Source organism: Artemia sp. Qi Xiang Cuo, unplaced genomic scaffold (assembly GCF_049724085.1).
Source record: "Artemia sp. Qi Xiang Cuo unplaced genomic scaffold, ASM4972408v1 HiC_scaffold_22, whole genome shotgun sequence".
Taxonomy (NCBI): domain Eukaryota; kingdom Metazoa; phylum Arthropoda; class Branchiopoda; order Anostraca; family Artemiidae; genus Artemia; species Artemia sp. Qi Xiang Cuo.
The window spans coordinates 7613821-7667662 of record NW_028297431.1 but is presented as its reverse complement, the minus strand read 5'-3'; the positions used below and the strand labels follow the sequence as shown (position 1 = coordinate 7667662).

The window sequence follows — 53842 nt, the reverse complement described above, 5'->3', positions numbered from 1 at the left end:
CCCATCGAATCGAAGACCTATATCTATTCTCCCATTTTTCTCTAAGTATATGAGAAAGTGGTACATGCCTAGTTAAGTTATTATATTGAAAAGAATAAAATTCTAATGGAAAATCAATTTGGGTTCAGAAAAGGCCTATCTACGGATATAGCAGTTCTGAAATTGGTTGATTGGATTAGTGATGCATTTGAAGCTGGTCTCATACCTGTAGCTGTGTTTTTGGATAATAATGAAAAAAGCGTTCGATACGGTGGACCCCTCAGAGCTTATTCAAGCTCTTGACTCGATTGGGGTGAAGGGTTCAAGTCTGGAGTGGGTTTCACCGTATCTACACAATCGGTATCAGATAGTTCAGAATGGGTCATCTTTATCTTCAAAAAAGAAAGTAGAGTGTGGGGTCCCACAGGGGTCAATCTTGGGACCTCTACTTTTCATTATTTTCATTGATCGAGTGAAACATTACCTGTCAGAGGCTGGTGTCATCCTGTTTGCAGATGCAACTTTGCTCTTTCTGGCAGCGCCTTCACTTGATGTTTTATATAATGAAATTCATAATGCAGTTTCTGAATTTCTAACTTTTTCTCAGCAAAATATGTTAACCCTAAACTTTTCTAAAACCTTTTTCATGATATTTTTTAGATTTTCTTCTAGTGCTGGAAATGACCATATCACGGTTCAAGAAAATGTGATAAAGAGAGTAGTAACAACGAAGCATTTGGGGTTTTTAATTGATGAAAACCTGTTGCGGAAAAACCATTCCAGTGCAATAGCTGAAAAATTAAGCAGAGGCCTTGGGGTGATACAAAGAATTAAAAATCTAGTCCCAAAAAAGATCCTGAAAATGATTTTTTTTTCTATATTTTACCCATATATTAGCTACGGATGCTCTATATGGGCAAGTAATTTTGTTACATGTTTTAAAAGAGTACAAAAACTTCAGAATAGAGCTGTAAAATTATTATCTGAATTTGATGATTCTAATGAGGTTCCTGCCTATGAGCATTTTAAAAAGAATAAGTTAATGGATGTATCCCAAATTCAAGATTACCAAGTCGCGATTTTCTCGTATAAATATTTTAATCAGCTGCTCACCCCAGCTTTTGAAAATATTTTTAATTTTAATAGAGACAGTCATTATAATAATAAAGGAAAAGCTGATGACTTAACTCTTGAGTTTAGGAGCACCACTCGGGCATCTTTTGTGATTCGCCATTATGGTCCCCATGTTTGGAATATATTGCCCGAGTGTGTGAAAAATGCGCCTAGTCTTCCGGCTTTCAAGTCACGGGCAAAGAAGTTTCTTTTATCTCGTGAGTGAATTTGATGTTATGCCCTTTGAAGCTGGTCTCATGCCTGCAGCTGGGTTTTTGGATATGAAAAAAGCGTTCGATACGGTGGACCACTCAGAGCTTATTCAAGCTCTTGACTCGATTGGGGTGAAGGGTTCAAGTCTGGAGTGGTTTTCATCGTATCTACACAATCGGTATCAGATAGTTCAGAATGGGTCATCTTTATATTCAAAAAAGAAAGTATATTGTGGGGTCCCACAATGGTCAATCTTTGGACCTCTACTTTTTATTATTTTAATTGATCGAGTGAAACATTACCTGCCAGAGGCTGGTGTTATCCTTTTTGCAGATGACACTTTAATCTTTCTGGCAGCGCCTTCACTTGATGTTTTATATAATAAAATTCATAATGCAGTTTCTGAATTTCTAACTTTCTCAGCAAAATATGTTAACCCTAAACTTTTCTAAAACCTTTTTCGTGATATTTTCTAGACCTTCTTCTAGTGCTGGAAATGACCATATCACGGTTCAAGAAAATGTGATAAAGAGAGTAGCAACAACGAAGTATTTGGGGGTTTTTAATTGATGAAAACCTGTCGTGGAAAAACCATTCAAGTGCAATAGCTGAAAAATTAAGCAGAGGCCTTGGGGTGATGCGAAGAATTAAAAATCTAGTCCAAAAAAAGATCCTGAAAATGATTTATTTTTCTATATTTTACCCATATATTAGCTACGGATGCTCTATATGGGCAAGTAATTTTGTTACATGTTTCAAAAGAGTACAAAAACTTCAGAATAGAGCTGTAAAATTATTATCTGAATTTGATGATTCTAATGAGGTTCCTGCTTATGAGCATTTTAAAAAGAATAAGTTAATGGATGTATCCCAAATTCGAGATTACCATGTCGCGATTTTCTCGTATAAATATTTGAATCAGCTGCTCACCCCTGCTTTTGAAAATATTTTTACTTTTAATAGAGACCTTCATGATCATAATACAAGAAAAGCTGATGACATAACTCATGAGTTTAGGAGCACCACTCGGGCATCTTTTGTGATTCGCCATTATGGTCCCCATGTTTGGAATATATTGCCCGAGTGTGTGAAAAATGCGCCTAGTCTTCCGGCTTTCAAGTCACGGGCAAAGAAGTTTCTTTTATCTCGTGAGTGAATTTGATGTTATGCCCTTTGAAGCTGGTCTCATACCTGCAGCTGTGTTTTTTGATATGAAAAAAGTGTTCGATACGGTGGACCACTCAGAGCTTATTCAAGCTCTTGACTCGATTTGTGCGAAGGGTTCACGCCTGGAGTGGTTTTCAACGTATCTACACAATCGGTATCAGATATTTCAGAATGAGTCATTTTTATCTTCAAAAAAGAAAGTGGAGTGTGGGGCCCCACAAGGGTCAATCTTGGGACCTCTACTTTTCATTATTTTCATTGATCGAGTGAAACATTACCTGCCAGAGGCTGGTTTCATCCTGTTTGCAGATGACACTTTGCTCTTTCTGGCAGCGCCTTCACTTGATGTTTTATATAATAAAATCCATAATGCAGTTTCTGAATTTCTAACATTTTCTCAGCAAAATATGTTAACCCTAAACTTTTCTAAAACCTTTTTCATGATATTTTCTAGACTTTCGTCTAGTGCTGGAAATGACCATATCACGGTTCAAGAAAATGTGATAAAGAGAGTAGCAACAACGAAGTATTTGGGGTTTTTATTTGATGAAAACCTGTCGTGGAAAAACCATTCAAGTGCAATAGCTGAAAAATTAAGCAGAGGCCGTGGGGTGATGCGAAGAATTAAAAATCTAGTCCCAAAAAAGATCCTGAAAATGATTTATTTTTCTATATTTTACCCATATATTAGCTACGGATGCTCTATATGGGCAAGTAATTTTGTTACATGTTTCAAAAGAGTACAAAAACTTCAGAATAGAGCTGTAAAATTATTATCTGAATTTGATGATTCTGATGAGGTTCCTGCTTATGAGCATTTTTTTTTTGAACTTTAAGTGGCTATATTTGGTTTTTGGAAAACAGGGAAGGAGTGATCGGATTGAGCTGAAATTTCGAGGATAAGCTCCCAGGCCCTAGGAAAGCTTAACCTCTAAATTTCAGCCCAATCAGACAACGTTAAAGGGGGGCTGTGGTCGGAGGGTCGAAGCTTCCGGCCAACTTTTACCCATGAAGATAAAGTCAGAGGGGGGGTGAAATTTTGCAAGTTTCTTAGTTTGAGCTTGGGCTACAAAATGCGATTACCGCTGTCTCTTTGCGACCTCTAGGACTTGAAATCGCTTAACAGTGTGGTGGGTTGCCTCTTTATAGAGGCACAAGTTAGCCTCCTTGATTATTTGAAAGAAACTACGTTTTCTAAAGAGTTAAAGAGGCTGAGTTACAAGGTCGAACCTTAAAGAGGCTGAGGCAAATTTTAAATTCAATATAAACTCAACGCCTCGCTCTTTACGCTAAAGTTTTTATTGTTTAAAAAAAGAGTTGTGAGAAAGTCAAACTTTAGCGTAAAGAGCGAGGCGTTGTGGAGCGCACAGTCCCTTTCATATACAGAAGCGGGGGTTTGGGGGGCGGCAGCCCCCCAACTGCACCTCCTAATCCCTGTACGTTTTAAGGTTTGAACTTGTGACTCAGCCTCTTTAACAGCCCCCCAACTGTGCCTCCTAATCCCTGTACGTTTTAAGGGTCGACCTTGTAACTCAGCCTCTTTATCTCTTTAGAAAACGTAATTTTTTTCAAATAATTTAAAAAAGAAACTGAGTTTTTTTTATTTAAATTCAGTATATAAAAAATTTTCTATAACTGTGAATCGAACCCGGGTTTTCCGCCTGACAGTCAGGAGTCTCGACCGCTGCACTAAAGAGACACAACTGTAATTGTTTTTTAGCAAGGGGAATCTATTTTTGACGCAAGAAAAACTTGATATTTGGTTTTTGGAAAACAGGGAAGGAGTGATCAAATTGAGCTGAAATTTCGAGGATAAGCTCCCAGGCCCCAGGAAAGCTTATCCTCTAAATTTCAGCCCGATCAAACAACGTTAAAGAGGGGTTGTGGTGGGATAAATTAACATAGGCTATTATAGGAAAACGAAGTTTTTCGTAAATGTAAATTCGGGGGATAATTTTTTCGGTCTGAAAATATTAAAAGGCCCTACAAGGTCCAATTCTGCTTTGAATGAGTCCTTATTCACCCAGATCAGTTGCCAACTGTGTCCTGTAGGCGTGACAAAGAAAAAAAAAAGAAATGAATTTTAAGTGGCTATATTTGGTTTTTTGTAAAACAGGGAAGGAGTGATCGGATTGATCTGAAATTTCGAATATAAGCTCCCGGGCCCTAGGAAAGCTTAACCCCTAAATTTCAGCCCAATCGGACAACGTTAACGGGGGGTTGTGGTGGGAGGGTCGAAACTTCCGGCCCAGTTTACCCCATGAAGATAAAGTCGGAGGAGGATGAAATTTTGCAAGTTTCTTAGTTTGAGCTTGGGCTACAAAATGCGATTACCGCCGTCTCTCTGCGACCTCTAGGATTTGAAATCGCTTAACATTGTGGTGGGTCGCCTCTTTATAGAGGCACAAGTGTGCCTCCTTGATATACCGAACTGTCTATTGTGGACTTTCCGACAGGTCTGACTTCTGTTTTATTTGTTTTGGAAATGTGGAAACAGACGTATTATTTTCCATGGAGTGTGTCTACAAAAGTTGCTGAAGTTTTTTTGAGTTTATGGGAACTGCAAAGTAAGAATTTTCTAAAATGTCTGATATTTGTTTCTGAAATGCCAAAACAGATGTGCAATTTTTGTATTTCCTCTCTTCAAGGAGTATCGCTAATAAAATATAAAAGTATCATAATATATAAAAGTATTATAATATATAAGTAAAATATAAAAATATAACAGTAATAAAATATAATAAAATTTAAAAATATAAAATATAAAATAATAAAAGTATCGCTAATAAAATATAAAAGTATCATAATATATAAAAGTATAAAAGTATTATAATATATAACTAAAATATAAAAATATTAAATATAATAAAATATAAAAAGATAAAATATAAAATAATAAAATTATTGCTAATAAAATATAAAAGTATCATAATATTTAAAAGTATAAAAGTATTATAATATATAAGTAAAATATAAAAATATAAAATATAAAATAATAAAAGTATCGCTAATAAAAGCCTGGTATGTCTGAAACATTTTCAAGTTGCTAGAATTGTCTATTGCAAACTGTCGAAAAGGTCTGACTGTTGTTTGGATATTTGGAAACAGCTGTGTAGTATTGTTTTCCAAGAAGTGTATCATCAAGTACATAGTCTATAAAAGTTATTGATTTTTTGAATATCTGGGACTGCGCTAGTGAGAGCTTTCTAAAATGGCAGGTAGATATATTTGCCTGAAATCCCGAAACAGATGTACAATTTGTCTTTTTTTTTCTCCCTCTTCAAGGGGTGAGGTATGAGTAATAAAAATTCGGTATAAATGAGATCTATTCAAGTTACGACAACTGCCTATTGTGAACGTTCAAAGAGGTCGGTCTATCGTTTTATTTTGTTTAGAAACGTGGATGCATTTGTGGTGTGGTTTACCAAGAAGCGTCACCAAGTATAAATAGCCTATAGAAGTTGCTTAGGATTTTTTGAAGCTCTGGGTTCTCAGTTCTAGTTAGAACTTTCAAAAAAGCCCCTTTTTTTGTGAAAAACCGAAGCAGATATGCCGTAAGAAATGAATTCTAAGAAAAGATAGTTATATTCAATAAAAGTTGGGAATATTTATCTTGTAAACTTTCTAAAATGACTCTTTAAATACCGTAACAAATATGTCATAAAAACGTTTCTTTGAAATGTTTTGTCAAGTATAGCCACATAGGATTAAAAATTTTGTTTGATTTTTTTTTTTTTTCAATTCTGTGAAATTTATACTTTTAAATTTATAAAACGCCTTACCACTCTAGATTATATAAAAAATTTATAAAGATTTGCTAGATGTTTTACTGAGAAATTTGGGACGGATTGTTTTTGGTACCCGACTGACGGAAGTTATTTTAACAGTAGGCTATACGACAATTGTAGTTCAATCCCGCTTTCTAGGGCTAAAATGAGAGAAAGGTTGAGATGGCTAGGGCACGTTCTGCAGATGAAGTATGGGGGATGTCCGAAGAAAAGCGGGCTAAACTGACAGCAGCTTGTTCTTGGCTGCAGTGGGAGGATGTTGTACGGAAAGATTTAAGGGAAATGGAAACTCTCTGGGAGGGTGTAAAGAGAGAGGCTCTGAATAAATTGGGATGAAGGAGGAGCGTGTGTAGCTGTGCTGGCCTCAGGCAGCTTGGTGCTGTGGTCAGTTGTTATTATTACCAGTAGTAATAATCTTGTAACTCAAATCTCTGTGGATATTTCCAGTAAGAACTTAAACAAAAGCTGAATTTTGAATGAAGCTGAACCTTTTGGTTGGAGTATTCGGTTTTACGTTGACCAACTTGTAAAGAGCTGACATAAGGTCAACAACAACAACAAAAAACAATTGTTATCTTAACTGTTTATTCTTTTTTTTTCGTATTAATTTAACGGTACCGGCGAGCGGCGTGTCGAAGAAAAGAGTAACGTTATTGTAAAATATAATGTATAACTAATGTTATATATGTATCTAGTCTGGGGGGGGGGGAGGAGGTAAATTCCAGCAAAACAAAAAATAGGAGGAGAGAAGTATTTAAAACGTTTGAACCTGGTTTTAAGAATTTTCTAGGGTTTCTTTTAGAGATGGCCCTGGCAATATCGTCAATTTTGGAGGGGGCAGATTCATCCCTCTAGGGCTCGAACATTTTCTTTTTAGGTATTTTTATGGAATTTTATACAGTTGTATTTTCATTGGAAAAAATTGCCCCTCCCCCAGGTTTGAAAATGTATTTTGTCCTCCCTTTGCAACATTTCGTGAATTAACGCCAGTGGTTCATATACAAAAATGATACCAGTTTGATTTACTAATAAGGAAATTAATGCCCCGAAAAGCAATGATTTAACCCATCTGTAACTAGCTTAGTCTAAAATTTATCTTGGTGTTGCTTGGTTCTGGAACCCGATGCTTTAAAAACGCTTATGTGTTTATGAAATAAATTATAAATTGAAACTATAATGCTCAGGGTCTTTCCGTAACTTAACTTCTTGAGACTATGCAGTGTCTTCGGCAAGTGTTGAAAGTACCTAAGACGGGATGCTCATTTAATGCAATTAAATATAAAAAAGTTCTTCAACTGAAAGTAAGGTGCAACACTAAAACTTAAAAGAACAGAAATCATTACGTATATGAGGGGGGGGGGTGCTCGGGCTCAACACATCGCTCTTTACGTTAAAGGCTTCTAGACTTTTAAAAAAGCTTATTATTGTTCTAATTAAACGAACATTGTGTTTATGGAGTAAGTCTTAAATAAATTATAAATAATACACCCTTGAGCTTAAAGAGTGAGGTGTTAAGCACGACAAACCCCCTCAGCCAAAAATAATACGACTACTAAGAAATATGTAGGACTAATTAATAATTTTTTTTTTTGTCTAGAAACTTTCAAAAAATTAATTTCGTTAACGAATTTTTGATATGTGTCTAGGAGCTTTATAAAACACTTTAGAACTATTTTCTGAAATAAGTTGTCATATGCAGCCAAAGATAATACTAAGAAACGCATATTTAAGAATTTTTGTGTTTGTCTAGGAATTTCCTAAAATATATTTTTTTTTAATTTTGTCTAGTGACTTTCTAAAATATTTTCTAAAGTTATTTTCTGAAATAAGTTACCAGATGCAGCCAAAAAAAAACAGTATTAAAAACGCATACTTAAAACTGTCTTATTGTCTAGCAGCTTTCTATTATTTCGTTTTAATTTTGTAGGAACTGCAGATAATTTCGGATACCACACTGCCTTTCCCTGAAGATAAAATAAAATTTCAAAATAGGAATACAATCATTTTTAATAGACAGTGTATAATAAATTTCACAAAAAATACCAGATATTTCGGTCACATATACAGTGACCGTCATATACAGTGACTGTAGATGTGACCGAAATATCTGTTATTTTTTGTGAAATTTATTATACACTGTCTATTAAAAAGGATTTTATCCCCATTTTAAACTTTGATTTTATTGTAGGAACTTTCCAAAACTGTTTTTTCAAATAAGCTATCAGATGCAGCCAAAAAGAATACTAAGAATTGCGTACTTAAGAATTTTTCTTTTTGTCTAGGAATTTTCAAAAATATTTGTATAATTTAGTCCAGGTAACCGGTGGATGTGATAACAGATATTTACTTCTTTTTTCTAAGAATTGGGTTATCAATTACAGCCGATTTTTCTAAGAATTGGGTTGTCACACGTAGCCGCAAGAGAGGCACTGGGAATTTTCTTGACAGTACTTTCTAAAATGTTTGGTAATTATTCGGTTTTTTTATTAGATTAAATAAAAAAAACAAGTTTTTTTAACTGAAAGTAAGGAACGACGTTAAAACTTAAAACGAACAGAAATTATTCCGTATATGAAGGGGGCTGTCCCCTCCTCAACGCCTCGCTCTTTACGCTAAAGTTTTTTTATTGTTTAAAAAAATAGAGTTGTGAGAAAGTCAAACTTTAGCGTAAAGAGCGAGGCGTTGAGGAGGGGACAGCCCCCTTCATATACGGAATAATTTCTGTTCGTTTTAAGTTTTAACGTCGGTCCTTACTTTAAGTTAAAAAAACTTGTTTTTTTTATTTAATTTTTGAAAGTTTTCGAATTAATTAATGTTTTGATTTTGGCTCACAGTACATGAATAATTAAAAAAAAATTTGAATATTATATTTGGTTAAATGGCTTTCTCGAAACTTGTTTAATTTTATTTACGAACGTTTTTATTAGTAATAAATATACGTAACTTAGAATTAACTTACGTAACGAACTTCTATATTCATAAATTTTTAACACGTATATTAGGGGGTTCGCCCCCTAGTCAATACCCTGCTCTTTAAACTATAGTTCGAATTTTTTTCCAGTTCTTTAAAAATGACCTCTTAATCACAATCAGTTGATCAGTTGAAAAACTTGTTTTTTTTTATTTAATTCCTGATCTTTTTCTTTAATAATGCTGGGAAATCCGGCGCCCCCTTCATAGCAATGTCCCTTCCCCCATGAAAACTTCCTTCATGGAAAGATCCTTCCATATAGACCCCGACCCTCTCCTTCCCCCACCTACCAGAAAAAATCTCCTCTGAAAAAGTCTGTATACTTCCCAATAACCAATACTATATGTTAACATTGAGTAAAGTTCATAACTTTCAGCCCTCCCCCTGGGGACTTTGGGGGATCAAGTCATCCTAAAAGACATTTTTATCATATTTTCGACCATGCTGAACAAAATGGCTATCTCAAAATTTTGATCGGGTGACTTTGGGAAAAAAATGAGCGTGGGAGGGGGCCTAGTTGCCCTCCATTTTTTTTGGTCTCTTAAAAAGGGCACTGGAACTTTTAATTTCCATTCCAATTAGCCCTCCCACGATTTTCTAGAACCACTGGGTCGATATGATCACCCCTGGGGAAAACAAAACAAAAAACAAACCAACAAATAAACACGCATCCGTGATCTTTCTTCTGGCAAAAAAATGCACAGTTCCACATTTTTGTAGATGGGAGCTTGAAACCTATACAGTAGGGTTGTCTGATGCGCGGAATATGATGGTTTGATTTTCAATAAGATTCTATCACCTTTGGGGGTCTTTCGCCCTTTTTTCGAAAATCAGGCAAATTTTCTCAGGCACGTAACTTTTGATGGGTGAGATTAAACTTAATGAAACTTATATATTTGAAATCAGAATTAAAATCTGATTCTTTTGATGTATCTATTGGTATCAAAGTTCCGTTTTTTATAGTTTCGGTTACCATTGAGCCGGGTCGCTCCTTACTTACAGTTCGTTACCACGAACTGTTTGATACGGGAACAGATGTCACAGGCGTCAAGTATGGAGGGGAGAGGGACTCCTCCCCATTATTGTTGGTGACTTGGTATAAAAAAAAACTTAGTAGGGAAAATCATTGTTTTACTTTACTGTCTCACTATTTAGATTCCAAAAACGAGATTATTAGTATTAATATGACAATAATATTAACTAATAGATTCATGATCAGTTTTGGATCCAGTGGGCGGGGGTGGGACCCCCAAGAATTTTCTGACACCCTCATTCCTTGTTTTTTCTGTTTTTCACTCTTTTTTTTAAAGTAAATTTTTCAATTTGGTCAATTATTGGCACCCGTGTCACATGTCTGCAATACAGGGACCCTTGGGATCATTTCCTGCTTTCAAGATTTTTCTGTTTTTAGTACAATTCCCTCCGTTTCTTGTTTTAATTGGGGGTTCTCCAAATTAAGAATCATCCCTCGTCAACAGAAATACACATATACATTAAAGATAATGATACTAAAAAAAGTAATCATTTTTAGGCAAATAATCAGGGTCGCATTCACGATTTTTTTGGGGTGGGGGGGGGTACAAAAGGATTTTTTTCGGGGGTTTTCTAAAAAAATAAAACTGCATCAAACCTTTGTTTGTATTCATTTCTATTACGTTTTTACGAGTCGAACACATATTCGGGGAGGGGGGGGGGTTCAAACCCCCCAACCCCCCTGGATTAGGGGGGTGATTATTTTAATTTGCAAGTTCTAATTTTTTCTGGTTACTTCTGGTTGTACTGGGGGGGGGGATATTAGCCCCCCCCTCTTATTTGTAAATGTATTTTAAAATTTAGGAATTTCAATTAGTCAGCGTCAGATTTGAAATCTGGAAAAAAGTCTGTTCGATATTTAAAATTTTAGTATAACATAAAATTTCTTTGTTTCAGACAACTTCGTGGCAGAATTGGAAGCAAACCTAAAGCATATTGAAGTTGTACGAGATTATGTTAAGATTGTACGCTCTTATCCCCTCATTGATTTAGATTTTTTAAAGAACTTGAAGGAAATTGGCGGTAGAAACCTAGAGTAAGTATCATTTTCTTTAAAAGGTGTATCACCAGGGCCACTAAGAGAAATATTGAACACAAGAATCAAGTATCAGGGTACTCAATGACTTTTGTTGGACCCATTAGTAGTCGTATTAGGCCTCATAATCTGGGGGGGGGGCAAGTTTTAGGCCTCATAATCTTGGGGGGGGGGCAAGTTTTAGGCCCCATAATCTTGGGGGGGGGCAAGTTTTAGGCCTTATAATCTTGGGGGGGGGGCAGTTATACCGCAGGAGAGTAAAAATGAAAAACAAATTGAATTTAATGTCATAAAAATGGGGGGAGGGGTTTCTGCCCTCCTGGCAAGGCCTAGAACCGCCACTGAGCAAGACCAAAAGATCAGTCTCTAGGGTCTCGAAAAAATGTTTTGCCCAAAGATCAATCAGAAGCATTGTCAAGCGAAATTTTTGGGCCGGAAGATTAATCGCCATGGCCGTTGAGCTAGATTTTTGGGCCCATAGCTCAATCAGTTGTCCACTAAGAGTATTTTTTGTCCAGGTATGGGCACTTGTTCGGTCACTCTTCATCGAGATAAGGTTTCTGAACTATAGGAAGAAAAGAAGCAAAAAATATTCCTTTTACAAAAACTGACTCTTTAATTAAATTCAAATAAATTTTCTAGTTTTCTTCCTCGCGTGTTTTCAGTCAAGTCAAACTGATTCCGGAGGAAAACAAGAATTCGGCATAGGCAAATATGCAATACCAGACATAATAATGAAGCACATTAAGACAATTGTTTCGCTTATCTCATCTATTATCTTGCGAAAGTAAAAATAGGGATTAAAATTTTGAAAATTTTGCCCGAATAAGCTCTCTTGATTGGCTAGAAATGACAATTTGAAACTAAATTTGTAGTTTTAGCTAAGCACCGAATTTTACTTGTGAACGGTCGTTGCCTAGACATTGAATTCTACCTAGACACGTGTCTAGACATTGGATTCTAGCTATACACGCTTGTGAACGCCACTTTAAAGAAAAGTTTTTAAGTTTTGTTCTTATGTTTTATAGCCTTATAGGAATGGAAATGCTTTGGTGGTTCGAGACAATGAGAACCTTCAAGATTTGTTCGGGAACAACACTAAGCTCAGGATTCTTCGTGGAAAGCTGAGTTTTTCATTCAATGCTCGCCTTTGTCATCGAAAAATTATCGAGCTGAGCACTCAACTGGGTATGGGTATCCCGTCTGACTCTGACGTCTCTTGCTTTACAAATGGACAAAAAGCTTCATGTAAGTAAATATTCCCATGTCCGAAAGAAATGGTTCATATCGCTTTTCAAAAATTCTCTTGTTCGTCAAATCCTCTTCTAAATCCTCTTCTAAAATCATCTTTTAAAATGTCTCTAACTGTTTCGCCCAAATAATTCCCTAAAAGGTCTAAAACGGTTTCGCCCAAATAACCATTTGCATCTCTATCCCTCATTTTTATTGTTGACATTTTGTATCACTTTTGTGTTACAAAAATTTTGTGTTTTCAAAAATTCTCTTGTTCGTCAGATACCTCAAATTGGTGCTGAGCCCCCCTCACCAATTGCTTCGAATCCTCGCTATCGGTGGCCTGGTTCAAAAATACCAGAAAAAAAGCTTTATCTAATAGGAAAATCTATGCGTGTGATCATTACATTATTTGGAAATAATTTTTGTATATTATATTGGAAGGAATCGGAAAGGGCATGTTTAATAGATTAAACAAATAAATACAATAAAATTATTTATGTTGCTGTGTTTCTGATGTTCTTTTATGTTGTTATTGTATTTCATGCCTTGGCCATGGTAATAGGTGGTAAGCAGAGTTGGCATCCGGTGAAAAAAAAACCGCTAGGTTTTGTTTATTTTTTGTTCCTTTAGTGATTTTCTTCAATAATCGAGTAATTTATCTGATTTAGGAATTTTTTTTTGCAATATAAAAATCGCTACCGTAGTAATAGTGATAAATCACTAGGGGTGGCAACCCTGGTGGTAGGTGACGTTGACATTCTTTTTTTCACTTTTATTGTAGTGTTTGTTTTTCATTTTATTGTTTCTTCTGTCCTCCTCTATCTCTGTCACTCCCGGCCGGAACACTTTGGCTGTAAAACAAGTACCGGCCATAAAAACTTGCTGTTAAATGTGAAATTGAAATTTTTCCTGTTCATATTTGTTGCTATTATTGAATAAACAAATTTTGAACTCTATTCTTCGGTATTATTTTGATACTAATCATTTGCATCTCTATCCATCATTTTTATTGTTGACATTTTGTATCACTTTTGTGTTACAAAGTGTGACTCAAGTCATACCATTCAGGCTGCATTCTGGTGAACCTTTTCTGTATATTATAATGAATCTGACCCTGGTGAATCCTTTCATCCCTAACATTGGTTTTTGTGTCGCTGAAACTGTGAATCGCAATTGTGATGCAAAGTGAGATTCAAGTCATGCCATTCAAGCTGAATTCTGGGGAACCTTCTCTTTATATTCTAATGAGTCTTCTAAATGAATCTGATCCTGATTAATTGTTTGTTCTGCGCACAAGTGTCGCCATGGCCGCTAGTCACAGTTTTGGGAGAGAACTTTCTCTTACTTCGCTCCTCCAGGCAGTTTTTACTTGCATTTCAGTTGTTTGTTTCTAAAATCATTGGGGAGGGGAAGAAATCCATTGCAGAACGAAGTATGTGCATTAAATACGGTTTCAAACCACACATTAAATACATTAGGGGCTTCAAATCTCCCTATCCCATATCCCCCTAGATACGGTCCCCATATCCCCCTATATATATATATATATATATATATATATATATATATATATATATATATATATATATATATATATATATATATATATATATATATATATATATATATATATATATATATATATATATATATATATATATATATATATATATATATATATATATATATATATATATATATATATATATATATATATATATATATATATATATATATATATATATATATATATATATATATATATATATATATATATTTCAAAAAATTCAGTAAAAAAAATTAACTAATAATATTCGGTACTAATGTCGAAAAAACGCCATCTAGTGAGTGGTGACAATTGTCATTTTTTGTGTAAGAATAATTAATTTAATTAGTATAATTGTTTAAATTGGGGCAGTAACAAATGTCTAATCTCGGTTTCTGACAGAAAAACCATTGCGAAGCTTGAAAAATGCCAAGAATCGCCAAACGCTTTATTTGTAGACCCTAGCGCCAGTTTCCGCTCTTACAAGTCCCATACTCTTTGTATCAGAATAGAAGGAGCTACTCAAACTCAACTGGTCTTATGAATAAATAGTAAAAGTTGAAAAATAAAAATACTGTCAAAATATATTAATTGAAACTAAAAATCAGGGAGTATATGGAGTTAAAAGAGTTGTGAAACGACTTTTAAAACTTATGTTAAAAAAAAGGACGGTATATAGGCTAATTGTATATCTTCGCAAATTTAAACTTCCATTAAAATTTACCATTTCGGTTTTATTTTTAGCATTTTTTTAGTTACTATTGTATTTTATCTCATTGTCATATTTCTGTTTCTTTAAGTAGATGTATAGCTGAAATAAAATGGCAGAATTTGCGTGCTGTTAAATTTCCAACACTAATGTCATTTTTTGTAAGATTTGTAGATGAGATACAAAGTACTTTTATTGTTTTTTTATGTCCTTACTTTTCCTGTCTGGTATGCATTTTTAGAATGTTTTTTTTTTTGCTGTTACTAACGGCAAAACTTTAGAAGAGTAGAGGGCAAAATGTTGGAAATTCCCTGACGAGAAATACATTGCCTGTTGTGACATTGCCTGTTTCATAAAAGGAAAGTATTTGGTATACAACGGGTATTGAAGCATCACATCGTGAAAAGGGTGCTAAAGTTCCGAGGATAGTGAGAATGAAATCTGAATCGTCTAAGTGGAAACTCGCACACCCATAAGTATCTTCAAAATTGGGGAAAAAATCGGGAAAAAATGGAAAAAGTGGAGAATTCGATTTTTTATGAAACGTCCTCTATATACACTTGTGCAGTATTTTATAGTAGAGGGTGCTGAATTGAAAAAAAAAATATGAGTAAAAAATCATTTAAATAATACATTACACAAAATATTAAGATGTGCCTTAGGAATTTTCGTCTTTTTTTGAAATTTTCTTTTGGGCATTAGCAAAATTTTGGTATATAAATTTATACCGACAACAAGCCTTGTCAAATTTAATTAACTAGGTTAGCTTGTTTGTCTTCAGGATTCAACGTGGCAACACTGACGAAATATGGTGCTGCCCTGAAATCTTATAAATTCGAAACAACCGATAGAAAAATCTTAAAAATCTTGGTGTTGAAGTAATGAATAGACCTAAGGTGAGTCCAGGGGGGCTAAAGTATTTTAATATCTTTGGGATTTAGAAGCGATTGAGTAGGATATTGTAAACCTCTGTATACTTCTTTATTTGTATGCCTTTTATATTGGCTGACGTGACGGCTTACGTAAATTCTCAAAGAAATTCAAAAGCGTTAATGTTGGCATATGGTCTTGATTAAATAACGTGAGAATACACATACAGTGAATATAAGGTAGTAGAAGAACAACAACTAAGATGAAGGCGAGGATGGACTGACTTTCAAAGTATACAACTGGTTCCAGCTCACTAGAATCGGAAGTCTCAGCGATTGGCTGTTCGACCGGCATGGGAACGAACCATTTCTCACGACTAGCTTTGGTCCCACAAGAACGCCCCCCCCCCTGGACCGCTCTCGTTGACACAAAAATAGCCAAATCTCTAGAAATGAGACACCCGGAAAAACCTTCTCGAATTTATATTCCAAATACTCGATATTCCAACTACTTTACACTATAAGGGAGTTGGCTATAGTAGGCTAAATTGAGTAGGCTATAACGGAGTTGTGCAATCAGTGATAACTTTTATTCGGAATTTAATTTTTGTAGTGGTGCTTTGCCACTGGGGTGGTGAAATTCGTAAATTCAAAATCGGATTCCGAACCCGACTTGCGTAATTGTTGCCGTTTTTTATTGATACTGGAAAAAAATTCGCTTTTTCTGGAGATTCCTTTCATTTGCAATGACACATGACGAACTTTTGATTGAACAGTAAGAATTCGGTATCTTCATGTTAGTCATGTAATTTCTCTAAACCTGAACTCCAATGGAGTCGAAACCAACTTTGAACCCTTTGAACCCGAGGAGTCGCTGAACTCCAAGTTCTGATTAGGGCTCCTACAAATGTTGCTATATTTTTAATGGTTCAGCAGTAAGAGGTGAAAATCTTAATGACAGTCATTGTATTTCTCAAACCTGAACTCCATTAGGGTCCAAACTAAATTTGAACTCGATCAGGTATGATGATCGGTAAATTCAAAATGCCGATTTCGACTCTTAAGAATTTCTGCTATCTTTGACAATTTTTTTACATTTTTGCTCCTAGAATTTCCACCATTCTTTCTTACAATTTTTGACATTATTATTATTTTAGAATTATTGTTATACTTTTATTTTAAAATACTTATTTTATTTTAAAAAACAATATTTATTTAAAATAAATTTATTTCAAGAACAAGTCTGGCTTTTTCTCAAACCTGAACTCCATTGAGCTCCAAGTAAAATTTGAACTTGGTTATTGGTCATAATATCTAAAAAAATTTAGATGTTATGACGTGCCGATGTTTTGACTGTCGATGTCCTGACGGGTAGCGATTTTGACTGTCAATGAACTGGTTTTCCATGTCACGACTGTCAATGACTGTCAATAAAAACTGGTTTTTCTCCAAGGTGGGAAAAACAGCAAAAATTTCCAAACCTAAAATAAATAATCAGGATTTTTTTCTTAAGAAGGGGAAAAATTCAGAAGACAAAAGAATAGAATGGTCACAGAAAGGTGAGCACAGGACAATGGACCAACGCACTGCCCAATGCATGTCTGCTAGATTTTCCTCTCTTATTAACAGTCTTACCATAATTGTGGATACCTTTTATGTGACTAAATTCATGGTACCAGGCCTCTATAAACTTAGATATAAACTCACAACTCGAGAGTTGTGTCTATTTGACTTCCTTTTAAAGGAACCAAGACAGGTGTCAGGGATATCCTTTTTGGAAAACTATCCCAAATAGAGGTGTAGTCTTACGAACTTCTTCAAGAACCAGATTGGAGTTCTTTTATGACTCAGTTTTTTGGAAAACTATCCCAAATAGAGGTGTAGTGTTATGAACTTCTTCAAGAACCAGATTGTAGTTCTTTTATGACTAAATTTTTTGGAAATCTATCACAAATAGAGGTGTAGGGTCTTATACTCTTACGAACTTCAAGAACCAGATTGTGGTTCTTTTATGACTAATTTTTTTTTTTGGAAAACTATCCCAAATAGAGGTGTAGGGTCTTATACTCTTACGAACTTCTTCAAGAACCAGATTGTGGCTCTTTTATGACAATTTTTTTTTTTGTAAAACTATCCCAAATAGAGATGTAGGGTCTTACGAACTTCTTCAAGAACCAGATTGGGGTTCTTTTATGACTCAATTTTTTGGAAAACTATCCCAAATAGAGGTGTAGGGTCTTACAAACTTCTTCAAGAACCAGATTGTGGCTCTTTTATGACAAATTTTTTTTTTGGAAAACTATCCCAAATAGAGATGTAGGGTCTTACGAACTTCTTCAAGAACCAGATTGTTCTTTTATGACTAAATTTTTTGGAAAAATATCCCAAATAGAGGTGTTGAGTCTTACGAACTTCTTCAGGAACCAGATTGTAGTTCTTTTATGACTAATTTTTTTGGACAACTAACACAAAAAGAGGTGTAGGGTGTTACGAACTTCTTCAAGAACCAGATTGGGGTTATTTTTTGACTAATTTTTTGGAAAACTATCCCAAATAGAGGTGTTGAGTCTTACGAACTTCTTCAAGAACTGGATTGTGGTTCTTTTATGACTAAATTTTTTGGAAAACTATCCCAAATAGAGGTGTAGGGTCTTACGAACTTCTTCAAGAACCAGATTGTAGCTCTTTTATGACTAAATTTTTTGGAAAACTATCCAAAATAGAGGTGTAGGGTGTTACGAACTTCTTCAAGAACCAGATTGGTGTTCTTTTATGACTAATTTTTTATGACTAAATGTTTTGGAAAACTATCCCAAATAGAGGTGTAGGGTCTTACGAACTTCTTCAAGAACCAGATTGTGGTTCTTTTATGACAAGAACCAGATTGTTCTTTTATGACTAAATTTTTTGGAAAACTATCGCAAATAGAGGTGTAGGTTCTTACGAACTTCTACAAGAACCAGATTGGGGTTCTTTTATGACTAAATTCAAAGCGTCAGGCCGCTATAAAGTTAGGGCCTGATATACCCCTTTTCATCTGTTGGAACATCCTTTTAAAAGAAATAACAGACGAATTTTCAGGATATCTCATGGGAGACCATTCTAAATGCTCATTAGGAAGATTTATCCATTAATGATGCTATATCTTTATTCTAGGTCAAAATGAAGAATTGGATATTAATATTGAACAAATAAGCGAATATTTGGTTCATTTTCGGATTAAAAATTTTAGAAAATATCCTCGTGTTCCTGATCATCGCCTGCTGCTTGGGTATGAGTACCACTACAGGGAGACTCCTTTTCAGAACCTGTCTATATTTGGAGGAAGAGATGCTTGCGGTAATGATGGGTAAGTAAATTGTCCGGTGATACCTTTTAAACGTAGTTGACCTCATTTATGGGGGGGGGGGGTCGACAGGCACGTACGCCGGATTTTCTTTTGAGCAAGGAGTAGCAACGAAAAAAAAAAAAAAATTGATAATTTGAATGAAAAGCACCCAGAAATGAAGAAAATGAAGAAAATGGTTCTTTCTTTTTTTAATTTCATTTTTTCATGAAGAAAATGGTTCTTTCATATTTTCATTTAATTTTTTCATTAAGAAAGGGAAGAACCATTTTCTTCATCAAAAAATGAAAGAACCATTTTCTTCATGAAAAAAGGAAATGAAAAAATGGAAGAACCATTTTTTTCATGAAAAAATGAAAGAACCATTTTCTTCATGAAAAAAGGAAATGAAAAAATGAAAGAACCATTTTCTTCATGAAAAAAGGAAATGAAAAAATGGAAGAACCATTTTTTTCATCAAAAAATGAAAGAACCATTTTCTTCATGAAAAAATGAAATGAAAATATGAAAGAACCATTTTTTTCATGAAAAAATGAAATTAAAAAATCAAAGGACATGTTGTAATTAATGACAGATTTGAAGGGCTTAGAATAAGGGCTGGAAGGACAAAATCCTTTTCTAGACTAGTATTTTTCTGAGTGGACTTCTTTGAACTAATCTTGGAGGGAGGTGAGGGATTTCCACCTCTCCTCGTGTAAAAGTATTCTTGGTAAAAAAAAATACAAAGTAACTCTTATTTACGGAAAAACGTTTTAAGATAAACGTTTGAAACGTTTTAACCTTTTAAGATAATGCGCAAAGTTGTATTAGGCCAAAAAACAATGGCCAAAAAGGCCAAAAAGCTAGGTCTTGGTATGGCATTTACAAGTGAGATTTTTCAGCATAAAGTACGAACCATTGGTATGAAATATCAATAGATTAAAATTAGAATATTAGTAAATAAACTTCTAAAAACATTTATTACCTCCAATTCATATATAGTAAAAAAAATCCTGTTACCTAGAAAACTAAACTGAAATCCTGGGACAGTCATGATATATACTCCAACTATTCAAGAATGGCTAACTGTGTCATGAGTGCCCCTCGCTTTCATTTTTATGTCATAACAAATTCAAGTTTTCTGAGTAGCAGGAATCTTCCTGCTTTTATTAATTTTTGAAACTTAACTTTTTCCCTGCTTAACATATCAACTGTACATACATAAAATAAAAATATAGGGGGAGGAGATCGTTTTTATTATTTCGATTGAAAATACAAAAAAATGATATTTTTCGATGAAAATACCGAAAAAACGTATTTTCCGAAATCTAGAGGGACATAATAATCTAAGGGGGCAGATACCCCTCCTTCTCTCCTCCCCTCCCGTTGACGCGAGATTTTTTCATTGAACATGGCAAAAAAACGTATGTTTCGGTGAAAATACCCCCTCCGAGATTTTTTGCTCCCCTGAAAATTCAGAAAAATGTCGAATGTCGTCCTTTTAATTATCGTCTTTAATTCTTTCATATCATGGAATTTCCTGAAGCTGAGCGGACATTGGTGAGTTAATTTTGTTGATAATCTTGTTAATAGTAAGGCTGTACATCACCTACATTCTGTATTGTTTTTTTCTTGAGCTTGGTAAGTAGGCTTAGCCTGCACTAGGCCATCTTTGCCAAGCCGATCATGGACTCGAGCTTTCTTGTGATCCCTCCAAGGGAAAAACTGGTTCCGCACTAACAACAGTCTGGTTTTCTGTACAAAGAGGTTTTGGAGGCCGGAATTCGCAGAGGTTTGTCTACCAGCTTTTACGGAGGAGGATACTCCACCCTACAGGAACTGCAAACTTACCGCATTTTTTTGTCCCTCTATTGAAACTTCCTCCTAGCTCCTCATCCCCCTTTCAAGGCCGTATTCAAGGGAGGCGCTAGGGGCTCTGACTACCCCCTCGAAATGTTTGTACTACTCACAAAAACGTATTAAAAATGCATAAACACATATTTTTCATTTATTTTTTAAATTCTTTTTGTAAGCCCTCCCCCCGATAAAAAATACCTCTGACAAAAATCCGGGATACTTCCCTATCCCCTTTTACTGCTTGAATATAGTCTCGTGTTGTGCACAAACATTTACTATTTTTTTAAATTGTATTAGACCACAAAGAATAAACTTTTTTTTCATCCTAGTGGAGATTAGCAATTTTGACCAACAGCATGGCTGCGACGAGTAGTTATTTTTCTCTCCGAGAGTGGCTTTTCACAAACAAATATGGTGTATTCACTAACATGTGATTTCGTTCCTCTATAAAAGAAGGCGGAGGGGTCCACCTCCTTTCGAAGTGTCATAATTTGACGATTCTTCCCTTAATTTCCAGCGTTTGGCATAATTGGTCTGATACCCCTCCTCCTTTTAAAATAAATTTAAGGATATACTTTTAAGACTTGCAGGATGTGAATCTTCACCTATGTCTTAATAATTTAATTTTTTATTCCAATCTTGAACTGATGAAAAAGGAATTTATTAGTTTTGTGTGAATTGAGGGGGATCTAGGTTTTTTAATTTTTCTTATTTTATTCTAATTTTGTGATGAAAGTGGCATCAACATATTTAATTTTTGGGCTAATATTTGCCAGTTTTTCAATGGGAGTCCTTTAGACAAATTAAATAAAAAAAACAAGTTTTTTAAACTGAAAGTAAGGAGCGACATTAAAACTTAAAACGAACAGAAATTATTCCGTATATGAAAGGGGCTGTCCCCTCCTCAACGCCTCGCTCTTTACGCTAAAGTTTTTTATTATTTTGAAAAATAAAGTTGTGAGACAGAGTCAAATTTTAGCGTAAAGAGCGAGGCGTTGAGGAGGGGACAGCCCCTTTAATATACGGAATAATTTCTGTTCGTTTTAAGTTTTAATGTCGCTCCTTACTTTCAGTTTAAAAAATTGTTTTTTTTATTTAATTTCTGATCGTTTTTTAGTTAATGCAGCTTTTATTTTGGCTAACCGTCATTGAATAAGTAAACAAAATTTGCATAAAATTTTTTACTTTTCTTTTGCTAAATGGATGTCTTTACAAATTAACTTACGTAACTAACTTCTATATTCGTATTTTTTTCTTCTGGCAAAAAATACAAAGTGGCAGATTTTTGCAGATATGAGCTTGAAACCTATGTTATAGGGTTTTCTGATACGCTGAATCTGACGGTGTGATTTTCATTAAAATTCTTTCACTTGTAGGGGATGTTTCCCCCCTCTTTAAAAAATCGGGTAAATTTTCTCAGGCGCGTAGCCTTTGATGTGTAGTACTAAACTTAATAAAATCTATATATTTAGAATCAGCATTATAAACACATTCTTTTGATACATTTATTGACATCAAAATTCCGTTTTTAAAAGTTTGGATTACTATTGAGCCGTATCGCTTGTTTTCTTATTGTCTTTTTTATTACGTATATGTTATTACGTATATGAGGGGGTTCTCCCCTTAGTCAATACCACGCTCTTTACGTCAAAAGTAAAAAAAATTGATTCACAAACCCCTGAATCACAAAGGCCGTTTAATTAGAATAGATAGCTCTTTTGAAAGCACTAAAAAAACTGTAGCGTAAAGAGCGAGGTATTGACTTGGGGGAGAACCCCCTCATATACGTAATAATTTCTGTTCGTTTTAAGTTCTAACGTTCCTTCTTACTTTCAGTTGAAAAACTTGTTTTTTTTATTTAATTTCTGATCGTTTTTTAAATAATGCTTGGAAATCCGGCGCCCCCTTCATAGAAATGTCCCTTACCCCAAAGAAACATCTTCCACGGAAAGATCCTCTAGAGTAACTCCCTCCTCTAGCCCCCCCCCTCCAGAAAAAAATCCTTCCTGAAAATGTCTGTATACTTCCCAATAACCAATAAATAATGCTGGCAAGTCCGGCGCCCCCTTCGTGGCAATTTCCCTTCCCCAATGAAAACTTCCTGCATGGACAGATCCTCCAAATTAACCCCCAACCCACCCATCCCCCCCACAACCACAAAAAAAACCGTCCTGAAAACTTCTGTATACTTCTCAAGAACCAATACTATATGTTAACATTGGGTAAAGTTCAAAACTTTAAGCCCTCCCCCCGGGGACTTCGGGGGATTAAGTTATCCTCAAATACATATTTATCATATTTTCGACCATGCTGAACAAAATGGCTATCTCAAAATTTGGAGCGGGTGACTGTGTGAAAAAAAAAAAGCGTGGGAGGGGGCCTAGTTGCCCTCCATTTTTTTTGGTCACTTAAAAAGGTAACTAGAACTTTTAATTTCCGTTCCAAAGAGCCCTCCCACGATATTCTAGGACCACTGGGTCGATACGATCACCCCTGGGAAAAAAAAACAACAAATAAATACGCATCCGTGATCTTTCTTCTGGGAAAAAATGTAAAATTACACATTTTTGTAGATAGGAGCTTGAAACCTCTACAGTAGGGTTCTCTGATACGCTGAATATGATGGGGTGATTTTCATTAAGGTTCTATAACTTTTAGAGGGTCTTTCCCCCTTTTTTTGAAAATCAGCCAAATTTCCTCAGGCGCGTAACTTTTGATGGGTAGCACTAAACTCGATGACAGTTATATATTTGAAATAAGCATTGAAGTCTGATTCTTTTGATGTATCTATTGGTATCAAAAACCCGTTTTCTAGAGTTTCGGTTACCATTGAGCCGGGTCGCTCCTTACTTACAGTTCGTTACCCCGAACTGTTTGATATGAGAGTGAGCAATCTTCCCCGTCTCCGTATCTTGCCATGTGCATATGTATATTATTTGATTTTTTTAGTTTATCCACCCTATTAATTCTTATTTAGCAAACGGAGTGTCATTTCCTATTTTCTTCTTTTCTCATATTTACTACCTGAATTTGTACCCGGTATGCAATTTCTATAATGTTTGTTTTTATTATTATCGTTATTATTACTAACGAAACTCATATTTTTATAGATGGAATACTGGTGAGATTAAGCCCGGTTCAGACATAGACGCTGATTGGGATTACGGATTAATATCACATTTAAAGCCGTTCACACTCTACGGGATGTATTTTAACACACTAATGGTTCCAGAGGAGTCATATTTCACCCAAGATTATTTGAATGACACACAATCGTCTGGCGCGACAAGTCAAATTCTCTATTTTAGAACTGTCTCTGGAGGTAAGTACCAACGTTTTCTCTAGCGGTAGGCAAATCAGTAGATAAATTTTTTTTCCGAAACGGAGTAGTATAAAGGCCAGTGATGACCTGTCAGGTCGAGTTCAGGTCAGGGACGAATAGTGTGTTCGAGCATCCCTTAGTCCCCCGGATGAATTCTGTAAAAGGAAACAACAAATACTTATCCGACATCTTATCAAATGAAACGCTATAGGTAAATAGGCGAATTACGCGTAATCTAACACTAATCGCGTAATCGCAACATGAATTACGCGTACTCTTCTGTAAACGTAGATTAGTTAGATACCCCTGAAACTGTGCCACATTTTACAATTACTATTCTTTTGTTCTCTACGTAATGTTTCACATATTTTTTTTTACATTTTTTAAAACGATGATTTTTTTACATTTTTTAAAACAATGATTTTTTTACATTTTTTAAAACGATGATTTTTTTGGTATTTTTTTACATTTTTTAAAAAGATGATTTTTTTTATTTTTTACAGGCCAATGAGCCTTTGGGGGAATAGTAAAGTGTAATATTGTATGTCTATTTCATGATGAATAGACCTTATCTTATCTTAAAAGATTTAATTTTTTTATATTTGACCCTACATTTTCGAGGATTAACAGGTGTAGCATATCCAATAAATAACCAAGACTGTTTCAAGTAAAAGCCCTACTAACCCCTGACGTCATATACGCCCTCTGGAACCATAAGGATAAGTAATCCAGCATGCCCGAACGCACTAGAAGTGTCCGACTGTAATTGGGTTGCAAGAGTAACACTTTTGCGCCACCGAAAAGCTTGGACCACCGACCGGCCCTTTTTTTTTTTTATTTTATTTTATTATTATTATTATTATTGTATAATATGTAATAATGTTACATTATAATATATAATATTATAATAATTAATATATATTACATTATAATATACAATAATAATAATGTATTGTCCTTGAGCCAGGCGCTATAGTGTGTGATTCTAGAAAATGACATAGCATAGGCTGCTGTAGGAAGTGTAATATTTTTTAAAATATTTGCCCTATTATTCTATTTTTGCCAACGAATTAGTTTTAGTCTTCAACTTTGCTGTTAACTTACTATTCAAGAATACTTTCGACTAGTAGTATTATCAATTTATATTAGTTTTCAGTTATGTTAACAAAAAGTACAAACGGTATAGAAAAATTATTTGAAAAGATTTAAATGGAGTAAAAATGAGGAGAAAAGCATGAGACTCTGAAGAGATTCGGATGGAGGAGGGGTGTGCGTAGCTGTAATGGCCTGAAGTGGTGTAGCACTCTATTATTTGTTTTACTTTGTAATTTTAATACTATGACGCATAACCCCCCCCCCCCTTCCTTCGAAATATTTGGATGTTCCTAGAATTTCTTACATTATCTTGTCAGATTTTCAGAACTTCTATTGGAGTTGCGAATCTTCTCCCAATGGTGTGAACGTGTCTGGAATGAACATAATTTTTTGGTACTTTTTAATTAAACGAAACACACCCAATAAGTGAAGTTAGGTTAATCCTAATGAATTATAATCTTCGTATAACCTTTAGTTTATGTAATAATGTAATTTGGGATATATATTTGCACAATAGGTTTGGGGGTAAAGCGTTTTAACAGAGCCCCTAACCTAACCCCCATCCCCCCTATTGTGAAAATATAATGCCCAAATTATACAAGTCCAATGCATTCTATCACCCGTCTCTTGTCTTTGTGTCTATGAAGCCTGTTTTCTGAGATCTAACGTAAGAGTAATGTGTGTTCCGTTTAATTAACAAGTACCCATTTTTCTATGTTGACTCATTATTTCAGAGCCGAATCCGCCTTTAGTACTCAGTGTTGTCGCCAATACATCGTCAGATATTTATATAACATGGGAAGAATCACCTATACCTAACGCCAACATAACTTTCTTCTACGTGCATGTGGAAATCAATCCGGATGATGGGTACCAACTTGCTGAAAGGAATTATTGTGAAAGAAAACTTGAAGGTGGGTACTTTTTTCTGGTATTTAGGGCACATCCCAGGGGGGCTTAAGTCTCCCTGGGGATTTGGAACACGTTGGCCTGGAACTGGGAATTAGAAACTTGATTAGAATTAGAATTAGCAACTCTGATTTAACATTGAAGCTAGCATACAAATCTTCTTAAAAATTATGCAAAGACTTCTTATTCTGTAAGTATTTTTGCTATTCTGACTAGCTTTTAAGTTTAACAGGGGCTAGTAAAAAAAATAATAATAAAATAATAAAAATAAGAATAATAATAATATGATAAAAATATAATAATAAAAATAATAATGATAATAAAATCCTTAACATAATTCCTTGTGCATTGGTTTACGCTTGGGGCTTGAACAAATAATACTACTGATGCAAAAATTTAAAAAATAATTAAAAATAATACAAACAAATGTTAAATATTTTATAATTATTGAAAGTAATTATTGAAAATAATAATTAATTATTGAAAGTAAAGCTTTACTTTCGTTTTGAAGCAACCGAGGGTCCCACGTGATCGTTAGGATAATGTACTGCGTTCCGCCCTATTGCAAATTTAATGCTAGGGGAAAATTCTGACCTAACTACAGTTGTTGGGGCTGCATGAATAACTGTTTTTGGGTATTTACCAAATACAAAATTGGGCATTTGGCTTTTGTCTATTTATGTCCATTTGTTTGTTTTGATTTATGTCGACTTTTTTAAAGAAATGCTCAAATGGTAGTTCCGCCATGCCTCACACTGTGTCTATCTGTTGATTTTACATCCCCTATTCCCTAGGCCCATCCCTATTTATCATGTAAAAAGTCAAAGAAACGCGCCTGAAATTTAAATTTTAAAATATAAATTTAGTCGAGTGTTCAAAAATGTCCAGTTAACTTAGGTGGTCATTTGAAAAATCGCTTCCATTTCGTCTGCAGCACTTAAACCTGACACCTGTTTCTATGCGATTTTTTTTCCTATCTTTGGATAATCTAAACCCTCTCTATATACAATAAAAAATTCTTATCTGGCAATTCTGTCTAGACCGATGGTTCCCACAAGTTTTTAGGATTTAATGCATAACAGTTCCTTTAAAAATAGGTTTGACAGAACCTTTTTTGAAAATCAAAATTAATTTATGAAAATTTAGAGTCTCAAATACGCAAGACGTTCCCTTACGCATATGTAGATTGGAATGGATAAAAATTGATCGAATTTTTTGAAAGTAAACATTTAAATATAATCCAGGGTCGTAACCAAATTTTTTTTCGGGGGGGGGGGGTGTATAAAACGCATCAAATATTTGTTTACATTCTTTTTTTATCGTTTTTACGAGTCGGTCAAACTTTCCGGGGGGAGAGGGGGGGCCAAACCCCCTAACCTCCCTGGTACGGCCTTGATATCAAATTTATTGGGGGGGGTGCCATATACCCAAAACGTGACACTGCGTCTATGTGTCGAAGATTGCCGTTAATAAAACAATTTTTTGACAAATAATTCTTTATTGAATTTTTATCAAGTAATAAAAACATTTACATATAAACAAATTAAATCTTTTGGAGCTATTCAAGCACCAACGGTTAAACATAGGGAAATAAGCAAACGAACGGTTTCTGTTAAATATCTTAAAATTTACTAAGCCACAAAACAATAAAAACATTTTAACGCATCATGACTTAGAACTTAAGTTAACTTGACCACTCAACTTAACGTTTAAATGGAATGCTTAAAAGTGACACCTTTTTTTGTGATTTTTTTCATTCCTATTCCTGAATAACATAAACCCCTGATTACATAAAGTAAAAAGCTCCTATCAGATAATTTCCTCTAGACCAGTGGTTCTCAAACCTATAAAATATTTCTTTAAGGAGATTCGATAACTTTAGATTATTTTGATAGCCTCGGGGTCAGCTGGCCGTATCTAAGATAAAGGGCCTTTTAGTGAATTCTCCCACGCGATTTGTCACCATCGAGCTCTATTGAGAATCTATGGTTTTACTATGAAATTTGAAAAAATTTGTGTCGCCAATGTTTTCAATAAAAGCGGGTAGCTCCATAAGAAATTCCCGAAGCTACCAAATTTCTTCGTTGATATTTGCCTTGAGCTGATTTTTAGAGTTTTTCTAGAAAATTTTTAGGGGCTCTCCTTTCCTGAATTGGAAAAAGAAAATTCTGCCCCGTTTAATCAAAAAAACAAAAATTCACACGTTTCAATGATGTAAGTTTAATTGAAACGGAATATCTCCATATCCGGCACAAAACTAGAGGAGTTAAATTTTTTTTCTAAGATTTATGGGAAAGTAGGGTTGGCCTTTAGTTTTCTGTCATTTATTCGGATCTCTTATCCAAACTATACAAGTTAGGGCAAGACCGTCCAATCAATTCTAAACAGTTTGGCCATAAAAAGTAATGGACGAGATAGGGTGATCCTTTAAGATATCAAATCCCTTTTAAAATAGGTTGTAATAGCTGATGGATCCTCTCAATGAAAATGAAAATCATAATTATTTCATTATTTTTTGGGGTGCCATACGTGGCACTGTGTATATATCGTAAATTGTTACGTTTTTAGAAAATGATTCTTTATCAATTTTTTTTTTAACATTTGCATTTAAATATTAAATCTTTCTGGTTTTCCATTAAATGTCTTGAATTCGCTGTACAAAGCCACCAATCTATAATACTCTTAAACTCAACTCTCAAGCTAACTCACCACTCAATTTAATACCCGTGCCACATCATAGTTACATCTATCGATAAGGAAAGCGAAATTTCATGAATGACGAGGCAATTTTCTTGATTTTAGCGTCACACTTGCATTTAAAAAGCAAAAAGTTAAAATTGCCAGAAATTAGTTTAATGAGTTTGCCCCAACAGTAATTTGTGTCCAACTGTCTTCTACTAATACTAAGTCTTCCTAACTTTTGTCAGATTCCTCTCCCAGATAGAAAAATCGCTGTTCTAAGTTTCCATCTTTTCTAGTTTTAAAAATTATGCCTCAAAACGTTGACTCTGAATGGTCAATCAAGAAATTTATGTTTGAAAGTTGAACAATGTTCAACTCGAGAAATTACGAACGGCGAACGTAATTGGCGCTGTAGTCGTGCATAATTTTGATTTTATCGACAAGTGTGACTATAATGTGGCTCGGGCATAATACTTATATAGAACACTTAAATGGGACATCTGTTTCTATACAATTTTTTTTCTTATTTTCGGATAATGTGAACCCTGGCTACACACAACGAAAAAACCATAAAAAGTTTATAATGGATGGGATAGGGGGATCCTTAGGGTATCAAACCCCCTTAAAAATAGGTTATAATAACTAAATGACCCTCTCAATGAAAATTAAAATCATAATTATTTCATTATTGTTTGGGGTGCCATATATCCAAGACGTGGCACTGTGTATATATCGTAAATTGTTACATTTTTAGAAAATGATTCTTTATCAAATTTAGAAAAAACATTTGCATTTAAACATATTAAATCTTTCTGGGATTCCATAAAATTTCTTGAATTCGCTATACAAAGCCACCAATCTATAAAAATCTTAAACTCAACGCTCAAGATAACTCACCACTCAACTTAAACGGAACATCTGTTTCTATTCAATTTTTTTTTCTTATTTTCGGATAAACGAAAAAACTCGTATCTGGCAATACTGTCTAGACCAGTAGTTGTTTAACTTTTTATAATTTTGTGGATGACAGTCCCTTTTAAAATAGTTTTTGGTGGCTGGTGTATCCATTCATAAAAAATTAAAAAAAATGCGTCCATATAACGCAAGACGTGGCACTGCGTGTATATATCTTGGATTGTTGTGAATAAAACATTTTTTGACAAATAACTCTTTATTAAATTTCTCGAAAAAAAATCATTTACAAATAAACAAATTCAGTTTTTCGGGCCCAATTATCTGCCATTACTGTCTAGACCTGTAGTTCTCTAACTTTTTATAATTTTGTGCATGACAGTCCCTTTTAAAATAGTTTTTGGTGGCTGGTGTATCCATTCATTAAAAATTAAAAAAAATGGATCCATATAACGCAAGACGTGGCACTGCGTATATATATCTTGGATTGTTGTGAATAAAACATTTTTTGACAAATAACTCTTTATTGAATTTCTCGAAAAAAAATCATTTACATATAAACAAATTCAGTTTTTCGGGCCCAATTATCTGCCATTACTGTCTAGACCTGTAGTTCTCTAACTTTTTATAATTTTGTGCATGACAGTCCCTTTGAAAATAGTTTTTGGTGGCTTGTGTATCCATTCATTAAAAATTAAAAAAAATGGATCCATATAACGCAAGACGTGGCACTGCGTATATATATATATATTGGATTGTTGTGAATAAAAAATTTTTAGACATATAAATCTTTATTGTATTTCTCGAAAAAAAAAATCATTTACATATAAACAAATTCAGTTTGTCGGGCCCAATTATCTGCCATTACTGTCTAGACCTGTAGTTCTCTAACTTTTTATAATTTTGTGCATGACAGTCCCTTTTAAAATAGTTTTTGGTGGCTGGTGTATCCATTCATTAAAAATTAAAAAAAATGGGTAAATATAACGCAAGACGTGGCACTGCGTGTATATATCTTGGATTGTTGTGAATAAAACATTTTTTGACAAATAACTCTTTATTGAATTTCTCGAAAAAAAATCATTTACATATAAACAAATTCAGTTTTTCGGGCCCAATTATCTGCCATTACTGTCTAGACCTGTAGTTCTCTAACTTTTTATATTTTTGTGCATGACAGTAACTTTTAAAATATTTTTTGGTGTCTTGTGGATACATTCATTAAAAATTAAAAAAATGGATCCATATAACGCAAGACGTGGCACTGCGTCTGTATATATCCTGTATTGTTGTGAATAAAACATATTTTGACAAATAACTCTTTATTGAATTTTTCGAAAAAAAATCATTTACATATAAACAAATTCAGTTTTTCGGGCCCAATTATCTGCCATTACTCTCTTGACATGTAGTTCTCTAACTTTTTATAATTTTTTGCATGACAGTCCCTTTTAAAATAGTTTTTGGTGGCTGGTGTCTCCATTCATTAAAAATTAAAAAAATGGATCAATATAACGCAAGACTTGGCACTGCTTGTCTATATCTTGGATTGTTGTGAATAAAAAATTTTTTGAAAAATAACTCTTTATTGAATTTCTCGAAAAAAAATCATTTACATATAAACAAATTCAGTTTTTCGGGCCCAATTATCTGCCATTACTGTCTAGACCTGTAGTTCTCTAACTTTTTATAATTTTGTGCATGACAGTCCCTTTTACAATAGTTTTTGGTGGCTGGTGTATCCATTCATTAAAAATTAAAAAAATGGGTCCATATAACGCAAGACGTGGCACTGCGTATATATATATATCTTGGATTGTTGTGAATAAAACATTTTTTGACATATAACTCTTTATTGAATTTCTCGAAAAAAAAAATCATTTACATATAAACAAATTCAGTTTTTCGGGCCCAATTATCTGCCATTACTGTCTAGACCTGTAGTTCTCTAACTTTTTATAATTGTGTGCATGACAGTCCCTTTTAAAATAGTTTTTGGTGGCTGGTGTATCCATTCATTAAAAATTAAAAAAATTGATCCATATAACGCTAGACGTGGCACTGCGTATATATATATCTTGGATTGTTGTGAATAAAACATTTTTTGACAAATAACTCTTTATTGAATTTCTCGAAAAAAAATCATTTACATATAAACAAATTCAGTTTTTCGGGCCCAATTATCTGCCATTACTGTCTAGACCTGTAGTTCTCTAACTTTTTATAATTTTGTGCATGACAGTCCCTTTTAAAATAGTTTTTGGTGGCTTGTGTATCCATTCATTAAAAATTAAAAAAATGGATCCATATAACGCAAGACGTGGCACTGCGTATATATATATATCTTGGATTGTTGTGAATAAAACATTTTTTGACATATAACTCTTTATTGAATTTCTCGAAAAAAAATCATTTACATATAAACAAATTCAGTTTTTCGGACCCAATTATCTGCCATTACTGTCTTGACCTGTAGTTCTCTAACTTTTTATAATTGTGTGCATGACAGTCCCTTTTAAAATAGTTTTTGGTGGCTGGTGTATCCATTCATTAAAAATTATAAAAATGGATCCATATAACGCAAGACTTGGCACTGCGTATATATATCTTGGATTGTTGTGAATAAAACATTTTTTGACAAATAACTCTTTATTGAATATCTCTAAATAAAATCATTTACATATAAACACAGTCAGTTTTTCGGGCCCAATTATCTGCCATTACTGTCTAGACCTGTAGTTCTCTAACTTTTTATAATTTTGTGCATGACAGTCCCTTTTAAAATAGTTTTTGGTGGCTTGTGTATCCATTCATTAAAAATTAAAAAAATGGATCCATATAACGCAAGACGTGGCACTGCGTATATATATCTTTGATTGTTGTTAATAAAACATTTTTTTACATATAACTCTTTATTGAATGTCTCGAAAAAAAATCATTTACATATAAACATAGTAAGTTTTTCGGACACAATTATCTGCCATTACTGTCTATACATTTAGTTATCTAAATTTTTATCATATTGTGCATGACAGTCCCTTTTAAAATATTTTTTGGTGGCTTGTGTATCCATTCATTAAAAATAAAAAAAATGGATCCATATAACGCAAGACGTGGCACTGCGTGTATATATCCTGGATTGTTGTGAATAAAACATTTTTTGACAAATAACTCTTTATTGAATTTTTCGAAAAAAAAAATCATTTACACATAAACAAATTCAATTTGTCGGGCCCAAGAACGTAAAAACGGCTGATCGTAAAGGAATTAAACAAAGTGACAATTTCCATTGAGTATTTCTAAAATTCACTATACAGAGCCAGAAGCAAAAAAAATAATAAATTGTACAAATAAAATAGTAATTATAAATTATAGAACTACTATAATATAATGCCTACTTACCACTACTTACCTACTTACCATACTTACCAGTAGTGCCAGAGTAATAACCTACTTACCATAATATTGGGCCAATCCAAACCAATAAATTGATTAAACTTACAGAAAATCATTATTATCCTCAAAAGAGGGGGGGAAATTATAGTTTTAAAAATAACATTTCTTTCAATTTCGTTTTAAATTCATCAAGAATCAGGGTCGTATTCAGGATTTTTTAGGGGGAGGGGGCTTTAAAAAAGGATTTTTTCGGGGGTGGGTTGTACAGAAAAACCTTGAAAAACGCAACAATTTTTTTTATATTCATTTTCTTTACGTTATTACGAGTCCGACAATTTTTTTTTTTCTATGCCATTATTCATTTATCTACACCCTTATTGTTTCAGCTTCAGTACCCTCAGAGAAGAAGCCTCCAGTTGAGGGGAATGTGGTAACCCGGTCAGGGGAACAATGTTGCTCCTGTGTCAATTCAGTGAGGCAGTTAAACCTCCGAGAAGAAGAGGGTAGTCAAAAGGATTCAATTGATTTCGAAAATGACTTGCATAACAGTGTTTACGTTAAACGGGACGATAGGTGATTATTTGTTATTATTATTATTATATTGTTATCATTATTATTTTATTATATTTTATCATTTATAATTATATTATTATTTTTGTAATTTTATTTTTATTAATTGCTCCTGTGTCAATTCAGGGAGGCAGTTAAACCTCCGAAGAAGAGGGTAGTCAAAAGGATTCAATTGATTTTGAAAACGACTTGTATAACAGTGTTTACGTTAAACGGGACGATAGTTGATTATTTATTATTATTATTATCATTATTATTTTATTACATTTCATCATTTATATTTATATTATTATTTTTATAATTTAATTTTTATTAATGGCTCCTGTGTCAATTTAGGGAGCCAGCTAAACCTCCGAGAAGAGGAGGGAAGTTCAAAGGGCTTGAACTGATAAAACCGACTTGCATACGAGTGTTAATGTTAAGGGGGACAATAAGTCAGGTTTTCAATACATTACTTTTCATAGTTGATTTTTGTATAGTTATTTTTATGTTAATTCAAAGAGGTAGTTAATCATCTGGAAAGAGGAGGGTAGTCGAAAGGGTTGAGTTGATTAAAACGACCTGCATAGCAGTGCTAACGTTAAGGGGGGCAATAAGTCAGTATTTCAATACACTATTTTTTATAGTTGATTGTCTTATAATTGTCCTTCCAGGAGGTACGTGAGCTCCGAGAAGTTTAAACACGTTGTTTCGATTTCGAAAACGACAGTGTTTATGCTACCGGAGACGAAAAGTCAGTATCTCAGCACATTTTTTGTAAAGTTTATTTATGTACATGTTTTTTATCTTTTAATTCAGAGAGGCAGTTAGACTCCGAGAAGAAGAGGGTAGTCAAAAAAAAAAACTTAACAGAATTTGGAAACAACTTCATAACAGTGTTTATGTTGAGACGCGTGAGTAAAAAAATATTGAGGGTTCAGAATTTGGAGTCACCATCCTAAGTTTACCGTCTCCACGGATCTGGCTTTAAATTTACTAACAGATATTCCTTTTTGATTAAGGAACAGTTGTGAAACTTTGATATTTGACCAGTGTTTTGTCTGTCTCCTGATTTTAATATTCTAGAAATAATTTATAAGTATGAATATAAAAATTCTGCCCTTATGATATGCATAACAGGCAGTGGCGGTTTATGCTACCGGAGACGGGCAGGCCTGGGCAGGGGGAGGGGGCAACTGCCCCCTCCCTTTCTTTCTGACCTCTGATATTAAAGTCCTTTTATTTTATATGTTTATGCTCGTACTAAGGTACCTTGGTCACCTAGATTCCCTAAAGCATACGTAGGTTGTATTCCGAGCATAGGTTCGGAAAGGTTAAACTCTTAGAGGAGGGGTATTGAATTTTTTTCCAGGGAGTTACAAAATTTTAGATATCAGTTTTTCAAAATTCTTTGGAAGACTAAGGGGGTCCTTTTTCAACCTTAGGAGTTATTCTTCTGTCTCTTACCCCCTGTCTGCGGCGGGACCCTCTGTTCCCCGCCCCCAGTTTTGAAGAGGAGGTTCAATATGCTTACTCATAGAAATAGAACAGGGAATAGAGGCCAGTAGTGGTGTCTATCTATTCCTTTCTTCCATTACACGAATTGCATTCTAAAATTTAGCCTGACTCCCGGCTAATGACGAAATCTGTTAGCGCAGTTTTGCCTCCATACTTTTTTTTTCAGTCTAGCCTTTATTTAAAATTTCGCTGAATCTGGCCTTTATCGAAAATTTTGCTGTATCTGGCCTTTATTCAAAAACCTCCTGAATCTGGCCCCAGCCGTGCAAAATCTGGCCTCTATTCAAACACAGGTCAAGAAAAATTCTTATTAATGCTACATTAATAGATGTGGTTGGCTAAATGCATAACTTAAGAGCTTTTGAGAAGGTGAAGAGGTTAGGCTCCAATTTATTGAAGCCCTTACAGTAATGTTGAAAATGTGGCTCCGCCAAAAGTCTGTTTTTCCAGAAGTCTGAAAAAACAGTCTGTTTCCAAAAACAGACTTCCAAAAGTCTGTTTTCTCCCTAAAGCCTGTTCAAGAAGAATACCGTTTTTAAATGGACAATCTTCAAATGTGCAAAAAACGATATTTTCACTAGGCACGTACATAGCATAAAGGGGGGGGGGTCTTTCTGGCACCAGATAGGAAAATGCTCAGTTGGATTTCTACATATCGATGTATATACTCAGTGACAGTTGTATGTAAACAAAACATTCTTGTTTTTCAATAAGAAACACTTTTTCAGATAAGCTAAAAAATTCAATTCGGAATTACTTCATATACAGTAACAGTAATATACACAATAATGCATGGTGTTGTACACCAATATCACCGTAACACAATAACACACACCGATAATACAGTAATATACTGTATTAGTAATATAGTAGTATACAGTAACAGTATTATACAGTAACAGTACTTTGGCAAATGTGCCTTTTTCATCATTATCATCATCACTTTATGCGGTTTGGTATCTGTTTGTTAATCTTCATTTGGCTCATAATCTGGATAATTCGGTGCGCTATGTGTTACTTGAACAAATGCTATCATTGCTGATTAATTAATTAAGCAATTAATTAATTATCAATGAATGAAATTAATTACTTATTCAGGCTACTTTTTTAACAAAAGGTATTATTGCTGATTAATCAATGAACTAATTCCTTAATTAATTAAGTAACTATTGATGCTACTATTAGTTACAAAATAATATTTTTGCTGATTAGTTAACTAATCCTTTAATTTAATTATTTGATTCATTACCTCATTAATTGATCACTTATAAATGAACTAAATTAATTACGTATTAGTGATACTAGTAATAAAAAATTATGTTACTAGTGGGTATATAATTAATTACTCATTAATAAATTATGTTAATTAATCAATTAATTACTTATTAATGCCCAAATAAATAACCAGTGCTATAATTGCTGATAAATTGAACTAATCCTGTTTATTAATCAATTAAAACCTGTTTTTTCTTTCCTGGTTGGGGGAGGAGATGGCCTTTAAAAAGATTCCAAGAATCATAGCTTTGAAATACAGGGTTTTGTCACAAACCTTGAGATTTTTTCCTTTCTATACATTTTTTGTCTTCTAAAGGAGGGGATCCTTAAAAAAGGCAGAAAAACTATCTTGAATTATGTTCTTTTTTCACTTTTTTAAGGCTATTCAACACCTTAAAAATCATTTAGGGAGCCTCAGTGTCGGTTGCCCGTCTCAAGACAAAACGCTTTTTAGCGAATTTTAGCACTACTGGGTTTGATATCTGTTTGCCGATTAGTTAATTAATCCTTTAATTTAATTATTTGATTCATTACTTCAATTAATTAAGCTAACGAATTTTTTTAGCACTACTGGGAATTCCCAAAGCTTCCAAATTACTCAAGTGATATGTCCTTAAAGATTTATAAAATTTCACAGGGAATATGTCAAGAGTTCGAAAAGCAAACGAGAGGTTAGTTTAAATTAAAGAACATAATCTTTCAGTAATTTTCATTAATTGTTCAGAAACATTCAATTTACATTAAATGAAATTCAATTTACATTTAATTGAAACACTAATTGAATTATTCAATTCAATTTTAAATAATACGTCCCTGTCGGCAAAGTTTTCAAATTCAAAGTGGGTAGATCACGGGGAACTTTCAAAGCTATCAAATTGCTCAAATGATACTCCCTTTAAGCTGATCTGCATCATTGTCCTAGCAGGTATGCTAGAACATTTTTAGGGACTGCCGTTTCCAGAACATCAAGAAGAAAATTCTGCTCTGTTTAATTTAAAAAACAAAATTTATACTTTCTAATGAAGTAAGTTTCATTTAGTCTGAATATCGCTATCTGTGGCATAAAGTGGAGTAGGTAAATGGATTTTCTCAGACTATTAGGTGTCGGCTTTCTAATTTCTGTCATCCATTCGGATGTTTTATCCAAGCTCTACAGACTATAGCAAGACCGCCCAATCGATTCTAAGTAGTTTGGTCACAGAAACCGAAAAAGTTCATAGTGGAGGATATAGGGTGATTCGTTAATTTCCCCATAGTCTTAAAAGCCCTGACTTAAATAGTTCAGATTATTTGTGAAGTTTTTTTTGGCTTCTAGCCAAACAATTGAGAATTAGTTCGCAATTTTCATATATCCCCTCTCAGATTATTGTTGAATTTTTCCTGAATTATTTTCTTGAAGCCATTTTTTTTTCTAGCCAAGCGATTGGGAATTAGTTCGCAATTTTCGTATATCCCCCCCCCCCCAGAGTTTTTGCTTAATTTTGCCTGAATTTTTTTTTGACTTATTATGGTCAAGAGTCAGAAACTTTATAGGTTTGTTTTGAGTAGTTTTCTCTTACTTATTCTTTGAACTCAATTGCGACGCCTTACTATTGATTTCCTTTTAAGGGATGAATGTGATGAAACTGATGAACTGCCAACACAACGAGCTCGACGAGCATTGCACCGATATAGACGAGAAGTAAATGAACTCCCTTTAGAGCTACCGGAGCTACCTCTTCCCGATTTTAGTCGTTTCGGTGGCAGCACCAAACAGAATTGGGTTCCACCCGCTATAGATGCCACTACTAGCACAACTGACATAGGTATTATTTGTTTTCTCTTTTTTAGGAGGGAAAGCATGACAGTAACAAGTATAGTACAAATACGGCGATAATAGCAATAATAAGACGAGAAAAATAAAACTGCTATGTAACTTGATACATTAGCTGTGTTGGCCTCAGGCGGCTTGGTGCTGCGATGAGTTGTTGTTAGTTAGTTAGTTATATATATATATATATATATATATATATATATATATATATATATATATATATATATATATATATATATATATATATATATATATATATATATATATATATATATATATATATATATATATATATATATATATATATATATATATATATATATATATATATATATATATATATATATATATATATATATATATATATATATATATATATATATATATATATATATATATATATATATTTTTATATATATATATATGTTATATTTTATATGTATATGTATGTTTTTTTATATATATATATATATATATATATATATATATATATATATATATATATATATATATATATATATATATATATATATATATATATATATATATCATATATATATATATATATATATATATATATATATATATATTACATAATATTTATTGTTATAATATAATTAAAGAAGACTAAGAATGGAAAAAGAATACGAAACTTTATATATGGGAGCAGAAATTGTGGGAGAAGGATCTTGCATCCTAAGTTTAAATTACTGTTGGAAAAAAAGTAAATGAACTTTGAAGAAAAGACATTTAGATTTTCATATCATTAAAACTATCATTTCATCTCATTAGAATAAAATGAAACATCTCACGTCATTAAAATGTCTCATTAATTAGTTAAAGAGTATTAATTTCATAGATTTATTTTAATCTTCGAGTTTTGTAGTTCTATTTAGATTTATTTCTGACAGCCGTGAATAAAAAATATGCGCTGAGTTTATAAGCTCAATATAGGTTACCCCAGCCAAGCTAGTGTTGAAAGTTGTTTTAATTTTCGCCAAAATTTGCCACAAAGCTGTCTTAATTGGCGAATAATTTATACTTTATGGTGGGATAGACCCAACAGGATAGAGGCTTAGGCCTCAAACGCCAATTGCCTCCACACCCTAGATGGCTGAACTTGCAGTCATGCCAATGAACCTTACCCCAAGCTAGGACTTCGGTCTTGGCAACACAAAAGATTGTGTTGCCATACATTATATGAAAAGGCTTGCAGGTCCTGTGCGTTTTGACAAAGAATGTTTTGACAAAACATTCTTTGTCAGTTTTGACAAAGAATGGCAATAGGTATCTTAATTTGTTGAATAGTGTGAACAAGAACGTATCCAGGATTTTGTTTTGTTTTTTTTTTGGGGGGGGGGGGTACAAAAAAACGCATGGAAAATTTGTTAATGTTCCTTCTTGTTACGCTTTTACGAGTCGGACAAACTTTTTTTTTTTGGGGGGGGGGTCAAACCCCCCATCCCCTGGATACGGTCTTGAGTGTGAATAAGGCGAATAGTGCTAGTGCCAAAGAGAAAGATTATCCTATTTTCTTATTAATCTTAGTATTGAAGCAATAACCGATGAAGGAGACTTTCTGACTCTGCGCCTAGTTTTAAAAAAAACCTTGCAAGTTAGCAATTCATACGGCTACAGAGCTTGCGAAATGGACATGATTAATAGGAGTGTTGACAATTTTTTACAAAATTTATGTTGTGATATCCTAATCGTCTTTGTTATCCGCTATTACTAATAAGGGGTAATAAAGAAGAGGGGGGCGGGGTCTAATACATGAATTGTGACAAGGCGAAATCTTTTCTCCGTAATTTGTGTATAAGCTATCTGAGATGTTGAATCCTTGTTGCTGTTATTACACCGATGAAGACGAGGCTGGAGAAGCCTCTCCTTGGAAGTCTCTCAATGAAGCCTCTTAAATCCTCTCATAAGTGGACATGATAGTCATTTCGGGCGTTTGATTTTAATTCAGGTTCACAGAATAAGCATCAGATCCAGTGACGTTTAGTCTCAGCTCCACAGACATTTGATTTTAATTCAAGTCAGGTCGTTTTTGACGAGAGAAAAAAAAAATGGTCCAAAATATTTGAATATTCATCAGAATTTGTTTTCTTATGTGCATGTTTTGAGAGAATAACTTTACTACTAGATTAATAAAAGACTTGCTAAGGTCTCACCTCTAAAAATAAATCTATTGTGAGAATCTGTCGTTCATAAGAGATGGCACCAATTTCACTAAATGACACATTGTGAAGAGATATTTGAAATTCTTGCGAACACTGCTCCTTCATTTTGTATTCTTTTTTGTCGACAAAATTATGCAATTAAAGTGCTAGCTGTCTTTTCATCAGCACTAGATCAATCGAGGGCCAAGCTGCGAGAATTTCAAGAGCTCCTGCGGTGATTAGTGAAGGTCTTCGAAATGAGAGTTTTGGCATGGGGAAATTAGGTATGTCAAACAAACCACCTGGGAATGATATATTTGTTGCGCTCGCCTTACCACCTTCAACCAGAGTGCAGTGGAGTTGCAGTAGAGTTAGAATTTCCCGGATTTCTTGAAAGGTTAAGGGAGGTTTGCTAAATGCTTTCTAGAGGAATTTCTAGGGATAGTCTTTGGTTGACTGAAATACACAAAGGAATTATCTAGGGATAATCTTAGATTGACTGAAATTTCCCTGATATTTTGAAAGGCTGTGGGGGTTTGTTAAATGCATTCCAGAGGAATTTTTAGAGATAGTCTTAGGTTGACTGAAATTCACAAAGGAATTATCGCGGGATAATCTTAGATTGACTGAAAGTTCCCTGATGTTTTGTAAGTCTGTGTGGGTTTGTTAAATGATTTCACGTGAAATTTTTGTGTATACTATTATTTTTAATGAAATTCACAAAGTAACTATCTATGGATATTCTAATATTGTCTGAAATTTCGCTGATGTTTTGAAAGGCCGTTGTGGTTTGTTTAAATGCTTTCCAGAGGAATTTTTAGAGATACTCTTAGGTTGACTGATATTCACATAGGAACTATCTAGTTATAATCTTATATTGACTGAAATTTTGCTGATATTTTGAATGACTTTTGGGGTTTTTTAAATGCTTTCCCGAGGAATTTTTTGGGATTGTCTTTGGTTGACTGAAATTCACAAATGAACTATCTAGGGATAATCTAAGTTTTACTGAAATTTTCCTGATATTTTGAACGGCCTTTGGGGTTTGTTAAATGCTTTCCAGATGAATTTTTAGAGATTGTCTTAGGTTGACAGAAATTAAAAAAGGAACTATCTAGGTATAATCTAATATTGACTGAAATTTTGATGATATTTTGAAAGGCCTTTGGGGTTTGTTTAATGCTTTCCAGAGGACTTTTTAGAGATTGACTTAGGTTGACGGAAATTCAAAAAGGAACTATCTAGGTATAATCTAAGATTGACTGAAATTTTGCTGATATTTTGAATGGCCTTTGTGGTTTGTTAAATTCTTTACAGAGGACTTTTTAGAGAGTCTCTTATGTTGACTGCAATTCACAAAGGACTTATCTATGGATAATCTTAGATTGACTGAAATTTCCCTGATATTTTGAAAGTCTGTGGGGGTTTGTTTAAATGCTTTCCAGAGAAATTTTTAGGGATAGTCTTATGTTGACTGAAATTCACAAAGGAATTATCTAGGGATAATCTTAGATTGACTGAAATTTCCCTGATATTTTGAAAGTCTGTGGGGGTTTGTTTAAATGCTTTCCAGAGGAATTTTTAGGGATACTCTTATGTTTACTGAAATTCACAAAGTAATTATCTATGGATAATCTTATATTGACTGAAATTTCGCTGATATTTTGAAAGGCCGTTGGGGTTTTTTTAAATGCTTTCCAGAGGAATTTTTAGAGATTGTCTTAGGTTGACTGAAATTCAAAAAGGAACTATCTAGGTATAATCTTATATTGACTGATATTTTCCTGATATTTTGAAATTCCTTTGGGGTTTGTTAAATGCTTTCCAGTGTAATTTTTAGTGATTGTCTTAGGTTGATTGTAATTCAAAAAGTAATTATCTAGGGATAATCTAATATTTACTGAAATTTTCATGATTTTTTGAAAGTACTTTGGGGTTTGTTAAATGCTTTCCAGAGGAATTTTTAGTGATTGTCTTAGGTTGATAGCCATTCAAAAAGGAACTATCTAGGTATAATCTTATATTGACTGAAATTTTCCTGATATTTTTAAAGTCCTTTGGGTTGTTTTAAATGCTTTACAGAGGCAATTTTAGTGATTGTCTTAGGTTGACAGAAAATAAAAAAGGAACTATATATGTATAATCTAAGATTGCCTGAAATTTTGCTGATATTTTGAAAGGACTTTGAGTGGTGTTTACTTCTTTACATAGGAATTTTTAGAGATTGTCTTAGGTTGATTGAAATTCAAAAATGAACTATCTAGGGATAATCTAATATTGACTGAAATTTTCCTTATATTTTGAAAGTCCTTTGGGGTGTGTTAAATGCTTTACAGAGGAATTTTTAGTGATTGTCTTAGGTTTACTGAAATTAAAAAAAGAATTATATAGGGATAATCTAATATTGACTGAAATGTTGCTGATATTTTTAATGGCCTTTGGGGTTTGTTAAATGCTTTCCAGAGGAATTTTTAGTGATTGTCTTAGGTTGATTGAAATTCAACCTGTAAGTATCTTGTGATAATCTTATATTTACTTAAATTTTCCTGATATTTTGAAAGTCCTTGGGGGTTTGTTAAATTCTGTCCGGATTTATTTTAGAGATACTCTTATTTTTTCCTACTGTAAAACAGTTACGATCTATGGAGTATATTATATATAATTTAAGGGTCCTTAGATAGTTAAAGGCTGTGGGGTTTGTTAATTTATTTCAAGATGTATTTTTAGATTTTGACGTATTTTTACCTACTAAAAAACTGGAACTAAAACTTTATCATAAACTTTATAATTTCAATTCCATCTGAGATAGCAATGCCTTGTAGTCTTAGGTTGACTGAAATTCACAAAGGAATTATCTAGTTATAATCTTAGATTGACTGAAATTTCCCTGATATTTTGTTAGTCTGGTGAGTTTTTTTAAATTCTTTACAGATTATTGTTTAGAGAGTGTCTCCGGTTGATATACATTCAACCAGGAATTATATATGTATACTATTATATATAATTAAATGTCAATGATCTTTTGACAGGCCTGTTGGGTTTTTTTAATTAATTAAAGAGGACATTTTAGGGATTGTCTTTGTTTGTCTTACATTCAAAAATTAATTAAAACGTGATAATCTAAGATTGACTGAAATTTTTATGATATATTGAATGGCATTGTGGGTTTGTTTTATTCTTTCCGGAGGCATTTTAGAGATAGTCTGTGGTTTAATTAAAATAAAACAGGACATTAAGATGGATTATAATATATTTTATTTAATTTCCCTGTGTATTTGAAATTCTGTTGGGGGTTGTTTAAATCCTTACAATAGGAATTTTTATTGATTCAATGATTATTTATGACATAAAACAATTAACTATCATTGGTTAATATAATATTTAATGTCATTTACAGCTTGTTTTTTATTGAAGTGGGGGTTTGTTTAAATGATTAAAATAGGATTTTTATTTTAGCCTCTTAGTTATACTGTAATGCAAAATGTAGCTATCTATTTATAATCTTATATTGAATGAAATTTCCCTGATATTTTTAAATGACTTTGGGTGGTGTTAATTTAATTACAGAGGAATTTTTAGAGATAGTCTTAGGTTGACTGAAATTCACAAAGGAATTATCTAGGGATAATCTTAGATTGACTGAAATTTCCCTGATATTTTGAAAGGCTGTGGGGGTTTGTTTAAATGCTTTCCAGATGATTTTTTAGATATAGTCGTCTGCTTTTTTAAAGAAAACAATTAATTATAGATTGTTTAAATATTTTAGTCTTTTTTGTTACTTTGATATTTAAATGACTTTGGTTGGGGTTTAAGATATTTAAATTTGAATTTTAGAGATTCTCGGTTTTTTTATGAAATAAAAACATTACTAATCTAAGATTGACGGAAATTTCCCTGATATTTTGAAAGACTGAGGTGGGGAGATTATTAAATGCTTTTCAGAGGGATTGCTTTGGCATAGTCTTTGGTACTCAGTTGACTGACCGTGCACAAAACAATAATCTGTACCGAAAGTTGTGGTCCGACCTCACTTTTTATGCCTATAATGAAAAAAAGGTTAACTTGGTAAGGAAACGTTCTACAGAATAGGAATGTACATTGCCAAACAGCTTATGCTTTGGAAATCTATTTGACAGAATGTCCTCAAATGTACTGGGGACGATTTAAAAGAAAGGATTCAACGGGGAAAGGAAATGGATGGGTGGGAATAAAGGGGGATACTTTGAACAGGAGAAAGGAAAAATTGATTTATAACTTCATGAAAGGTGGTAAAGAGTGAAGCTTTGAATAGGTTGGGGCAAAGGAGGAGTGTGCATGGATGTTGGTATCAGGTGGCTTTGTGTTGCAGTGATTTGTTTGTAGTAGTCCCTTAAATGAACTCACACTCATTACTCACCGAACTGTGAAAACACAAAATATAAAGCAAAATTTTATTTGTCTCTTTGACATCCCATGTAAAAGTAAAAATAAAACAGCAGAGAAGCCAAGTGATAACAAGTTGTTCAATTCCAACACCAAGTACCCTACCTAGCTCAACGGGTAGAAAATCCAGTGAACAAAGATGGCCTTCCTGTCCAATCTGCCCTCCTTGGAATAAAGATGGTGGCTAATCCCCAATACTATTAATCACTAAGTTATAGTGTTCATTCCAACCATTTACATGGTGGGAGGCACTTATGCCGAATCCTAACCCATTATGGGGTACCACCTCCATGTTGAAGATGCGGTAATGAGGTGCATGGGAGGTGGCACCGTTCCCCGTCTAATGATGCATGGCAATGGATTTATGGGCTTTGTCGGGCTAACCACCCGGCAAAGCTTCTTTTACCTAGTTATGATTAACAACAAAAAGCCTCGGACCAAACAGCCATTTCGACGACGACCTGTAGCACGTCCACCGACCATCCAAACGGACCTGTTTACGGTAGCCTACTGCAATGTACGAGGTCTCAGATCTAAGTTTGACCAGTTCCTATATTTAGGGAACTCGGTCAAGCCATCTATCATGTGCATCACTGAGACCAATATAAACCAAGAAATACAGAGTAGTGAGGTTGCCATACAGGGATACACGCTCCTCAAGCGGGATTGAGAGCGTACTGACGGCGCTAAATACGGAGGAGGAGGTGTCGCTGTTTATATACAGAGCCATATACCTTATTCATACCTGAACATACCAGATTCAGCAGGCGAAGAAGCTCTATGGGTCAGGGTGACCCTCCCAAATAAATCTGTGATTGTCGGTACCGTGTATAACCCTCCAACTTACCAGATCACCAGCTACCTTGAAACCTCCCTTGAATATATTCGGGGCAAGTAAGCTAAGTCTGCAATTATCCTTTATAGAGACTTCAACGTCCATCAAAGCATGTGGCTTAGCAGCAAAAATACTGATAGGGAAGGCTCGCATTTGTATTATCTATCTCTCTTTTACGGGCTGGAACAACTTGTCGATTTCGACACGTATCACGGCCCAAACGGATCATCTCGACTTGACCTATTCCTTACAGATCACCCTGACTCCATTAAGGTAGACGCCCATGCTTTCACCAGTGACCACGTTGCCGTCGTTGCACGTGGAAACCTACGTATTCCGCCTCCAGTAAAGCATGAACGAACAATCTGGCTATACAAAAGAGGTGATTGGGACGGTTTTTTGAGAAACACTCTTTTTTCTCAGCAGTGGAGAGCCTTCCTCCTGGAAGGCCCATAGAAAGCTGCAGATAAATACCAGCAGGCCATAGTTGACTCTGTCGAAAAGCATGTCCCTTCAAAGCGGATCCAGGTGTCCAGTAAGGACAAACCTTAGTTCAACGCCCAGTGTAAGAAGACAATCCGAGCAAAGCAAAAGGCACACAAGCGATGGCTACTTTCGAAGAGCGAAGAGGACAGAATTGCATTCATAAATGCGCGCAAAGATGCAGTTCGAGCGATTCGGCAGTCCCGGGTTCAGTATAAGGAGAAATTCGCCACCAAACTTCAACTTACTTCGGCAAAGAGTTGGTGGAAAATTGTCAAGGAGACGTCGTCCAAGGGGACCGCAATTCCTTCTCTCCAGAGTAACGGGACAGTGGTACAAGATCCACAGGCAAAGGCTGAAGCTCTTGCTAAGGCTTTTGCCGAATTCTCGAATCTAGACGATGACGGTAGAGAAGTGCCAAAATTCTCCGACCGAACCAACACTGTCCTGGAACGCGTGAATTTTTCTGCTCCCAAGATCCTTCGCATTCTGCAACATCTGGATGTGACCATTGCCACGGGTCCTGACAACATACCAAATGTTGTCCTCGAATCCTGCAGTGCCGAACTAGCTGGACCCTTGTCATTGCTTTTCCGGCTGTGCTTTTGCTCCGGAACCTTCCCACGAACATGGAAGTCCGCCCATGTTATACAAACTCTAAAGCCAGAAGGTGATCCAACATCGGGCTCCTACAGGCCTATTAACCTTATCTCCTGTGTTGGCAAAGTCTACGAGAGCGTCTCCAATAAAACACTTCTTCAGTACCTGGAATCAAATGACCTTCTAGGCGATCGCCAATATGGATTCCGCCGGAAACGCTCAACATTAGACTGCCTAGTGGCCCAGCATCAGGTGTGAATAGAACTACTGGCAATGGGATACGACATCAGGCTACTATCCTTCGACATTGCGAAATCTTTTGACAGAGTATGACACCGTGGCCTACTAAAGAAACTCTATGTTTAAATAAAATTATCATGTTTAAAAAATTAACATAAAAAAATCATAAGAAAATAAGGGGATGGGCCCCAAGAAGTTGGAGTGGGGGCCCCTTGGAGGTTGGGGAGAGGGGACCTTGGAGGTTGAGGTCCTTGGTGGTTTTAGTCCTTGATGGTTACTACTCATAATCGTCTCACTAGTTGATTTCTAAGGATTTCTAAGGCTCGTTCTGAATTTCTTTATTAAAATTCTTTTCTTGACATCTACATCTTTATTAGTATTAATTAAAAAAAAAAATTCCGAAAAATAAGTTTTTCAAAGAAATATAAAGGCCATTTTAAAATTAAGCTCAGCAGATACAAATACCTGTTAAAATTCGAACTCAAAACGACCAAAAATTACTATTAAAGAATAAATGAAACCCAAAACGAACAGAAATTAAATAAACAATCATAGCAAAAAACATACAACAAGTAATAATATAAATGAATAAATAGATCTTAAAGCGAGTAATGCTTAGATTGAATATGAAAATCTAGCTTAAAACGAAAACAAATATTTTGCTATTAAAAACCTTATATGCCCTGGGAGCATATAAGGTTTTTTTTATAGAAGACGTTGTCGTAGAAACTTTAAAACAGGCTCATTCAATTGGAAATTAAAGAGATAGTGCCCTTTTTAATAGTCGAAAGTGATTGGAGTGTAACTAGCCCCCTCCCCCACGCCCATCATTTCCCCAAACACATCCAATCAAAATTTTGAGAAAGCCATTGTGTTCAGCATAGTTGATTTCCAGATAGAAAATATATTTTTGAGGAGGATACCCCCTCCCCACAACCCTCAGGGCAAGGGTTTTAAGTTATGCCCAGGGGGCATATAAGATTTTTATAGAAGGCGTTGTCGTAGAAACTTCAAAACATGCTCATTCGACTGGAAATTAAGGGCTAGTGCCCTTTTTAATAGTCAAAAGTAAATTGGAGTGTAACTAGCCCCCTTCCCCCCTCCCCCACGCCCATCATTTCCCCAAGCACAACCAATAAAAATTTTCAGATACATTTTGTTCAGCGTAGTTGATTTCCAGATAGAAAATATGTTTTTGAGGAGGACACTCCCCCACAACCCTCAGGGCAAGGATTTAAGTTATGCCCTGGGGGCATATAAGGTTTTTATAGAAGGCTTCGTCGTAGAAACTTCAAAACAGGCTCATTCGATTGGAAATTAAAGGGCTAGTGCCCCCTTTAATAGTCGAAAGTGATGGGAGTGCAACTAGCCCCCCCCCGCCCATCATTTCCCCAAACACATCCAATCAAAATTCTGAGATAGTCATTTTGTTCAGCGTAGTTGATTTCCAGATAGAAAATATGTTTTTGAGGAGGACACTCCCCCAGAACATTCAGGGCAAGGGTTTTAAGATATGCCCTGGGGGCATATAAGGTGTTATAAAAGATGTTGTCGTAGTAATTTCAAAAAAGGTTCATTCGATTGGAAATTCAAAGGGATAGTGCCCTTTTTAATAGTCAAAAGTAATTGGCGGGCAACGAGCCCCCCCCTCCCTACGCCCATTAGTCCCCCACACACACACCATCAAAATTTTGAGATAGCTATTTTTTTTCAGTGTAGTTTATTTCGGGCTTGAAAATAAATTTTTGAGGAGAACACTCCCCCACAACCCTCGGGGCATAGGTTTAAAGTTATGCCCTGGGGGCATTTAAGGTTTTTATAAAAGGTATTGTCGTAGAAACTTCAAAATAGGCTCATTCGATTGGAAATTGAATGGATAGCGCCTTTTTTAATAGTCGAATGTGATTGGTGGCCAGCTAGCAACCCCCCCCCCCCCAGGCCCCTCATTTCCCCAAACACAACCAATCAAACTTTTGAGATAGCCATTTTGTTCAGTGTAGCTGATTTCCAGATAGAAAATATGTTTTTGAGGAGGATACTCCCCCAGAACCTTCAGGGCAAGGGTTTTCAGATATGCCCTGGGGGCATATAAGGTTTTTATAGAAGACATTGTCGTAGAAACTTCAAAAAAGGTTCATTCGATTAGAAATTCAAAGGGATAGTGCCCTTTTTAATAGTCAAAAGTGATTGTAGGGCAACTAGCCCCCCCCCTCTACGCCCATCATTTCCCCAAACACATCCAATCAAACTTTTGAGACAGCCATTTTGTTCAGTGTAGCTGAGTTTCATATAGAAAATATGATTTTGAGGAGGACACTCCCCCACGACCCTCGGCAAGAGTTTTAAGTTATGCCCTGGGGGCATATAAGGTTTTTATTGAAGGCGGTGTCGTAGAAACTTCAAAAAAGAATCATTCGTTTGGAAGTTCCGAGGGATAGTACCCTTTGTAATAGTCAAAAGTGATTTGAGGGCAACTAACCCCCCTCTCACGCCCACCTTTTCCCCAAACACATCCAATCAAAATTTTAAGACAACCATTTTATTAAACGTAGCTTTAAGTTCTGGAAATTCGGTCTTTGAGGATTACAACTCCCCAAAGCCCCCAGGGTAATGGTTGTAATTTAAGTATTCTCCGAATCCTTCATATTATTTCTTATGGAAGGATGCTCGTATAAACTTTAGAGAGGGCTCGTTTGATTGGAAATTGAAAGTTCTTGTTCACTTTTTAAGAGTCAAAAGAGATTGAAGGGCAACTAGCCCCTCTCCCTCCTCCACGCCCTCAATGCATCAGATAAAAATTTTGAGATAGACATTTTGCTAAAATAGTCCAAAGTTCTGATAACAATAACTCCGGTGTCGACACAGCCCACCAGGGTCCAGGGGTAAATTGCTTTCGCACACAAATTTCTATTAAGGTCAATTCCAAACAGCCGTGATCCCATTGTGTCAGAAAGGGAAATGGTCTAAACCCGCTTATTGGAGCTTTTTTTTTCAATCCATTCGTTGTTGTCAATCGCTGTCCACAAGTTATGCAAGCTATCTATTGTTCATATATAAGGTTTTTATCAAAGAGGTAATCGTATAGACTTTGATAAAAGCCTAATTCGATTTAAATTGAAAGATCTAGATTGGTTTTTTAAAGTCAAGAATAATCGGACAGTAAGCACCCCCCCCATGCCAAAAAAACTTGAAACTTTTTGCAATAAAAAACGAACAAAAATGATTAATAAAAAACTTTCCGAAAAATAAGTTTTTCAAAGAAAAGTAAAGGCCATTTTAAACTTAACCTCAGGAGATACAAATACCTGTTAAAATAGTAGAGATGCCCCTATTGATACGATCAGGACCACGTGGTTTATGGTTTTCTCACTGAGAATGGAAAAACAGTATTTTTCTCACTTGAAAAAACAGGAACTTTCTCACATTTATGGATGTTTTTATGGATGGTTATGTCTGTTTTATGGTTTTTGTCAGTGAGAATGAAAAAACAGGAATTTTGTCACTTTTATGTCTGTTTTTACGGTTTTTGTCAGTGAGAATGAAAAAACAAGAACTTTCGCACATTTATGTCTGTTTTATTGTTTTCTCACTGATAATAGAAAAACAGTATTTTTCTCACTTGAAAAAACAGGAACTTTCTCACATTTATGGTTGTTTTTATGGATGGTTATGTCTGTTTTATGGTTTTTTGTCAGTGAGAATTTGAAAAACAGGAACTTTGTCACATTTATGTCTGTTTTCTTGGATGGTTATGTGTGTTGGTCGATTTATTTGATGTTTTTCATGGATGTCAACAGCAATTCATGTCTGTTTTTATGGTTTTTGTCATTGAGAATGAAAAAAAAGGAAGTTTGTCACATTTATGTCTGTTTTCTTGGATGCTTATGTGTGTTGGTCAATTTATTTGATGTTTTTCATGGATATCAGCAGCAGTTCATGTCTGTTTTATGGCTTTTGTCAGTGAGAATGGAAAAAAAGTTTTTTTCTCACTTTGATGGATTATTGAGTCTAATGAGGACAGGGTCAACGTCACTTCCTTCAAGATCTTGTTGTTGTTTTGGCCATGTGCATAGAGTCATTAGGGAGAACACGTGGTTAATTAAAACGATTGGGAATTTGGAACACCTGTGCTGTCAGTCATTAATCAAATTGTTTCCGGACAAAGTTTAATAATGTCTGACAGGTACTGTCAATCATTAATCAAATTATTTCCAGGCGAAGTTTAATAATGTCTGACAGGTGATGTCAAGATTGATTGATATATCACGAAATGGGAATTAATTTGTTGTTTCTAAGGGGAATTATTGATTCAAGAAAGGGGAATTAATTTGTTGTTTCTAAGGAGAAGGTGGGGAAGATATATATTGATTGCGTAATCGAAGGGAGAGAATTCCTGAGAAATTGATTACATACTCGGTAGAACCCTATCAGGAGGTCCTGACGGGAATCCATTTATGGGCATAGAATGACGTAATCAACTAGGACAAATGGATTTCTGAGAAATTGATTACATAATCGGTAGAACCCTATCAGAAGGTCATGTCGGGAATTCATTTATGGGCATAGAATGACGTAATCGACTAAGACAAGCAAGTTACTTTCTTAATGTCCCTCCTAAACCTATTTTGCAACTTGAAGTACTTATCTTTTTCACTCACAACTATGCTTTACAGCTTTTTGAGTGTCCCAACACCAAGAAATATTTTTCAAAGACCATTTCAGAGCAAGTTACTTTCTTAATGTCCCTCCTAAACCCGTTTTGCAACTTGAAGTACTTATCTTTTTCACCCACAACTATACATTACAGCTTTTTGGATACCTCGACACCAAAAAAAACTTTTCAAAGAACATTTCAGAGCATGTTACTTTCTTACTGACCCTCCTAAACCCATTTTCCATATTGAAGTACTTATCTTTACCACCCAAAACTAAACTTTACAGCTTTTTGGATACCTCAACATCAAGAAATACTTTTCAAAGACCATTTCAAAGCAAGTTACTTTCTTAATGTTCCTCCTAAACCCATTTTGAAACTTGAAGTACTTATCTTTTTTACCCACAACTATACTTTAGAGCTTTTTGAGTGTCCCAACACCAAGAAATACTTTCCAAAGACCATTTCAGAGCAAGTTACTTTCTTAATGTCCCTCCTAAACCCATTTTCCAACTTGAAGTACTTATCTTTCTCACTCACAACTATACTTTAAAGCTTTTTTGATACCTCAACACCAAGAAATACTTTTCAAAGACCATTTCAGAGCAAGTTACTTTCTTAATGTCCCTCCTAAACCCATTTCTCCAACTTGAAGTACTTATCTTTTTCACTCACCACTATACTCTACACCTTTTTTGAGTACTGGTCACCATGAATTATTTGTCAATCACCATTTCAGAGCAAGTTTCTTTCTCAATTTCTCTCCTCAAGCCATTTTCCAAATCGACGTACTGATCTTATTCACTCACAAATACACTATACAGATTTTTGGGTGTCACAACACCAAGAAATACATTTCAAACACCAATTTAGAGCAAATTACTTTCTTAATGTTCCTCCTAAACCAATTTTCCAACTTGAAGTACTTATCTCCTTCACCCACAACTATACTTTACAACTTTTTGTGTGTCACAACACCAAGAAATACCTTTCAAATACCATTTCAGAGCAAGTTACTTGCTTACTGTCCCTCCTAAACACATTTTGCAACTTTTAGTACTTATATTTTTCACTCCCAACTATACTTTACAGCTTTTTGGATACCTCAACACCAAGAAATACTTTTCAAAGACAATTTCAGAGCAAGTTACTTTCTTAATGTTCCTCCTAAACCCATTTTGCAACTTGAAGTACTTATCTTTTTCACCCACAACTATACTTTACAGCTTTTTGAGTGTCCCAACACCATGAAATACTTTTCAAAGACCTTTTCAGAGCAATTTACTGTAATAATCATCATTATAAACCATCTTCCATTTTATATTGATTTCCTTTTTCACCCACAACTCGACATTTTAGCTTTTTGGATATCTCAAAATCAAAAAATACTTTTCAAAGACTATCTCAGAGCACGTTAATTTCTTAATGTTCCTCCTAAGCCCATTTTCAAACTTGAAGTACTTATCTTTTTTACCCACAACTATACTTTACAGCTTTTTGAGTGTCCCAACACCAAGAAATACTTTCCAAAGACCATTTCAGATCAAGTTACTTTCTTAATGTCCCTCCTAAACCCATTTTTCCAACTTGAAATACTTATCTTTTTCACTCCCAACTATACTTTACAGCTTTTTGGATACCTCAACATCAAGAAATACTTTTCAAAGATCATTTCAGAGCAAGTTACTTTCTTAGTGTCCCTCCTAAACCCATTTTGCAACTTGAAGTAATTATATTTTTTAACCACAAATAGTATTTACAACTTTTTGTTTTTCCCAACACCAAGAAATACCTTTCAAAGACAATTTCAAAGCAAGTTACTTTGTTAATGTTCCTCCTAAACAAATTTTGCAACTTCAAGTACTTATCTTTTTCACCAAGCACTAGACTTTACAGATGTGTGAGTGTCCCAACACAAAGAACTACCTTTCAAAGACCATTTCAGAGCAAGTTACTTTGTTACTGTAACTCCCACACACATTTTCCAACTTGAAGTACTTATCTTTTTCACCCACCACTATACTTTACAGTTTTTTGAATACCTCAACACCAAGAAATAACTTTCAAAAACCTTTTCAGAGCAAGTTACTTTCTTAATGTTCCTCCTAAATCTATTTTCCAACTTGAAGTACTT

The 53842-nt window shown here is 34.4% G+C and overlaps 1 protein-coding gene across 1 annotated transcript; it reads left to right on the top strand.

Moving 5' to 3' along the window:
* Positions 1–5683: 5683 nt before the first annotated feature.
* LOC148939107 (insulin-like peptide receptor) lies at positions 5684–43434 on the top strand. The gene is made up of 9 exons (XM_089107315.1): positions 5684–5690; positions 11161–11299; positions 12336–12547; positions 18816–19008; positions 23952–24163; positions 25993–26172; positions 33544–33730; positions 38108–38304; positions 43406–43434. The coding sequence occupies exons 1-9, from the start codon at positions 5684–5686 to the stop codon at positions 43432–43434; spliced, it is 1356 nt and encodes a 451-aa protein (XP_088963441.1).
* Positions 43435–53842: the final 10408 nt, after the last annotated feature.

Coding starts and splice junctions, on each gene's coding strand:
- LOC148939107 (XM_089107315.1), top strand. Junction 33,731..38,107: donor TACGTTAAACGGGACGATAG/GTGATTATTTGT, acceptor TTTCCTTTTAAG/GGATGAATGTGATGAAACTG. Junction 38,305..43,405: donor TACTAGCACAACTGACATAG/GTATTATTTGTT, acceptor AATTCTTTACAG/ATTATTGTTTAGAGAGTGTC.